Source organism: Protopterus annectens, chromosome 1.part0, assembly GCF_019279795.1.
Source record: "Protopterus annectens isolate FY-2018-M chromosome 1.part0, PAN1.0, whole genome shotgun sequence".
Classification (NCBI taxonomy): Eukaryota; Metazoa; Chordata; order Ceratodontiformes; family Protopteridae; genus Protopterus; species Protopterus annectens.
The window spans coordinates 752,130,008-752,202,096 of record NC_056725.1 but is presented as its reverse complement, the minus strand read 5'-3'; positions in this window follow the sequence as shown (position 1 = coordinate 752,202,096).

Here is a 72,089-nt window from a genome sequence, read left to right as displayed (position 1 = left end):
CACTGTAAGTGTGGTGAGTACAGATGTATCTTGCAATCCATAGTCATATAAACAAGAAAGAGTAAATTAGTCACTGCCAGTAGGTATATACAGTTTTGATTGTAGTACAATGAATGAGGTCACAGACCTGGACTGATATAACTAAGTAATGCTAGCTACAGTTCAATAAAGATGAAAGCATGAAACCTGATAATGTTAAGGAAATAAAGTTTCTACTGCATTAATAAAGTTTCTACTGCACTAGTTGTGGAATTACAGCTGTATTGCAACACCTGCATTATCTTAACTGGTCATCATAAAAGAGTCTAGACCTATAGCACTCACTGCATTAAGTCACCCATAATAAAGCTGTGTTGTGCAATATGTGTGTATTTTGGGTTGTTGGTCATGAAATTGAGCATTACATCTGCTGTGTAGTAAAAGCAGGAATAATGCCACTAAGTGACTGAAGGTTTGCTAAAAAAGAAGTGTTTTGCCAAACTGTAGATGTGGAGCTGTACTACAAGATATAATGCATAATGATATTTGTTCTGCACTAAAATCTGAACCAATAATAGAAATGGCGAAGTTATATTGTGTATCTCAGAATTCTATTGTGTTAACCATTGCATTTCAACTATATGCATTCCTGCTCTTAGGTATGCTGCTGCAGGCAAGTATGAATCTGTAATAGCTGTAGACGGCAAATATACCATCTGCAACTATATATGGGTCAGGTAGACAACCCAGCACTCCGATATGGTCTGTACACATCACACATATTTCCACACACTAGGGGTTAATTGTCTACACCTGCATTCCATGTATTAATACACAGTTCACCTACTATCTTTGTTAAGCGTGAATCTCATGCACTTATATTCAAGTGTCACTGCTGTCTTGTATAACACTCTACCTCTATTATCAGGTCATATTTTGTTACCAGGTGAGCTCTAGGCACATAGTCAAACAATTTTCAGCAGTGACTCAGTAGCTCAGTTTGATAAATGCCAGGTGTGATATACATTTTGTCACACATAGATTGGGGTTCGAATCCAGGGACAACTACTACAAAATATTTATAGAAACAGTTATGTATTGTTCTCCCCACAGGAAGGATGGGGTAAATAAATGGCTGTAGTATCTGTTCAAATGGGTTAATAATTTCTGTGTTCAGATGTACCAGAGTGTTATCAGCATTGCTCAGCAAGGTGATAAGATGTTAGTAAATAAATGTAAGTACAATACTCATAAAAGTGAATGAAATAAATAAAACTATGTAATCTTGGTATGGCTATATACCTGGTGTGTCTGTGAATGTCTGCTGGTAGTCTAAGCCCATGCTTGCCAAGGACAGCATAATAGGTAAACTCTCTGTACTGTGCACGATAGATGTCTCTCGAGTGTTACACTGTCACTGACTGTGATCACTGTTGCCAAATCCCTTGGACACAGATTTATCATCTACTTGATTTATGTCAATAGCACAGTCACACTACATCAGTCCACAGTACACCTTAGTAGTCATATATGTCCCCCTGACATGTAATAGTCCCCTGTAGTTGTGTACCTGTAGGTGTTACTGCTTCGCCCATACTATTTTATTTTATTTTTATTTTTATTTTTATTTTACATTTGTTGACCGGGCTAGTCTAGCTGGATACATGTCCTTTTTCAGTAGAGGCCCGGGGAGATAAGCTCCAAGACATGTTCTAAATACAATAGTACAAGTTCAAACAACACAGAAAAAAATATCAATATACTAATAAAAATAGCAACTTTAAAAAAGAAATAAAACTCATCAACAATGGTATTAAGTAATTAACGGTACAGAGTTTGTAACAGGATATATTATTGAGGAAAAAAAAATCATAAAACAGTGAAATTTCAAGTATGGAGACATATCAGGTTAGGTCATAGTTAAACAAAGGAAGTTAGGTGAGTAGTAATGTAGCAAAGGAGTTACTTAAGAAGAGAAAGTAAAAAGAAGATATAAAAAAAGAAAAGGGGTAGATAGGAAAAGTATGATAAGATGGAAAAATAAATAAATAAATAAATATATATATATGTATATATGTATATATACATATATGTATATATGTATATATGTATATATACATATATATATATATGTATATATACATATATATATATATATATATATGTATATATATATATATATATATACAGATATATACATCTATACATATATACATATATATACATAAATAGATATGTAGATATATACATATATAGATATATATATATATATATACATATATAGATATATACATATATAGATATATATAGAGATATATAGATAGAGTATATAGATGTATATATAGAGTGATATATAAATATATATGTATATAAATATTTATATATATATATATATATATATATATATATATATATATATATATATATATAAATATATATATATATATATATATATATATATATATATATATATATATAGTGAGAGAGGGAGACACAGGGTCAGACGTATTGCAACAGGTGCCTGGTGACCAAGGCATGGACTGAACACCAGTGTTGATACTACAGTGCCATACCCCATTCCAAAACACTTTACCCACTAACTACCAGATAGGTGGTTGACTGACTAACACTGAAGGTGTCAGAAGGAAACATGGGACACAGGTGGACAGTAGCCTCCCCTTTGATATTCACAGTGCCACACCAGTCTTGTAATCTGTCTACGTGGTACGTGTCATCACAAACGATGAGTCATGTACAGAAATATAGGTCAGTGTTCCCCTGTAATCATCACAATGCCCCATGTGGTATGTACGTCACATGACAACTACAGCAAGTGGAAAGGCTACAGACATACCTCACAAAGGGTAATACTGCCCTGAAACACATACCGTATGCAGACTGACTCACATAACCACAGCTACAGTGCGTTGCATACCGGCCACCCAGAGGTTACCTCTGCCAAACATACAGAGGTATGCCACACCCATAGCAGTCAGACAACCACCATGTCAACACCTCACAATCCCACCGGGCTACATGGCCTAGGTCCCTAATCTCCGCAACCTCACTAAATAGCACATGCTGGAGGGATTGGCCCCTATTGGCAAATATGCCATACTCTGGAGTAAACCACCCAGCATGAACAAACAAGGCTCCTCCGTAGCAGTTGCCATACATACCCCTGATGATTGTCTGGGGGATAGGTAACATGCCCTGGGAATCACCTCTGTGTATCCGGTTGACAGGAGGAAGTGAAATCTAATTACATGCCTGTCAAAGGCCAGGGTAGCATATGGCTAGCCTGCTGTAGGCCCCAGGGCCAATAGCGTATTACCTACTTATGACACAATGCACACAGACATGTACACAGTGCAATACCTGCTATGTGAGGTGGAATGAGTGTGACAGTGAATGTGTGCAAGGTCTGTAACGGTGTGATAGCTTAGTGTGAAGTTGTTTCTGTCATGGTCATTTGTGTCCTAGGTGTGAAGCCAGAGTAAGATGTGTCAGTTATTGGGATGCAGACATAGTAGGATGGTATATGTTGTGACATAGTTCCTTGTGTACGATTGTGGTGTCCCATCATAGGCTGAAGCAATACATGTATGCTCAGTAAGTGGTACTGCTGGTGAATCCAGCCGACATTTGAACCGTTGTACAACCTGAAGCTGTAGGCCTAAACAGCACAGTATGGTGTATGTTCACATTCCCTGATAACACTGCCTTGTGTGTTTCCTGTAGTCTGCACAGCTTACATACCTCAGGCATAGGTATCTGTAAGTAGGGGCACACAGTACTGTAAGGTACACAGGAAATGCTCATCTGTGTCAGCATACATTTGTGTGTTATATGAATGTCTGATGTGTGTGTAATGATGCCTGTACCATGTCCGCAATCACATGTGTGATGCAGGGTTTGCGTGTGTACCTAGCAACATGTATACTCTGTTACAGCAGTATGCCAGCTATATTAACAACTGTGCACATATGTTAGGAAGGGGTATGGCATCAACGACTAGGGTGGGTTACTGGTTATACTGTAACTGTACTTCACATTCATTGCAATGGATGACATATTTCTGCATGCATTAGCTTGATATGTACCCCCCTGACAAGGCTGTGCATTGGATCCCAAACAGTGTGCCGAGTACTGGTGTATACTGGTGTGTTATATGGAGTGTGGCTGGCACTGTCAGCCAGTTGTGGGCTGAGCACTGATATGTGGTATTGAATGTGTGTATCCTCTGACAAACGAACAGATGCTATATATATGGCAGTTAACTGATATCTGTACTGCATAATGTTAAGTGTGCCACATGACTTGCTCACACATATCATTTACTTGTCTTCCAGGCTTATGGCTCATCACAGGAATCCCTCATACACAGCCGCAGAGGAACAGGAAATCCACCACAGCCTGGTTCAGCACTATGCCCTGTTGTTTTCCAGGGCCAGCCAGCACCAGCAGGAGTGTACTGCACTGTGGCAATAACTTGTTTGTCGGGTAAATGACATAGGCATGCATAACCAGACATATGAGCAGGTACGCCATCACTGCAGTGATTTAATTAGACATGCCCAGCGGCATGCATCTGATATCCACAGACAACAGCTTGCCACAGATGGTGGGGTGGCCATACATCCCCCCCTCACCAGAGTGGAGGAACCGCTGCTAAGTGTGGTGGCTCCTGGCCTACAGCAGCAACAACATCACACATGTGTCATCAGGGAGGCCGGAGCTACCCAGCATGGTGAAATGGAGCGTGCAGGTAACATGCCCTAGCTGTAGACTACTGTTACCTGTATTGTTATATTATGCATATGTGAGATGTGTACTGTGTCTAGCAGTTGTGCTGCCTATTGTGTGCAATACTGATAATTTGAATAGTATCTGTACACCTATGCCTGTTGTTCTATTGTAGTTTAGCACACTCACAGTAGCAGTAGCAATGCCACAGTTGTGGCCACTGACAAACTGTGTCATATACTTGCAGGTCCCTCTGGTGTGACAGCAGGGCAGATGATACATGCTGGTGAGTGTGTTAACACTTTAAACTTGGTATTGAACTGTGCATGTCATAGGTGAGGTCTAGGCCATGTACACAACACACCTACGCATAATGCATGCTATGCATGTTTGCTGTGAAACGTGAAACATCTCAGTAAAGTCAGTAGCTGCCTCAATCAGATGCAAAGCACAGAGCATCAGACACAAATGTGGCAACACTGTACTGCACATTGGATAGGCATAGTTGACACACATGTACACAACATAACATGGTTGTCTTACGCAGTACACCTCAACATGCAACACATAGTGTAGCCGGACACCCGCTGCCAGGTCACACTTCAGTATCCCACGTCATCCACACACCACACATAATATACCTAAGGGGTAGGGGCCTAGCATGGGGCTGTGCAACACTCCTCAACACATAACACAGTCATGTTAGGCAATGCTCCCTATTGGGCACCTCACACACCCTTGTGCAATGTGGCTGTGTAATTGTGAACTTAGCCACGGCACTGCAGTTCAGGTACAGCATGCTAGGCAGTGGTCTAGCACACTTTAGTGGCCTTGAGTGACCACATGATGCATGATGATGATGGCGAATGGTACTACACCTCATACTGTTACAATGGCCATGTCCAGGATTGGTATCCCATCACGTATACATGCACCACTCATCCCGTGTGTGTACATAGCATGCATGTGCAACACCTGTGTCCACAATTATCTGCTACAGACACAGACACTGCAATCAGACATGGAAATCCATGTGACACGCAGATAACACATGCAGCCATGGTATGTATACCTGTGTGTGATGGTGCACAGGACATTGCAGAGCTTATAATACTTGCGCATAAATGTTGTGTCCTTGTACACATTGTGTTCCAGGGTGTAGGTAATCACTGAACATGTACACACATGCACCACAGCCATGTACACTGTCATTAACTATGGCTGTCTACACTCACACTGCATGGACTTGATTAACGCTTATTCTGCATGCTGACACGTGTGATGTGACTGTTTGCCTTGTGATACTGTCACCCACCTTCAACCAGTATTGAGTATAATTTGTATTTCTGTTGTGTATGTGTATCTCCTGTAGTGAGGAGTGTGCATGTGTTCCTGTGTTCCTGTGTGTACGTGTTCCTGTGTGCATGTGTGCATGTGTGCATGTGCAGACCATAACGTGTGTTTCCTGTCTACCTCTCACATGTTCTGAGGTAGGGGTTGGTGAAAGCAGCAGGCAACCTGAAGCCACTGCCATGGATAGTGGTGATGATGACACATGTATTTTGGCACAGGGAGATTTGACAGGGTCTGTCGTTGGTCCGCCAATCGACAGTACACAGCGTTCAACCCCATCTATGTGCACACTCATACTGCCATTACTTCCCTCACCACTAATGGCCATAGGGGAGGGACAGCATACAGTTGGCATTGACCAGGAGAGTATGGTACCCATGGTACTTGCATCCCCTCACAGCAGCCATAGCCATACACCCGGAATGATACCACATAGGCGGAGGTCCAGGGGTTCTCGGGGGAGCACCACTGGATGTATTGCCCCTGGCAGACATGCCCTCACAGGTCTTACGAAGACCACTATGTTCTGGGCTGTAATGCAGACTCAGGCATGTATGGAACGGTACACCAGGCAGGGACTTAGGGTGCAGAGGGCACATTACACCGCTATCAATGACAGCATCCATGACCTTGCCAGTGCCATTAGGACATACACCAAGGCCATTGATAGACGTTGGGCGGAGACAATAGATGCCCTCCACAACATGTCTTCCTCAGGCCAGGACCGTGCGGGATGGTTGCTATGTCGACGTGGACGCATGCAAGCAACAGCAACAGCTGGCAGTGGTCACGGATGGCCCACAGTTCACAGCCGCTCCTGTAGTGGCAGTACCAGCTCCAGCAATGCTGGGGCTGGCCTGTCCATTGTCTGTCCCAGTAGACCACATGCATGTGGCTCTGGCCAGTCCCAGCAGTCATACCTCTGCCTCTGATGACAGTACCCAGTCAGGGTTGGTACCTGATACTGTCCGTAGCACCCATGCCAGGCACAGGTACTGTGTCCATGGCCGGAGACAGTGATCTGTACAGCCAAGCAGGTACAGTCTGTGGCTGTCCCACAAACCACCATATATGGAAGCCACATGGTGGAGCTGTGTGCATGCAGACACTCACACATTAAGCAAACAACTAGGGCTCACACATACACACACACATTACATCAGCATTGGCACATGCTGTACTGATGTCCCTCACACACACACACACACACACACACACACACACACACACACACACACACACACACACACACACAGACATGTCGATTGGATGGGTCAATGTCAGGCTCTGGCAAACAACAAAATGCCCTGTGCATATGATGATACCTGTGCTGCCTCTTGTCATCTGCATTATTGACGGAGGGACAAGCTAACATGGTGCTGATGCACAGGGTGACACTATAGCAGTGTAGCAATAATAGCAAGTTGTCAACAAGGAAGTGTAACTACATCCTTGTAGATATATCTGAGCAGACATTATGCATCAAAGCTCTGATTGTCAATGTAGCATTGTTTACACCACTGTTAGGTCTGAGTATGTATTATCCACCCATGTGCCACTTGGCTGATGTGTGATGTGTTGCCAGCATGTGTTAGTGAGTGGACAGTACGTGTGTGATGTGTGCAGTACAGATTAGCAAGTGTACATCTGTAAACATGGTGGGTGCGCACTGTCTGGATGTACGTGCATAGTGGACACATGGGACGTGTGGCATACCCTGTCATACACATTGTTAACATCTCATTGCATCTTTCAATGGCCAGTATGCATTCTACTACAGTTATGTACTAACATGGGTAGATGTGTGTGTATGACATGGGTTGACACTATGCTGCGGGTGATACCGTTAATATCAGTCAATGATTTGCGGTCTGGTAGCATACACAACCTCAACAGCATGACTATAAGCAATCACTGGATGATGTCCTGACAAATAACACACAGTAGTAGGGAACCTAGTATCAATTGGATCCTTCCGGTGCTACACTATAACACTAACCAGTGGTGATGACCGCCACCCATTACTGTGACTACACCTGTGTGTCATATAGCCCCCTTAGGTACATGCAGACACACTAGGGATGTGTCCATCCAAATCTGGGAATGCATGGATTGGCCTACAATGCATTCCCTGGATGGGGCGCATATCCTACACAAGGGTATCATACAGACAGATACCTGTTGTGTGATACATGCTGTATAGCAGTAAGCCGACTATGGCATAGTCATCCTCATGTACTAAACATACTATCCCATCAGTACCACGCAGGTGGTAGCCCTCAACATGTATGTCGGGTACCATTGATGTTATGTCATGTGTCCCTTGGTATCCACATATCCATAGGTATTGTGGAATCCCAAGGTGTATCACATAAGACATTAAAGGCCTGAATGCATATCCACAAGGCAGTCGTACACCTATAAAGACTGTCCATTCTTGGCAGACTTTGTTGTGTATGACCATGTCTGACTTATACCCCAGGCATATACCCTCACTCACACTACTCCTAAGTAACTGTCATGGGTGTGTGTGCCACAGATGACCTTGGCCACAGAACATGACAGTGGACGGCCATCTCACATACATACATATGTGACCTACGATCCGAGAAGCAACGGCACAACCTGTCAATGGAAACAAATGTATTCATGTAGTATGCAGGCTTCTCACCTATGTACTGATTGAGGGGACATGTACACATATATATTTGCTATGCAGATACCTGATTTCTGCAGTGCACTTACTGTTGTCATCATACTATGTCATACCATAGTAAAAGCAAAACCCACACCGCATTGACCAACAGTGACACACACACAGTCAGCATTTGCAGGATTCAAACCCCTACCTAACTATGTTATGACACTAGAGAGAGACGCACTAACTTGGCACACTATTTACTTTACTGGCTGGTTTCCCTTCTCCTGCAGTATTTGTAGGATGGGGACATCATCAGACTTTCCAAAGAGGAATGTACCTCCTTTAGTGTGTTTTCACAGTCTCCAAAAAGGGCACTCCTTTCAAAGACAATTGCACACATACACACACACACTCACTGTTTGCAGGATTCAAATCCCTACCTAACTATGTTATGATACTAGAGAGAGATGCACTAACACGGCACGCTATTTGCTTTACTGACTGGTTTCCTTTCTCCTGCAGTATTTGTAGGATGGTGACATCATCAGACTTTCCAAAGAGGAATGTACCTCCTTTAATGAGTTTTCCCAGTCTCCAAAAAGGGAACACCTCTTAAAGGAAACTGCACACATATAACCCCCCCCCCCACACACACACACAGTGTGCAGGATTCAAACCCCTACCTAACTATGTTATGATACTGGAAAGAGACACATTAACACAGCACGCTATTTGCTTTACTGGCTGATTTCCCTTCTCCTGCTGTATTTATAGGATGGTGACATCATCAGACTGGACATGGTGATGTGTGTACACTTTGTTTTATGCCATTCCAGGTATGGTCCATGTGGGTCAGCAGGTATCAACAGCTTGAACATGACCTCAGAATCCTTACCTTGTGTGATCTATCTGTGGACACATTGACATTCCATCATATGTCAGCACATATTTATGCACAGCTTCTTGGTTTTGTGGATACTACATGTGTCTGGGATGTTGATAAAGGGCTATTCAAAGTCTATGTGACACATGTGTAGATGTGTTCATTGATGTATGTCCTGGGTGGCTGCCTTGCAAACAATGTAGCATGTTTGGGAACCATGATCCGCATATGAACATACCACAGTTGGTAGGGTTGTGTGTGTGTCAGCTTCCAATAGCTCTGTTTATGACTGCAACCATGATGGACTCCAAGACCTTGTAGATCAGAACTCCATATGTAGCTGTGACACATTGAATGGTTCCACATCCTGTGTAGGGGGTGCGGCTCAGCTGACTGTTCAGGTGCATGATCTGTTTGTTCTGTAGTTTGTGCATGACACATATTGGGAATCAATGTATTCCACCTGCTGCCATGCTTTTGGCAGTGGGGATAGCTGTTCATCCATTCTACATGTGATATCTCCTGGTATGATGTTGTGGACTGTTGTCAGTGGGGGATGGGTATGTACATATGGGCCTGTCTGTCATGATGTCAGCATTGACACTCAGGTACAGTTGGCCCTGACTCAGGGCATATATGGGTGTACATTGATATTTATGACATAGCTGAAGGAGGTGTCATGATTCAGTCTGGAGTCCTTCTCAGCTCCTCTTTACAAAACACTAATGAACATGAGCACTAATCCCTGCTATACTCTTTTACACACTTAACACCCTACTGATCCTTTGTGATCAGGCTACAGAGTATGCCATGATAATATCCTGGCATGTCCAGGGGTCGGTTTTGTGTGTACTCTTCAGTTCAGCTGGTGGATATTGTGATATTGACACAATGTCACATCTGCCTCATGTACACAGACAACCCTCTCCTCCTCCCGACAAACTCAGATATATGTGTGAGATGCACCTATATAGACATACAGGGAGCTGTACTCTCTTGACCCATGACTGGCACAGTCTATCAGGTGGTGAAGGTATCCACACACACCACATATCAGTCTCACATATCCTCTAGCAACAGCACTCAAACCACATTAACACACATTGACATACTCAGATGCTGTAAATGTACTCTACCTAAGCAGCAGAGACCTCCAAAGCAGGCACGCACACACACACCTGCTAACCCACTACAATACCCACATATCACAAAGTTCACAATGTCAGTGTGCCACACAGTCACTGCCCTTCGGGCTACACAACACACCTAATACACTTGTAATAGCCGACACTTATGTTCAGACACACTGACGTACCACTCACCAGCCCTGACAAGGGAATAGTCACTTTGGGCTGTCTGTTGGGTGCCAGGATCTACCACATAACACAGGCAGTCAGGTCACTCCAAAGCAAGTACAAGACTGGCACCATCATTGTCCATGCTGGTGTGTGTAACCTCAGACGTTACTCCCTGGACCACATGACATGATAGATGGAGGTACACTCTGATCATGTAGCCCAGGCCAGTATGACCCTGACCTTGTCTAGCATCTTACACCCACCAATTATGATGTCACAGTATACGGACACACATATCACATTTAACAGTTGGCTAACAAATTTGTTTCATTCATAGGGGATACAGGTTTGTCAGCATATGGTGACATGCTCAACATGCCACGTAGCTTCACTATGGACAGCTTGCACCTGTCACCCTTGGACTTTGGAATGCTGGCTAAGGCTCTTGCTACCACCATAGTGCCTTTTTTAAGAGGGCTCAAAAGACAAACCCACCTCCATAGACATTACAGGTTAAATGAAACTAAGGGTAATGCTGCTCAACAACAGTTGTGTTAACCTCATATTGTGGCCACTCAGGACTCTCCTCAGTATGGAGGAGAGCAATATCTGTGCACTGACAGATGCCTGGTTCATACCATGCTGTCTGACAACAAGACTTGGAACAGACAACACAATTAGGGGGAGTATCCTTATACATCACAGATACATACACCTCCAGGTTAGTGGCACCACACAAAGCATCACAGACCATACATATACAACTACCATTGTGCACTGGGTGGTGTACTGAACCTCTCTCTATTTATGTAGAGGGATGTTTGCATGGTTTGTTGGCAAACTGCCATACAATATTGAAGGATACAAAGATGTTTTTACAAAGGCTTTATGATAGAATGGAAAATGTTGATGTTAATGAGAATTTTGTCCTTGTTACATTAGACATTGAATCCTTATTCACTAGTATACCTAACACCTGGGGTGTTGACAGCGTTAGGGATTTTCTTTATGTGAATAAGTGTTTCACCAACACTAGGATACAGTTGATTTGTAGTCTCTTAGAGATTATCCTAGAGAACAACATTGTTATGTTCCAGGAGCAATTCTTTTTGCAGAAAGTTGGCGTGGCCATGGGCACTGCATGTGCAAATAGCTACGCCAACTTGGCTTTGGTCAGCTGGGAAGAGCAAAATGTGTTGTCAAACAATAATCCATTCTTTGGACAAATACTTTGGTACGTCCGCTTTGTAGATGACGTGTTTATGCTGTGGAGAGGCTCTGGTATTGATTTGGCACAGTTTGTGGAATATTTACATTCAACTACTAATTTTTTAAGGTTCACTTACCATAGTTCCAACACTGACATCAGTTTCCTTGATGTGCAGATTAGTAAATCTGTTTTAAATAGTCTTTGCAGTAATATTTATTTTAAACCCACTAGAAAAATACTCTTTTGTACAAATCTAGTATGCTCCCTAGACACGTCCTAGAACGTGCTCAAGGGTCAGGTTTTTAGAACACTGCGACTGCATAGCAGAGATGAAGATGCAGTAGTTGCCCTATCTAATTTAAAAACAGAATTTTTACATAGGGGATACTCGCTTGCAGACATTGAACAGACTATCTCTAATGCCTGGAAGCTGAGAAGCACTAGATGTAAACCTTATTTTAATGCTGGTGATGCTGTTGACAATACAAGATATACTAACAGAACTAGTAATGATTTTAGAGTGGTGTTTCAGTTTTCCAGTAACATCAATCAATACTTAGATGTAGTCAAAAAGCATTGGTATTTGCTACAAGAAGTGCCTGGACTGGTAGACAAGGTCGGACATTCACCTATTTTTAGTTTTAGAAATAATAAATCCCTTAAACAACATCTATGTCATGGTGAATTATCTAGAACTATTATTAGATCCAATCGGCATGGTACTTTTCCATGCAGGAATTGCAGTGCTTGTCAATTTATATATAGCAAAAATAAATATGTACATCCTACTAGGAAATTTTCTTTGTACACTAATCAATACACTGATTGCAGATCTATAGATGTGGTCTATTATTGTTTTTGTGTACAATGTCCTGCTTTTTATGTAGGAAAAACAAATAGAATGCTTAAAGATCATATTCTAGACCACCTAAGAGATATTAGTAATAATAAACCATCAAATGCTCTAGCCAATCATGTTATGTCCAATGGCCATTCTCATTCCTTTAAGTTCTTTGTTCTGTAACATATTCATAGAAACCCCAGAGGTGGTGACATTGAGAATATCACAGAGGGACATGAACAGAACTGGATTTTGAAACTTAATGCTGAAAAGTATCCTGGTTTGAATGCTACTACTTCCTTGGTCCCTTTTTTAAAGGCTAGACATCTCAAGCATTAAGATTAGCTAAGTTCTTTCAAAATTAGTCTAATGTATTTAACCATTAGTTTCCAAGTATTCTATTTAACTTTTTCCTGCCTAGTATTTTCCCATGTTTTATAATGATTTTATAAGTTTTTTAAGTACTTTCTCATGTATAGTATTTGATTCCTTCTTGTACAATGTTTTTAAGCAATGCTTTTTTTAGTTTGAGCATGAGGCTTAATTGTTTTTCACTGCTACTTAATCATTATGTGATTTTTATTGATTAATTGGCATTTTAGAATCTATATTTAAACCTGTGCATTTTTTACTGTGGTGTCTGATTAAGCAACTTTGGTTGTGAAAGCGCTTATCACTTTGTACTTTGCTGTGATTAAATGTTTGCTGTGTGTTATCTTGGTGCATTTTTTACTTTTTACTTTTTACCATTGTGCAATACTGCCTTTCAGTTTGTTGCCTGCCACAGACTACACTCCCAAACTCAGGAACCACACTCGGCTTTCGTGGGAACTATGGAGAATATGAAGGTCTCCACAAACACCATTATATTGTGTGACTTCATATACACAAATATTGACTGGGGATACTACTCAAGCCCCGATAACCTCACCCAACAGTCACTACAATTTGTGGACTCATATGCTTTGGCACAACCAGTCAGCACAGCCACAAGGGGAAATACATATTGGACCTGCTCATCATCAACATGGGGACTCTATGTTCCACACCAGCGATATACCCCTCATTGGTAAGGTCAGAACATACATGTATCTCACAGGACATACATATACCCTCCACACACCCATCCTGGGTAATCTTGGTGAACTTCTCATGAGCCAGCATTTCACTTCACCAAAGCAGGGTGGTATCCTTCAGAGATCCTGAGACAGTGGCATATACGGCTCACACTGCTGCATCCTTTACATACACATTCTATGGATACCTAGTGGACTGCATGGATTGTGCTATCCCAAATAACAACAGGACCCACTACTACAATGGCAGGGGACCTGTCTGGTAGACCCCAGCCATTAATAAGCTGTACAATGTCAGCAGGATGCTACTACATGATAGAGCACAATCCCAGACTGGGAAGGCATCTGTGATCTGTACTAGCAGACAGCTACAATCACTCATGGACCTTTCTTAGGGCCGCTTCTACCAGACAATTGCAACTGACACGTAGGACTATCACATGGCCTTCTTCAGTTATGTCAGGAAACTGGGTGGACACTCACTGATATGCTGTGAGTTACTGCATACTGACTAAACCTACCCTGAACCCACTGGCATTGCCTACATCCTGGCAAACAGGTTCAGTGCAGATGTTTCCCACCCATCCCCCCTAAGGAGCAACTATCCATCCCAACAGGGTATAACCTCCCTGACAACACACAGTAACAAGTGAGTGCTGCCCTCCCCACAGCATACATCAAAGTATCAATGTGACCAGATGGTGTCCCAGCCTGCATCATACACGAGCATCATGACAAACGCAACTCTCACATTACATCACTGTTCAATATCGGAGTTACCACAGGATATGTACCCAAGGAATGGCATACTGCGACAGTGGTCCTACTCTACAGAGTTGGTGCCACAATGGACCACAGACAGTATTGCCCTATAAGCCTATGTAGCCTGTTCTGCAAAGCTATTGAGCATATTGTCATAGGACTCCTACACATAGACATCAGGAGCCTACAGACACTGTGTCCTACACATTTCAGCATTGTTGTGGGCAGATCTTGCCTCTTGAACCTGTTTGTATTCTTTAAATGGCTAACAGGTCCATCAACATAGGGACGGTTGTCCACACAGCCTACCTGAACATTGCAAAACCCTTCAACACAATAACCCACTGGCCCATTATGCATAGGCTCACCAGCGTCAATATGGACACGTCTCACACAATGGATTGATACCTAGATCAGGGATAGCACCCACATGGTCAGAATTGCAGGTGCCATGTCTGACTATACACCAGTTACACATGGCATCCCACACGGCTTGGTCCTGGGATCTCTCTTGTTCAGTATATATTTGTCTTATGTACAGGCTACCACAGGAGGAATATTGCTGAACATGTTTGCACTTGACTGCAAACTGGGTGCCATGATCAACTCTCCAGCTGCCACATGCATACTCAGTCAGGGTCTCACAGAGATGGATGACTGGTGCCTGAGCCATGACCTACAGCTAAATGTCATTAGTTGCATAGTCATCCCCTTTGGGAGTAACAACATGCCCACACATTACCGCATAGGTAGTACTCCATTACATATGGTAGTGGTTGTTAGGGGTTTGGGGACTTGACTTGTTTGTACTGTCACCTTTAACATTCACGTTGCCAAAGTGGTTGGACACACCTTCTATGTGGGCCATCTTATCCCATATGGTTTCACATCTTGATCGAGTGAGGTCATTGTGCCCCTATACTCATCACATCCATGCTTGGTTACAATGCCATATTTGGGATGTACCTTACCTGACACCTGCAGCAACTGTACTGACCACGTAAGGTCCTCACCAAGCAGATCTAGGGACTCACACAGATGCCCTACATAGTTCAGATGCAGTAACTCCAGCTCTACTCAGTCACTTACTACCTACTCAGATATGATGTGTGCCTGTTGTTTACAGATATACCCAGACCAGAATCACTGGACATGCTCCACCTCAGGATATCCGACTCCCTTTGAGCTACACACTCCAGGGATGTATACCTCAGCACAGATGTTAATAGGACATTGTGGAGGGACAGATTCTTATCCCAGAGGCTCCACTCAATACAGAATGTAATCCCAGTTTCACATAGGTAGAGCCACCCACTGACCACCTACTGGAGACATCTTGATGACTGTATGGGTGATTGTATATTTACCCCTGGAATATCTTCTGTGTCCCTGATAGACAGAGGCACACTAGCCTAAATGTACATGGGCTATCTTGTGTGACCCTCTGTTCACACACACAGTGTAGTAATCTGACAGGGTTGTGAATGCCAAACGCACTCTGGCTAGGTTTGTACATGCCTAGGGCAGATAGCCTAGTATCGACCTTTGAACCTATGCTAATGTTCATGAGGCACAATGTTTATTGCTGATACAGTTTGCAGGTCTTTATCATCTTTGCTTTACCAGTTTCCATGAACAACTTTGGTATCTGCAGAACATATTTGATTATGACAGAGTTCCACTATATTATAGATGTGTCTGTTGTCATATAACTGTGTGCACAGGGTGGATCGCTGTATAGTGACATGTTCCTGGGTTAACACATGCAACTGCCAGATATGTGTGGCCCACTGCTGTACTCAGACATGGCCTAAGTATGTGAGCATGCCCAGTTCTACCATTCCATGTTTTGTTGCCTGACATTTGTCTCATTTATTCAAGTGTGTGAGCATGCCAAGTGTGACCCTTCAGTATGTTGCTATCTGAGGACCACTACATTTGCTGATGTGTGCGAACATGACCGATATTAACATTTATACTGTGTGTGTTGGAAGTCAGGTTCTGTTCTCACTGCAGGACTCACCTTTGTGTCATAACTCAACAAGGATTATGCTGTGGCTGCAGGGTTTCCATGGAATACTTTGCATAGACTTATCAACATTCCATCATACAGGTGGACCATTGCAATACTGTCATGTTTTAGTGGTTCAGTACTTTGGCTATAGTGCACAGTATCCTGGGTTCGAGGCCCATCACTGCTTTATATTTTCATACTGAGCAGACCAGACTGCTTAAGGGCTTGTTAAGCATATATGAGCATGTTGGCTTTTGTTCAGCTATGCCCTACTTAGACCAGGCTTGTCCGACATTGTTCAATATTCACCAACATTGCTGGATGTTGCCCAATATTACTCAGCATTGACCAAAGTTGTGCTAGTTGGTGTGTGCGATTTTGTTTGCATATACTACATGGTGGTAATTGCTGTTTAGCACTGCTTTATATTGCTTAACACATGTCATTCATGCCTTAGGTGGTGCTGCAGAGCTGCCTATGTTGGATGCACATACTACACTCCCTGCACATGTTTGGAAGCAGGTAGTGTCAACTTAGGCAACCCTTTTACTTTATGTGCAAGTCAGAGAGGGGTATCATTTCCAGAGTTCCCACTGAGCCAATATATGTGCTATGTGTTGCCTCTTTGCCAAGGCCAAAGTATACTTGGCATGCCTCCTTCTGCCTACTGGGGCAGGCTCAGGTTGTTCCTCCTCCGAGTTGCGCTCTGCCTATGATGGCCTTGGCAATGGTGGGGGGCTGTTTGGCCCAGGGTTATGCTGGCCCTGCTGCAGCTGTTTTCACAGGATCATATTATGTAGCATAGCACATACCATGACAATTTGGGTACATGTAGTTGGTGAGTACTGCAAGGCTCCACCAGATGTGTCCAGGCACCGGAACCGTGACTTGAGCAGCCCAAACAAACGCTCTATTACATTATGTGTTTGTGCGTGTGCCTCATTATGGCATTCCTGTTCAGGTGTGTGTACGTTTCTGATGGGTGTCATCAGCCACAGCTCCAGTGCATAGCCAGCATCCCCCACTAGGTGACCATGTGGGTTGTCCCCATTGGCAAATGTCTGATACAGCTGTGTCAGATGCCAGATATGGGAATCATGGTAGCTTCCAGGGCAGCCTGCACACACATGCATTATTATGCCTTGAGCATCACACATGACCTGGCAGTTGAAGGAGGGGAAGCCCTTGCGGTTGAAGTAGACCTTACCCCGCTCGCCAGCTGGTGCTTTGATGTGTATGTGCGTGCAGTCTATTGCACCCACTACCTCAGGGTATTCTTGTATTTGCTGGAAGAGACGCACATTGCTGGCCAATACCTCACGGGAATTGAGGAAATATACATGATCACTGACATGTGCTGACATGGCATCCAGGAACTGGTGTAGTACCCTGGATGCTGATGCCTGTGATATCCCCATCATATCACCAGTTGGTCTCTGGAAGGTACCTGTTGCTAGTATTCTTAGGCCAACACATACCTTGGTTTCCACTGGGATGGGTTCCCCTCTGTTGGTTCTGTGTGTGAGGCATGGCCTGCACAGCTCAACAATTTGCTGCAGGAGGTCTCTGTCCACTCTATAGCGCTCCACTATCTCCAGCTCATGTAGCCCCTGGTAGGTTACCCTGGGCCTGTACACTCTTCTCCATCTCCTCACTGTGGGTTGTCCAGCACCATTTCCATTGTCATTACCCTCAGCATGTTGCATATGTCGCCTTATAACAGCAGTGGCAGCCCCTAACATTTCTTTGTCTCAGTAAAGCTTTTTCAGTTTTCACTTCTATTAGCTTACTGCAGTGTCTGTTGTGAGAAACATAATGGACTGTTGTTGGCAGAGTTTTAAGTGCTAAGCTGGGCTGGGCTAGTGTACTGCCTGTGTAATTGCCTGATTCTGATTGTTTTCACCTGCTAGCTCTGCTAGTCCTCCCTGGTAGCTTCCTACTATTTGTTGTGCTTCCTTTTTCCTTTCTGTTTTCTCAGGGGAGAGCACCGCGCACACAAGTGCAAACACGTGCACAGCTGCTAACACGCGCGCACACACATGCTTACACGGACTAAAACTTGCTTATTCGGGTTTAAAAGCGTGCACACCAGTGCAAACGCGCTTACAACTCTTTAAACAGCCTTATACATGCTTACTCCAGCTTAAACGCATGCACACACACTTACACACGCGCACTCTGTCTTACTCGGGTTTACAGGCACGCACACACGCGCATACCCGCTCAGCAAGAAACTTTGGTGTTATCCACAGCATACACCATCCACTTCTTAGCTTTCCCTAGCCTACCTGTTGACACACCTCTTTCCATGATGTCTAAATGACAGCGGACACATGCCACTCTGCTCCAATGAGCTTCACTTCTTTCATACATACCCCCCTCATGATGTCACCTATCTTCTACTCTGTTACTCCCCATATCCTACTCCTACACTCCACTGACTGTGCTCATTTGCTATGTAAACTAGCAATTCACTATCCTAACACTCATTTACATAGGATTGCCTACTAATGCTTGGTTACATGTCTTAGACTGAGGTTCCCCCTTAGCAATCTCTACTCGGTGGCCATCTTGTCTTTAGCCTGCCATTCCCTTGCATTGTACATTACCACTTTCAATAAAATCCACATTTGTGGGTTTTAATTTGTAGTATTCTGTGTTTTAGAGCGCAGCACGTTTGCGCGGTGCTGCGCTACGCTTAAACATTGGAAATCGGTGAAAAAAAAAATTATTTTTATTTTAATTTTGCATCAGGGAACATTTCCAATGGCCATATATTTGGCCATTGGCATGCTTCCTGCACTGAATGCAACCTTTATTTGGAGCTGTCACGGCTCTGTTTTGCTATTTGCAGAATGGTACTCAGTTGTCAACTGAGTACATTTCTGCAAATAACACTGCTCTTACTCGGACAGGTTCGGGTTTCCTGAATCGCAAATCTACCTCATTTGCATTCCTTTCACCTGCAATTGAGGTGATTTGCATATCCCAGCCCTGTCTGTGTAAGAGCCATTTTAAGAGCTCTCTTACACGCCCCTACAGGCTGTTCCTGGATCGCTCGTCAGACATGTTGGATGCATAGTGTCTTACTCTACTCTTAGACTCCGTGCAAGCCATCATGAATCCGGCCCTCTAACTTTTTACCATTGTGATTTTTACTGCAGAATTTTGACAGTGCAGTCCCTTTAAATTGTCATCAAATGCAATCTGTGCTGCAGTAGTGGGACAACAGCTGAACATCAATGCTCAGTCTGTGCAGGCATGTATGTTTGGCTTGTCATGACTCAAAGAGATGGGTCAGATGCTGCCGTGTTACCTGGGCCTGCACTTGCAGTCACCCTATATTTCCTACGCCTGTGTCTTCTGTTCCCTATGCCCTCCTGCTCCTCATCCAATACCTGTTGGATGTCCTGCTCAAATATCTGGGGTTCTTGGGGTAGTTCACCCATGTCTGTAGCTGGAAAACCTCCATGTGGTTGGGTTAGCATATTGTGCAGCATGGCACACACCGTTATCTGTGCTGCCTTTTCAAGTGTGTACTGCAGTGCACACCCGGATGTGCCTGGACATCTGAACCTAGCTTTCAATGCACCAAACACACACTATTTGGTGTTTCTAATTGTTGTGTGTGCTCTATTGTAAGCTTCCTGTGCATGGTTGGATGGTTCATGGTACAGGTTCATTAGCCGGAGCTCAAGTGGATAACCACAGTCACCTGTTGTATGGAGTAAAAACACTTTTGGTCAGAATGGATATTGTTGTGAGGGGTACCCTTAACGTGCATCCTAGTTGTGTTCCTGTACTTACCCAGCAGCAGTCCCTCAGGTATTTTACTTGCTGGAATGCAGCTGTTGGTCCACTTTCCCTCCATATGGCAGCATCATGGACACTTCCAGGGTGTGTTGCCTTGATGTTTGTTATGCTGCCATCTGCTGCACATACAACCTGGCAGTTGATGGATGGCCATCCTTTTTTGTTTATGTATTGGTCTGCTTTAGGATGTACTGCTGTCTTGATAGGTATGTCTGTGAAATCTATTGCACTGAGTAGATGTATGAAGTTTGTGATGCTATAAAACTGGTGCATTACTATTCTCCCCTCTGTGGGGGTGGATGGAAAGTGTATGTAATCATCCACCTTGCTGCACATTGCTTCCAGGAATTTTCCCAGGATACAACTGGCAGCTATCTGTGATATTCCCACAGCATCCCCAATGTGTCTCTGGAATGTCTAAGATGCAAGTACACCCAGGCAGAGACATACTTAAGTTTCATGGGGGATGAGATGTCCTTGCAGGTTCTGCACAGACATGTATATCACACATGTTACACAGTCTGCACCAGTTGTATGTCTCACCAGTATCTGTTGACTATTTGCTGATCTGACAACTGGTTTAGTTACAGCCTTCCTCTGACATTAGCTGGCTTGTATCATTGCAACTTGTTGCAGTACATTAACAGCAGGTTTCATTTTATGTATTATTTGATATTTTACTACAGATTTCGCCATAATCCATAGTATTCACTTGAATTCCTTGGGGGTCCATAGAGTATACACCAAGGATTTCAGAAATAGAGTCAGTGTGGCAGTTTGTCACATCTAAGTTGTCTTGTGTGCACACAGTGTGCTTTGGAATTAGACCAACGTGCACAGAATACCTACTTATTCTATGCTGAATAATTAAGTACTCATGCTGCCTTCAGCTTGTCTTCTGAAATTGCATCCACAGCAGGTGCACTGAAGCTTTCCTTCAGCGTGCTGCCTTGTCCACAAATAGCTTCCATAAACTTTCTAGAATCAGACTTAGGACTTTAGGAGATGCGTTTGATTCCATCTTTTAAAAAGAGTCTTCTGCAAACCCAGTTGGAGTATTTAAACTAACTTTACAGTACTGAACTTTTGAATGGGCTCAGCTAGAAGCATTTAACATTTTAAATTTTATAATGCATTTTTAAAATAACATGTATTTGTTTTTTAACCATTTAATGTCTTTTGTTTTAAATTTACACATACTTAAGCTTAAGCATTTTATCACAAATAAATAAAAACATAACTATGTAGCTAAAAAAATACTTTTACAGGATCACAGTTACTGAGTGAAAGAAATGATGGTATCATATTTGTTTTTTCCTTTAACACATGGATTTAGTATCGTAAATATTTTTTTTTATCTGGTGCAATCTACAAATTAATGTTTTCTGTGGCAGTGGGGATTTCTGACAGTTTTTAAATTAATTTACTTCCTAAGTCATATTAAAATGATCATGAATCAAACTGATCCAGGCTAATTGCAGCAATTTCAGTTATTGAAGCAGAGTAGGTAAAATTATCTGTTGAAATGCTGCACTAGTTATGAATGATGGCAGACAGACACACTTTTCATGCTAAGCTGCCAGTGCTGCCAAAATATAGTAAATGGTAAGCATATTGTTCCAAGTAACTACATCAAAGAAGGTTCAAACATTTGTTAAATACTACTGTGACTGAAGGGCTGTAATGTTCTTTATCAACCATGGTAAGACTGAAGGCTGAATTCATAAAGGTTATTAGAGAGTGCACACTATGTGTACACTTTGTGTAAATTTCCTGAATTCAAGAACAGACCTACCACAATGCTTGTGCTGTCTATTCACTTAGAAAGGTTATACTAAGTGTACACATTGTGTACACTTTGTGATAATCTTTCTTTGCACAGTTCTTCACAACTTCTTCACTGCATATATGACTTCATGTATTGGTATAGCCTAATCTGCATTTATCTTTTTTTGGCATTTTATACCCATCCCAAGAGTGTTCTGCTAATCTATTAATATAATTTTTATTTACCCATGCTCAGAGTTTTATTAATCATCTAACAAGTAGCAACAAATAATCAGTAAGGGGAAAAAACACAACAGTGTGCTGCTCAGCCCAAGCTACATTGCCCCACAAAAACAAGGGAAAATGTATAGTGTCTAAAATCATGAAAACATGTAGTTGTAAACTGTGCTGGGTATTGCAGTACTGTATTTCTGTCTGTCCTGAATGTAATACAGTTTTGTACTTCATAGATTTGTTTATGAGCTCATCATATCTCCATGGGAGCTGCACTTGTTGAGCAATGTGCTGCAGATCACTCAAGGAGTGTGCATAGGGGAAGCACTGTAAATTCTTAACCCTAGCTAAGTGTCAGTGGTGCAAGAGATAGCACTTTCACATTTGGTGTGGAAGGCCATAAGGCGATGAGTTCTATTCCCACTCCATGTAATTGGATTGCTAATAGTGCAGTATTAAAATGGTGCTGCAAACCTGAGACTGTGTCATCCTTTAGCTGAATCATTTAACTAAGGTCCCTTTTGCTTGAGATCTTGTGGCATCCAGTAAAAAGAGAAGGGGAGGTTCTCCCATGCCTTGACCACATTTCTTCTGGTAGGGTAGAAATACTCCCTTGAGTCTCCCCCCCTGCAAAGAGAGCACTAGCCTAGTGGGAGTAACCTGGTGGTCAACAAATGATAAATAAAAAATAAATCAATAAAGGTACTAACCTGCCACTGATAATAAAACATAGATTTGCTTCTTATGTATTAATTGTACTGACATGCTCTTAATGGTATGTAACAATCCATGCTGACTGACATTGCTTTAGATGGCTTATTTCAAAGCACGTTTTATTCTGTTATTGTAACAATTACAGCAATTGTGTAAATATCTAAACTATTAGCATTGTCATCACTAATCACTAACTTAGTGACTACAATTGAACATACTGAACATCTGAGCCTTGAAATAACCAGCAATTAATGAAGTGTATGGTACCCTGTGTTAGAACCAGTGCTGGAAAATTCCTGAGAGCACCACATTCTGGCAGACCAATGTAGTGCTCCTGTTAATTCCTACAGCAACATGTAAAGTATCAAAGGACAAAAATGATAAGAACTGAAATCTCAAAGTGGTTTTTGATCACTGCATGCAACATTCATTGTAACAGATCCCTTGAAATGAGGTTCAGAGTACAGAACTCAGACTTTTTTTATTGTGTAAACTAATATGAAGCCTGCAAGCATCTAGACTGAAGCTTAGCAAAGTTAATGCTACATCTTTTACTGACAAATTTCGCAGAAGCAAGTTTTAGTAAGACAATCCCCGGGATTCATGAAGCTTGCGCCAGGCGCAGGCGTAGCGTAGGCGGTATAATGCCAAATATGGCTGTTGAGCAATTCAGGTACGATCCAATCCCACGTGCACTACCGGCGTACGCCAGAACTGCTCAGCCCTCAGCTTAGGTATGCTAATCACCCCATGCACAGTGCCGCACCATGCAAATGAAGGTATATAGCGATTCATGAAGTGGTGCAGGCGTAGTGTAAGCCCACGGAAGTGTAAACCAAAAAAACACGGTTTACATTTTCCCAAACAGAACATCGGAGCTATGGAAGCGGCCCAGACCCATGTATTACAAAGTTAACATATGCCAATGGCTAAAAACACAGCCAATGGCATAAGAAAAGATGCACAACACCTAAAAAACATTTAATGTCATGTCCACAGTAACACAAAGTACAACTGCAGGACATGTGTGCGCAAACTGGAACACAAAGAAAGTATATACAAATGTCATAAAATCGCAATGTAATACAAATCAGGATTTCACCATAATACGCAATGGTATGCATGGTACGCCACAACCATGCTGCAAGGGTTGCTAAGGATCTGTGACAGTGTTCAGCATGGTAACTATGAATTAGTAGTCAATGCCATGCAAATGAGGGAGGTAATACTGAATCGCAAACGTCCCGCCGGATTAAGGATGTACAATACGGCACAGCGCTATAACACCGAGGAATGGCTCAGAGGTATACATGACATAAGCAGAGGAGTGTGCTACCGTAGTTGTAAGCACATTGGAGCAATGCAAATCTGGCCTGGCCTTTGCTAAGCAAAGCTGCAGGACAGGGGTGGGGAGGTAGGTATAGAATCGTTTAGCTGAGAGCACATATGGTGCCCGAAAGTGCATGTGTACGGGGATGAAAACGTGCCCAAAACCCGATAAGTGGATGCATGCGCCACGAACAATAGCACAAACAGGAAGGTCAGGGGAAGAAAAGAAAAAAAATGCCGCAGTAGGGTAATTGGAGTATAACTGAGCAATTAACACCTATTAACTCACAACAGGCAATTGACGGCAGCTGACAAGTCTGCTCACAGAAACCTGCAAAACAGGATAGGGGAGGCATTGGATTGCAAAGAAAGGAGGGGAGGCATTGGATTGCAAAGAAAGGAGAACTGTCATAACAGAGCAAAGCAAACCTACAGTAGACCGGCAATAGAACACATTACACAAGATAAGCCAGGTCTAGGAATGTACAAATGAAAGCAGGCTGCTGAATGCATGCCAGAAAAAGGTAGGTGAAACATGAAGAAATGTAAAGGGAAGGGCAAGAGGTAATCCATGGCAGCCAAATATAATTCAACACCAAAGGCACCACAATAGTAGTTCCTGTAGTAAAACACATAAGATACTCTGTAGCTACGATCGTACATACACACCCTATGACATCATCGGTGTTCACAGCACAATAGCATAAACTGTGAAAGCACCCTACACACACCTGTGTATTCCCAAACACTGCACCATAGGTGTAAACACATGGGGAACTTTTAAAATGTACATGTTGGGAGCTGCCATAGCTGTGATTCATCACCATGTGTTAGAGATTGACGGTGTTGTGGAGGATGATGCCGACAACCACCGCAGGCCCCGGAGGAGGAGAAGAGTGTTCAGACCAAGGGTAACCTACCAGGGGCTACATGATATGGAGATAGTAGAGCATTACAGGGTGGACAGGGACTTCTTACAGCAAATAGTTGAGCTGTGCCAGCCACGCCTGAGAACCAGAAACAACAGAGGGGAACCCATCCCAGTGGACATGAAGGTATGTGTATGCTTGCGAATACTAGCCACAGATACCTTTCAAAGACCAGCTGGAGATATAATGGGGATCTCACAGGCATCAGCATCCAGGGTACTACACCAGTTCCTGGATGCCATGTTACCACATGTCAATGAGCATATATACTTCCCCCGAACTCAGGAGGAGTTGGCCAGCAATATGCATCACTTCCACCATGTGGCACACTACCCGGAGGTACTGGGTGTGATAGATTGCACGCACATACATATCAAGTCACCACCCAGTGAGCATGGTAGGCACTACCTATACCACAAGGGATTCCACTCCATCAACTGCCAGGTCGTGTGCAATGCCCAGGGCATTATCATGGATGTGTGTGCTGGCAGCCCTGGAAGCTACCATGACTCCCATATCTGGCATGCCTCACAGCTGTATCAGTTATTTGTCAGGGGGGACATCCCACATGGCCACCTTGTAGGGGATGCTAGCTATACACTGGAGCCGTGGATGATGACTCCAATCAGAAATGCACACACACCCATGCAAGAATTCCATAATGAGGCACACGCACAAACCAGAATAATCATCGAGAGTGTGTTCGGGATGCTGAAATCACAGTTCAGTTGCTTGGACACATCTGGTGGAGCCTTGCAGTACTCTCCAGGCACGTGTGCCCACATCTTCATAGTATGTGCCATGCTACATAATATGATCCTGCGGAAACAGCTGTAGCAGGGACAAAATGGTGAAGGCCCTCATAGCCCACTGCAATTGCCAAGGCCATCACAGGCACAGAGGGATTCAGATCACGAACACCCTGTGCCAGCCCCAGTAGGCAGATGGAGGCATGCCCAATATGCGTATGCCTTGGCAAAGAGGGAATGCATAGCACATACTCTGACAGTGTAGGCCCCTACGGACTGACACACCTCTCCACTTGCACACACAGTAAAATGGATGGCACACACACATGACCACCTGTAAATTGTAATATATAGGTGGCCCACTGTGTGAATCCTACATAGGCAGCCCTCAAACATTGTACACACAACAGCTATTGGAACAAGGAATGTCAACACCTGAACAGTACATGCGCCTATCAGCATATGTTGGTGCTGTTTGTATAGGTTCCTAGGTACATTGATAGGTACACGCCCGATTGTCAGAGGCCATACACCAAATGAGGCAAACAGTGTCTGCTGTCACCACAACATCGAGTAACCAACTGTCGCTCAGTGGAGCAGAGGCAATCGTGGGATCACATGTGTGTAAGCACTGTTCTGCACACACTCTGCATGGATTCCCTGCTGCGTTAATGAGGGGCTCCACATAATGTAATCATGGATGTTGTGTCAAGGCATGGGGTGTACCCATGACAGGTATTCATCACCCCAGCATGCTCCACCTATGGTCGTTTGAAGGTGTAGCATATTATCATGTGTGGCTCACTGTGATATACATACCCAATGCTGGAGCACATCCAGTAAACATCACATGGACATACCATTAATTGGACTCATCCATATGTAAACTAACTGAGTTACCCATGTGAGTGCAGTATGGAGTAACAGCCATAGTATACTCCACATACAAAATGCCATAACACGTGTACAAATCCCAGATGGCCAAGAGGTAAATGCAGTGACCGTCATGCATGTTCCCTTTCCCATATCCTGCAAGGGATGTAACGTAATCCCGAAGGCACGAATAATGCATGTCGGATGCAGGTCATCAGATCATGTTTAGCACACATTAGCGGGAATATGCGTTGCCCAGTGCTGGTAAGCGTCATTTAAATATGACTATACGGATATGCGCGAAACAGGGCTAAGCTTCTCTGAATATCGCGCAGATCACAGTCAATGATGTCCAGAACAGGTGAAACCAGCATTATTCACCCCAGTACTAATAGCGCCTGCTCTGAAGGGTAAAACGACCACTGCCAGGAGTAGAACACACAATCGTGTATACAATCACCTAACACTATGGTAGCCAAGATGTACCTACGGCAGGTGTGTAATGTGACAGGTTCAGACACAAATGTGCGGAGTCCAGGAAACAGTATACACCAACAAGTACACAATGAAAGGTGTAGTTTGCCTGTCACTTTCCCTGTCAGATATATATATATATATATATATATATATATATATATATATATATATATATATATATATATATATATATATATATATATATATATATATATATATATAGATATATGTACATATATACATATATATAATACAGATAGAAAGGGTGATAGAGAGATATATGTTGATATATATGGATTCACCGATATCTGCAAATATATAGATAGGTCAACAACATTCATAAAACCTTGGAGGTACAAATAAATAGGATACCACCAACTATGGAATGTATCACATACCAACACGCATAACCACGAAGCTGAAAGACCAAAAGAACACAGTACCGGAACACTAGAACCGCGAGTAATATTATCACGATATGAAGGGACATTTAGTTACTGCTGCCGGTGTTGCGGTCCACGTAGGTACTGTGTTCAACTGTGTTTGTGATTGCCGTAGTCTGCGTTTGTGTGTGCTGAGGGTGTCGTGTGCGTTTCCGTGTGACTGTAATGTGTGTGTGTGTGTCTGCATCGTGTGTCTGTTAGTGCCAACTCGGAGGTAGATCATTACGATAGGTGTGGGTATAGCTAGCCGTAGGCATACAGTTACCACCTGTCCCACATTAGGAGGGACAGCCCCTCCCTGGGCAGTTGTGTCCTGACATAAAACATTACAAAGGGCAACTGTCCGAGATTGTAGGACATTATTACGTCCCATATATTATGTAATACTTGCATTAAATAGTTATGCCTGTATGTAAGAAACGTAAATGTTACATGCAATATGATAAGTAGCCAAAGTCCCACAACAATAAGTATGTATTGAGGATAAAAGTATGTGCTGTCCTGTGTACTGACCATGGGTATGTGTTGGCCTGTAAACACCAATGTGTGTCCCGCAAGTGTCCCACAATGGCCATTTGAAAAGGTGGCAACCCATACCAAAGAGGTTCAGTTACCAACACAACTGCAATGACTGCAAATATCTGGGACAGAAATACACAGGACAGCTGTCATTTAGAAACATCCCTTTACATATCGCTGTAATTACGGAGGTATGGAAGTATCAACCTCACCTGCATACTATATAGAAACCAATTAACAACGGCCCAATGTATAATCCCGTAACAAAAGTCTAACTGATAGCTCTTTAATTAGGGAAGGAGCCCACACACATATATGGAATATGTAGAAATGCAAGCCCCACAAACCTGTATATTCTACGTACACCCACCTACATCCCCCACACTAGAAACTATAGCAATACAGACTGTAATTACAGCACAAACATCCAGTCAGTCAATTACATCTGCAGAAGCATTAACATACCTTGTGAGAGACATATTTAAAGGCGCCATGTGAAATCGTAGCCGTTGTATAATGGAACAAACGGCGATGTTACAGGTTTTGTTTGCAATAGTCCCTAATCAGACGGTTGGGATGACAGGTACACTCACATGTAGAACCACATACTCTAGCCATCACACACAATCCACGGGGGACATGAATCCAAACTATACGTGTCTCTACACATAGCAGTTGCAATTACACACAACAAAACACAATACAGGCCATCTCCCCGAAGGTAGGGCAAATGGGCAATGCCCAAGTGGAGAATTCAGTTATACCCCACTGTTGCCACGTAATTGGTGAATGGAGTGGCTGCACAGCTGATGTGCAAGTAATAAGTCAATTAGGAACATCAACTGGTGGCAGGAAACCACATGTTACAGGTATCGACGTATATAAGGATGACTTGCCAGACATTCAAACCGTGTGCTCATACCATAGAACTGTTTAAACAGTGTAAGAGAGATAGTTATGAAAGTCTGGAACAATAACAAGGTATGTAGAACACTCGGTATGTAAGTGTATGTATAGCCTGCTTTGTATTAATTATGTTAGTGTATGTATAGCCTGTTTTGTATTCATTAAAAGTGTCCGCAATGCATAAAGTGGGAAAAGGTATTTATGTAGTGATGTCTTGCTGAGCTGAGCATAGTAACGCTTGTAGAAATTGTGTGTCCTGCAGTGGGCCACAAGGTAAACATCACCACAAGGGATGCTACATGAGGGCTTTAAACAGAACAATTCCATACCACCCGCTGTCAGTGGTAGGGTATGTCCAACAAGTACGTGCCATAGCAGGGGATAGTATATGCTGATATACTGTCACAGCAGGCATGTGCATGGGCATATAATGACAATGACATGTCTAAGGTGGTCCCGCTGTGCAAGTATGCTTTGCATTATGGGATACTATGTAAAATATGTGTAATGTACAGTATTGTAGGTAGATATGTCAGATATGCTACACAGCATAACAGGCATATCATGCATACCAAAGGTATCGTATTTTGGCATGTACAATATACAATAACAGGATACATATGGCTTGTAGGCACAGGACATTGTAATAGCATGATATCTAATCTAAATGGAAGGGCTACTCAATTAACCATGCACAAAGGACATGTAATAGCTTCACAGGTTCATAGTGGGGTATTATGCAGTCTGGCAAGTCTAAGTGTAAGCACAACTACAGCGTTCACACCAGTGGCACCTCTCTAGGGTAGTGTCCTGTCTGTGAACAGCAGAGCCATGTGTTCTCTGCACAGTACAGCCACTGCAGTGATCCCTGGCGTATATGTGCCTCCCAACCACCAAGTGAGGTGTCACATGAACAGTGCTACTGAGTGTCCCTGCGTGATGTACATAGGAATCATGTTCCAAAGCATGGTGAGTGTCCGGTTTGGGAATGTAACCCTCAAGCACATCCCACTCATCGTTGCGTGTGTGCACATATCCATGAGCATGTTGCTCACAGTGGCTTTTGTTTATGTCGCTTATGTAGAGTATATCCATTAATATTGTTGTGGACATGGGCCCTGTCTGTTCAGCAGAGGCACCCCTGAGTATGTACTATGCAAATGTGTATAGACGTGGTGTCCATAGTTCTGCCGCATACTTCAACCGTCAGAGCTCAATAAACGTCATGGTGTGTTAATGTTGTGGTATGTAAAGCCGAAGCTGTTGTGTAAGGTACACCCTAAACAGGGTGTTGTACCCTTGAATGTGTGTATACATCTGGAGTTCAGAGGTACAATGTGTGCCTATGTTCCAGCTACAAACCCAGTACAGATAAGTGTGGCCACGTAGAAGTATATCCACGCCACAGTGGCAATATGGTTATCACAGGAGTGGGTGCAATATACGTGAGTACTACGATCACGTACAATGTGACATGTATGTAGGGGACTACCACCTATGTGATAGTCAGTGGGTGAATGGTGTAATGCAAAGGGGATGTTCATGCACCTTGTGTCATGCAGCTTGAGGCCATGATATTGATATCAGGTATCCGTCACAGTGACACCCTTATGGAGGGAGTCAGTATCAGCTGGTGGATCAGTCATGGCACTTTGTATGCAGTTGTCTGTAAAGCTAGGCAGGGAAAGTCCCTCTGTGCTAGCCTGTACCTCAGGGAAGCATATACCGAACATAAGGGGACCTATGACTGAGGACTGTGGTATGCCAACTGTAAATGAAATACAGTAGGTACTATGGTATGCTACCCTCATTGTGTGTGTCCTGTCTGTGAGCCACTTTACATAACATCCTGAGACATAGGGGTCTATGTGCAGGTGGATGTGTATGTTGACAATACCAGAATGGAGAACAGTGCTGAAAGGCAATGAGAGGACAATGTAGGCTGTGTGGACCCACTTACCATCATCAACTACCCTGGTAACTGTATGAAAGGAATCCACCAGGTGTAGGAGACATGCTATGGCCCTAACAACTCCAACCTGGGTGTTAGCAAAGGACTGGAGCCCACCAATGTCTCTGTGAATGACTTCCATGATGATGTGCCCCATAGCCTTGCAGAACAGTCCAGTCAGGTGTGTAGGGCAATAGTCCCCCTCGTGCATTGTGGCACCACCTGTGTGGAGTGTGATAACTGTTGCTGTGTGCCATTCAGGGGCCACAATGTCTGATACAAGGCTATTACTGAATATGGTGGCCAAGTGGGGAGACATGTCATTCAGAGGTTTGTGTAAATCACAGACTGGGATGTTGGACGGTCACATGGGGCCAGTGTTCCAGGCCATATAGAGTGCAGGTTAGTACTGTGTAGGTGTGACTGCAGGGACACCGCAATGTTCCTGCATGGATTGTGGCCCTGTAGGGAGTGAGAGGGTGTAATGTTAGCAGTGAACCCATCCGCCAGCATGTTGCCAACATCACCTGGTTCTGTAATGTTCCTGAGTAACTGTTGTATGTCAGAGCAGATGTGGGTATTGCCATTGACTACTGACATACCTCCATAATGCCTTGTGGTACACCCTGGAATGTGTCGCAGTAATGTTTACGTAGCTAGTGTTGGAGTATGTGATGAGGGATCCTGTAGCCCTACTGAGGCTGACCAGTGAGCTACCCCACCCATGGGATTGTACTCCACTTTGCAACAGCCTCCACCTGTTGTTGTAAATTATGTCCATGGAACTGGACCCCCAGAGTGGCGTCCGTTATCTGATGGGTACCATCATGCCTCTGTGTGGAATAGCATGATCCATGCAGTCGTGTAAGTGCTAATGAAGTGCACTGGGGTATGTTTCAGCATTTGTATGTGCATTGCCCATCTGCACGGGTGTCATGACGTTAACTACTGCTGTCATAAGACGTCTGTAGTAGGCATTGCAGTACTCTTGTACTGTGTATGCCGTGAAGGGTGTGGTGCCGGGATGTGGATAACAAGGGTGATTAGCATATGTTCAGAATCTACCAATGAGGGGATAACCCCAGGTGTGGAACACCAGTCAGATGTTGGTAGTGTCCATGTCAAGGATATTGTTGGTCTTGGAGGTGGTGTGTATGGGTTGATCCGGCCAAGTGGAGGTTATGAATCCCGGACAGCGTTGGCCTAATTTGTCAGTACATGAGTGGCTATCCCAGTTAAGTGTGGGGTAGTGTCAGTCTCACATCAGTAGTACCTGTCTGAGCCCTACTGTCCAGTACACCAAGAAATGAGGTCTGGTAACCATGGGGTATGTTGTTGAATCCGTAGCTTGTTACAATGTGTATAGCAGTTCTGGCCACAGTTAGTTGCATGTGGAGCACCTCTGATGCATTGTGCTAAGTAAATAGCCAGGATGTGTGTACAACATAGTGGAATATGGGAACACCTCAGCCATGGGTGTGCCGGTCCAGGTTACATGACTGAAAGGTATGGTCTGTGTATAACCTGTCATTGCAGGTGTGCTCTGCAGAGCCTAGAGGCAGGTCCCAGTCACTTCAGAGATATTGAAGTGGTCCATTATAAGGAGTGCCTTGCCTGCGTGCGTCAGAGATGAAGATGTCAAGCATTGCGTCACATGACCCCATGTTTGGTTTGCCTTTTCCCGTTCTGGTGGTGAATGTTATTGGAAACTGTGCAAGACAGGCAGTATAGAAGCAGCAAGTCTTACATGTTATCTGTACTCCAAGGGTTGACAGGTGCAGGTCATCTGTGCCAAAGCATCATGTTTTGTTGACCATGTCAGTCAAAGCGGACAGATACCAGATGCCTGTGGAATGACAGCAGAAGCATAGGCAACTGTTGAAGTGACACAGTCAGTCGTTGTACAGTGGTATCAGGTCCGGATGAATGCATAATGCTCCCCAGGGCTTGGCCCATACCTTCAGGGCTACAAGATCGGTGAGCTATTGCATGTCCCTGCACATGTAGTCTGTGAAGTTGCATCACAGGGCAGTCACACTAACAAGGAGAATGACAGTCAAATTGTACCTGGTGAGGTGTGGCATGGGTGCATAGGTTATGTTGCAGAACCAGTTACCTGACAGCAAGATGTAAGCGACTATCGCCTTGTGTAGCCTGCTGAGTGGAACATCAGTGTGACCGCCTACAGAGTCACCTATGACAGGTGTGTTGTGTATGTTATAACACCCTATTGGCTGTATGTGATGGGCACACATGAGTCTGTGGGCTATGAGTTATTGTTGTTGTGTTTGGTGATGGGGGCTGCCTTTGGTGCCTACACAGAGTATGGAGAGGTACTGCACAAGTTGTACCTGTATGTGTGGCCTGTGGTGGTGGAGATCTTGTGAGACTATGTGATGAGTGGGGTGTGTTGCGAATGTTACACATCCCCACATGATTGTCAGGTGCAGTCAGGGTTGGTGACAGCATTACCCCCAGCAGGGCTGCATATGTGCATGTTCCACAGGCTGTAGTGTCATATGTTGGGAGGTGAGCATTGACTGTGTACATGAGACAATTGCTCTATTGCCACATGTACGACATATTCATCATATAGACAGGCAACAGCACTGGTACGTGACAGTTGGACATGCCTGTATATACAACATGCCTGTATATACAACCATGTCTCACAAGATATGTGAGTTATGTGTGTACAACATCTGCTGTACTGTAAGCAATCTGGAAATGTAAGGACAGACAGTGTACTTGTGAAAAATGGTGTGGAATGGGTGCTATATTAATCAGTAGCTCATGAAGTGCTCACAAGTTCTGAACAAGTGCTGAGCATGAACATATAATACAGATAGGGTGTTGGATAATATCAACCCACAAGTGGTGATGGCAGTCATAATTGGTGGCACCGCACTATAACCCTGCTGAGTATGGTATGCAAGTCCATGAACCATTATCAATGTAGATGTTAGCAGTACAGATGTACATGACAGTACGGATGTTTGACTACATATACCTTCGTATGTCACAGGAGTGTTCTACCAGTAGACTGTTGACAGAATCAACACTACAAAAGGTGCCAGAGTGACATGTTCATATCACACTAGTGCCAGCTACAGTAAAACAGGGTTAATGTGTTGCACTCCACCCTCATTGTAGCCCATACCACACAGACAAATGTGAGGCATCTGTGTATGTAAGGATGTGAATGGCCATGACCTATGAGCAATAATTGTCTCAGTGTTGTGAACAACATACAGAATGGGCTTTGTGGGTGAGGTGTGTGTCATATGTGCACATTCTGATGGATGATATCAGCATTGTCACCGCTAGGTGAATATCCCTGTACCCATTAACTACTACCTAGGCTGCGGTCAACATTATGATCACTGTGTAAGGGATGGTGCTGTGCAGTTCACCTCCCTGAGTTGGTGACGTCTCCAGGCCACTTAGGTAGTCATACGAGGTACCCATGTCATGACAGGGTGCCATCCATGAGCATGGAGATCATTGGACAGGCATACGCAGCACTCAGGTGACCAATATTGGATCACATATCACCTTTAAGGGGTATTGGCCATGCATGGATGGGCGATACCAGCCTTCACAATCCTCACCTCCACTATGCAGCATGCTGTCTACCTTGCATAAAGACATGTGCTACACTATGATGTTGGACATGTTACATATCCATATCCTGATCTGAAAGACATACGTCATGGACAGCCACTGTCCTACTACTAGGATCGCCACATGCTGGACAGATCCCTGTGCCATACATGTGACATACTCCCACCATACCATGCAACCCTGTCCATCAAATCTGCATATGTCATCTCTGTCATACATGGTGTGATGGCCGCATGGTAGATGTAGTATCAACTGTCTGGATCAGTAATGTGGCACTGATGCACCTCGCGGTGGCAACATGGCTGTCGGATACAGCTAGGAAACCTTGCCCATACATGCTATAGTTGATAACCATCTCTGCGAATGACGTCCGACTAGCCATTGTCCCATGTCTATCACATGGGCAACACAGGCGATCCATGGCAGGATGCTGAACAGCTGTACAGTGCCGTGTAGATGTATATGGCAAAACACATGCATGTAAAGGTTTCCATGCATATGTGTGCATTGTCACTGCTCAAGTCCATTAAGGCAGTTTATGTGTTGATATGTGACATATACACAGCATCAAGGTCAACAGCATTACTGTGGACACATCCAGGCATGTGCTGATAGGTAAGAACACCAGTGCAGGCAAACAGACATGCCCACATCAAGACAGCATTCACATGGAGTATGAACAATGTAATGAGGTGACACACATATATGGTGATGATATCCAATGCATAACGGGTGTTACATGTGTGTGACACAAACATGTCAGTCATGTCAGTGTCATGATGATTTGCAAAGATAACTGTGCAGATGTACTAGATTTACTAGAAATGTATGTGCAGCAGTATCTCTGTACATCTTTGATACTGTGACCTGTTACCATCATTATGTCTTACAGATAATGCCTCGTACAAGCCTGGCACCATACAGCCGCAAGGAGGATTATGTCCTCATCCTGTACCTTCATGAGAACTATGAGATGTTGTTCAGCCATGTGCCACAGAATGCCCAGCAGCTTAATGACCTGTGGCAGGATCTTCGCAGGAGGGTGAATGATGTGGGTGGCCATAACCGCACCTACCAGCAGGTGCGCAGACACTACATGGACCTGATACGACATGCAAAACAGCGTGCCACTGCAATCGCCAGGGAACAAGGTGGAACAGGTGGTGGGCCACCAACCCAGCCCCCACTCACACACACCAAGGAGCTACTGGCCAGTCTGGGGACACCCTCAGAACAGCATCCACAAACACTAGCTGCCATCGTGGAGGTGGGTGTCTCCCAACCAATGAGCCTGGAGTTGCCTGGTAAGTCAGTACTGCACATATGGCTATTATACCCCATTTAGTTGCATGTATCACTGTACATTATGTAATGTAACATCATATGCAAGGTATGTTGACAAACATGCTGCATACTACAGTTTGCTACCCTGTGTATGCACACATGTGCATACTATATGCTATTGTATAGGCAAATGTGTTAACATGCACAGTGCACCCTGTGGCTGTCATACAGTCATGGATAATGTTCAAACTGCTGTGTCACCCCTATACAGGTACCTCTGGAATGCCGCACAGACATCAGTCCGTTGAGGGTGAGACTGTAATCAGTATCAGGCATGTTAAAGCATAGATCTATTCACCATGTGACCAGTTAACACTTGTACACTTGATGTTCATTCCAGTCACGATATACAGGTCGCATCACCCAGCATTCACACTGGCCACCCATGTGCAATATATACAAACAAAATGATACACCAACATGAAACCACAGTATTTGTCATTGCTACATGTGTGGACAGCTGTGCATACAATGGTGGAGGTGTTGTACAATGTAGGCATATGTACTATACATTGGAACAATACATGTGGTACGCAAACAGTACCACACAGTGAGCTGTGTTATGGGCAGCCCACAGCAGTCACCATTGTGTTATATGCCCCTGCAATGGGTGCACACATTGTGATGTGCCATCTGACATGTCCCAGGCATGTAGTGTTCTGGCTGCAATATTGTCACACTATCCCATAACCCATACCCCACATACCAAACATACAACCCGTTGTCTGCATAGCCCTGTGGATGGTGACATATCTGCATCTACGGGTGTATGTCATATGGGACAACACAGACATGTGAGATAAACGGCCATCACACACATTTGGCCAACACATGTGCACACATGGCCATGGGGGATGGCCAGAGACATGTAGCCACACAGTAGATGTGATGTGTATACACCCTGTTGCACATTGTCCACACATGGTCCAATTATAGCCTTAGTTGACTGATTATACAGTTGATGTGGTACACTGGACATCCTAAACGCATCTGCACAGCTAGTGGAGGTGTCACTGAAGTCTACCATATAAGATGTGTTGAACATCACAACTGTCATAGCATGCCAGTAGTCACCTGTACAGCTTCCACAGACATTGACACCACATCAGGCCACATATACTGTACATTTCCCTTGCTGCTGTAGGACATCACCGTTAGCTGTGCACCTCGTGTGTGTGGTACATCAATGTCATGTGGGACATGGTGAATTGACAAGTCTGCTATGTGTGGACATGGTTGCCAGGCAGCTAAGACTCTGTAGTAGTTGTGCAGGGGTGTCATCTGTAGGTCCTCCAGTGACCTGTCACATGACACAGCATGGTTTGGTGTGTATACACCTCAGCATCATGGGTCACAATCCAGTTATGTCATGGGTATGCATGCAGTTATGGCTATACAATGTGCACACATTATGCACTGTATAGCAATATAGATGCCTCATGATGCCATGCAATGGCACAGTGTCTGTACTTCACACTGTATAGCAATGTAGACGGCACTACCCTTCCATTGTCATGCACATTTGCTAAACATACATTCTATCTGTAGGGCATACAGACAACACCGCAATGTGATGCCCATTACGACGCTGTACATGTGTCAGGACACCATTGTGTCAGACATATATGCATGTTAATGCACACGTCAGCAGATTACATGTCAAGGTCATGTCGGCCATGTGTACTGTTATCCTGTTCTGGTCCACATGGTGTATCACGGGGATGCATGCATACTACCATGATTGTGTGAACTGCATGGCTACTGATATGACACCTACTTGCTGTACTGTGCACCCCAGGGAGGTATGCTAACTAACACTATTAATGTCTGAGCTGCATGCCATCTGCTGTATCACAGGCATGCTGCATGTCGTCTGTCAAATCACATGCCTGGTGTGTCTGTGTGTGTCTGTGTGTGTGTCTGTGTGTCTATTGTAATTTAGAGTCTTTCTTTGCATTCACAGGTGATGTAGGTGCGTTACCTTCCTGCGGTCCATCTGATGTTAGTGTCCCCACAGATACTAGCAGTGATGAACATATGCATGAGGTACAGGCAGGGTTGTCAGGGGCTGAATCTGTGCTAATGGTTGCCATCCCAGCTATGTCCCCCTCTTCCCCGCACACAGTTCTGCTGCCAACACATACCGCATCACCAGTGGCCATAAAGGAAGGACAGTCAGTGTCTGTTAGCGTGGAACAGGAACATGTGGTGGCTACAGAAGGTGTGTCTCCACACCATGGTGTCAGTGTAATGACTGCAGATGTGCCACACAGGCATGTGGCCAGTGCTGCTCGTAGGAGGACCTCTGGCAGACATGCACCTGCAGGACAGAGCGCAGCAGCTGGTATCACCAGACGCATGTTCCAGACTGTAATGGCGGCACAGGCATGTGCTGAATGGCAGAACAGAGATGGGCAGAGGGCTGCTATCCATACCCTAAATGACAACATCCAGGCATTGGCAAATGCTCAACAGCAGATTGCTGATGTTCTGGACAGGCGATTGGGTGACATGGTCGGAATCTTTGACCGTGGCATGGCAATCCGCAAGCGTGAGCTGTCTGTGCTGGATTATCTGGTAGGAGTGAGGCATAGGCCACATGGATGTAGGCCAGCTACACCACCTAGTGCAGGTCAACGTGAGCATGCCACCTCACATGCCCGCTCCCATAGTGCCAGTAGTAGTAGCAGTGCAACTGGTGCTGCGCTGTCCACAGCAGGGCAAGTGGACGTGGCCCTGGACGTTCCCAGCAGGGACACTGTTCCATTGGACATGTGTCATCGGACAGTAGCCAATCTGTACCTCCGCCTGGTAGTGCCCGTGCAACCCCTGTCATGCACAGGTCATGTGGCCGTGGCTGGACACAGTGAGCTGTACAACCTGGAGCTGTCAATAATACCCCTGTGTAGGCCTCACAAAAGGCAGAACTGTGTGCACACATACACGCACACAGCAAACACATCTGTAGGGCACCACAACACCCACATGCATACTGAACAGACATGTCCAATCATATCACCGGCCCTTACCCACACACATGATGTCATCCATTGGTGCAGCCTATGCCCCTTGCAAACATTATCACCCCGTGCATATGATGAGGCCTGTGCCCCATCCCTGGCATCCACACCATTGGTGCAGGGACATGCACAAATGGTCTGATGCACAGGGTGAACAGAATAGTGAGAGAAGTGTATATTACATTAGTTGTGTAAGAATAGTGAGAAGTGTATATTACATTAGTTGTGTACTGTTAACATGCACCAGAGATACCATGTAGTACAGGTTTAGCATGCATTGTTATATGTTCACAGTATGTGTCTTGGTAACAACAGTAACAACATGTTGGTAATGATGCCCTGGTTCCCTCGTTATGGTCTACTTGCATGTGCCTACAGGTAGCAGTGTTTGCAGTCTCCCATGCGTAACTGTGGAGTACTCACAGGCACATATGGCAATATCAGCATGCTATACGTAGCCTCAACCTGACTGTTGGAAAGGCTAACATACCACAGATGTCCACACATGTACTGATCCAGAAGCATGTGTGCAGTTTAATAGGCTACAGTGGCTAGAGACGTGACATCCATACCAGGTCACATCACAGACATGTTGACATGGTGCAGGGGTTGTACACAGCAGTCCGGCCGATGATAACGTTAGAGGCCACCTGATAGCATGAGGCCTCACTGTGTAGCAGTAATACCCTGTCACATTACAGGAACATGCCCACACTCACAGGGTCAACAACACTATAACACACACCCCATAGTGTTGAGATGAGGACCCCTGCCTATGTGGTCATCACCCTCACAGTACTGTGCACCCACACGACATAACACAGAGAAAGAACATGTACAGGTAGCCAGTATGGCTGAGACCGATGGCATCAACAGGGTAATAGACTGCATCACCATGAGGGGTTAGGGATCTTGTGTGTTCTGTATGGTAGCATACACCTTCACTCCATGCACCAGACAGACATACATACATACACACACACACTGTGGAGACCACAAATGTCATACACATACGGATAGCTGATGTGTGTGATACACACACCACCCCTGCCTACGTCATGCTTTCCACACTGCAGTATGTACAGATCTCTACAACAATGTACAGGGGTGTGTAACAATTGGGATGTAATCCCCACCATATGTGGCATATATGGTCACACAGGCAAACACACATGGCAGTACTGTGAATGATACACCTGCTATATGATGATACATCTGACAGACATGCAGCAGTATTGGCCGCATTATGTGTACCAACGCTATGTCTGGCAATTGTGGTGCTATATGCACACGGGAGGATGTAAGTGTTACAGGTGTCAGGTGACATACAGTCAGTAACACCTGACCGCTGTGTAGGTTTTATGTCTTCACTGTCAAGTAACAGTAACATAGCGTACTGTTTGCACATGTAATGGTATGATGGCGTGTGACATACCTGTGAGCCGTCCCTGGCAAACATCCATCTGCACAGGTGGATCACCACTTTATGTACACACATCCATCCATACCTGATGTACATCTTACCGTACTGTCAGTATGTCACCATATACAAGTGTCAATGATGGGGCTGCATTGCAACTGCATGTTGTAGTTAGGCACAGATGAGTTACATACATCAGCTACTGCACATGCATGGTAGCTGCATGCACACTACAACTTGTACATGTGTGTTGGTCCTACATGCCTGTCATGTAGCCATGTTTGTATGCATTGCAATTGGTGGATATGTGTGATGACATACATAACACATGGACTGTTGTATGATATGATGGATGTCATGGGTAACTAGTACAAAGGGAATGTGTCCTCGGTCAACATTGCTACCTCATGTACTGTTAGCAATCAACAGCCATGGACCCACCCTCCATTTGCGTGCGTGTGATTGCTGTAGCCACTTGTCTGCATGGAGGACAGCAAAAGCTATGCTATGTACATATGTGTTATGTGTGTGGTCCATGCACATATCCACTGCGATTACATGTATGTCATATCCAAACATGTGTGTTCTTTGGTGTACAGCGACAGTCATCTGTCACAGCTGTGTAAGACTCAGGGCCCCTGGTATGTGTAGAGCCTACCTGGTTATTACAGTGGTATCATTGCAATGCATAACACATGATGGAACCCTGTCGGTACATGTGTAGTCTGCACAGTTGCTGTAGACCTATGTACAGTCCACTGGTCATGAGTCATACGGTGTTGTGGTAATGTATGGCTGTGTATTGCTAGTCCAATGACATGGTGATGTCTGAGGGCTACATTGTAGACTGCGGTGTGTACCTCTGTGATCTGCACCTGAGACATCTGTGATGGCTCCTGAGTGTATACTGGTCAGTACATGTGAGTGGCTTTTATGTACGTGGGGACAGTAATACCATACTGTGCCCTTCCGTGTTTAGAATCCGGGTGCATGCAAGATGGCCCTTTGCAACTGCTAAGTGTGTGAGCATACCCAGTATGCCGTTGTGTAGATGGACACACAGTACATTCCAAACTGCGCCCTTCTGTGTTTAGAATCAGTGTGTATGCAAGACGGCCCTTTGCAACTGCTAAGTGTGTGAGCATGCCTAGTACGCCATTGTGTAGATGGACACACAGTACATTCCGAACGGACGTGTGATGCTAAGCGTGTGGGCATGCCCAGTGACACCTTGTGTTGGTGATGTGCCTCTGTGTATGGGCATGGCCATTGACATCCTGTATAGCGATGGTGACCATCCAGGCAACAGATGTCCATTTTCAACGTCATGATGGATGCCTACATTGAACACACTGGTTGACTGTCTTGAAGGGTGTACTGTCTGTGGTGCGTCCCGTATCTATGTAGTGTTGTTGTAGTGCTCTGTAGATATTTAGTTGCCCCGATTACACCACTGTCATGTGCTTGTCTACATCTACCTTGGGGCAGTAATATGCTTTCAGACTGCTCACTCTCTATACATTCCCTATCAGTGTCCTTGCCTTTGCGGATGATGTCATCCACCTAGAAGTATGCCTCTGGGAGTGCTGTGTTCAGTAATCTCGGTAGCGCGTTCTGTAACTGCGTAATGCTGTAGTGTGATAAGGTAGTTAGGTGTATGTTCGACTCCCAGCCCTGCCAAGTGTGTGTGTGTGTCTGTGTGTGTGTGTGTGTTTCCAGCTGCCTGGGGACAGAGTAATGCTTTTAGACGGCTCACACCACATACATTCCCTATCGGCGTCTTTGCCTTTGCGGATGATGTCACCCACCTAGAAGTATGCCTCTGGGAGTGCTGTGTTCAGTAATCTCGATAGCGTGTTCAGTAACTGTGTAATGCTGTAATGTGATAAGGTAGTTAGATGTATGCTCGACTCCCAGGCCTGCCAGGTTTGTGTGTGTGTGTGTGTGTGTGTGTTTCTAGCTGCCTGGGGACACAGTAATGCTTTTAGATGGCTCACACCACATACATTCCCTATCGGCGTCTTTGCCTTTGCGGATTATGTCATCCACCTAGAAGTATGCCTGTGGGAGTACAGTGATGCCAGAACTTGGTAGCGCGTTCTGTTACTGCATAATGCTGTAGTGTGGTAGACTAGACAGGTAGATGCTCAATTCCAGGGCATGGCAGGTGTGTGTTTGGCAGTTATACAGTATGTGTTGGTATCTGTGGGTGGCTAGCTGCAGGATGTGTCCAGTTTGTTTTGTTGCTGACCTATTTAATGTCCACAGCCCGTATATTCTGCCAAGACACTGTGTTGTCAACACATAAAGTCGCCAATAGGTCTGGTGATTAACTGTCAGCAGCCCTACTCTTATTCCTGCTACGGTCTGACCCATGTGACACAACATAACACACGTGCCTTGATATTAACTACACTACATGATGCAGGTGGCACATGTAGTTTCCTTTCCATTCCTGTCTAATGCATTGCTGTCATGTGGTTCGCTGTTGTGATATCAATGCCATATCTACATATGTGTGTACATGTATATGTGTGTATGTATATATACATATATATATATGTCCATGTATATATGTCTACAAATAATATATGTGATATATGTAGATGTAGAGGTGGACATAGATGTGAATATATGTCTGGGGACATCAGCACTATTGACTATTTGTGCCGGATGATCTGTACGTGATAACCTGGGATCTGTGTATATCTGCCATGGCGTGGTGTTAATGCACATCGTCTGTGGTGTGCAGGGCCACGGGTTGTAGTCGTGTAGACACTGGTTATTTTGTTGCTGGGCAGACCATGGGACATTGAATATGGTGATGGTAAGGCACCTGTTGCCAGTTGTGTGAGGATCTGAGCGACACTGAGCGGTTAATATGTTGGAGGTTTGGTATGGGTCATATAACTATTCATTAGAAGACTATACTATGCAGATGAGGTTGACTATGGTGTATCACATTTATTACCAGGGTGTGCTGCTGGTCCCTGGAGTGTATGTGTGTAGTCAGCCAGGTGCAGGTCTTGCATATAGTTGACAGCATGGGAGGGAGGTCAGGCATACTGTACGTACATTGCAGAACTGTGCCTCGGAACTGCTCCTGCCTTAGCAAACCTCAGCTAGGGTTGTGTCTATTCCTGCCTGGTGATGTTGGGAGGGATGACAGCAGTGGTGGGGTAGTCAGGGTGTCCAGGCTGCACAAACAGGTGTTGATCAGCACAATCAACTGATGACATGGCCAGCCCGCACATAAACAGTACATTAATGCGAGCAAGCAGCATACACACATGTTTCATCCACACTACACCACCGGTGTATACCTGCAGGGACATTTCACGACATAGTCCAACCAATGACATGGGTTGCAGCAGGCAACATATGCCAACATGTGCAGGAGGCTGGGGCAGTGCAGATGTGTATGTTGCCGAACAACCCTTACTGGGGTGACATAAGACTTTATAGACCGAGGGTGACTTACCAGGGTCTACATGGGCTGGGGATGTTAGAGCACTATGGGGTGGACAGAGACCTCCTACAGCAGCTTGTTGACCTGTGCCTAACACAGCAGACAGGCCGAGGGGAACGCATCACAGTGGATACCATGGGATGTGTTGTCCTAGGTGTACTAGCCACAGGTACCTCACACAGCACAACTGGGGATATCACGGGTATCTAACAGGCATCTGCATCCAGAGTATTGCACCAGTTCACAGATGCCATGTCTACACATGCTAGTGAGCACGTACAGGTCCTCCACACATGTGATTAGTGGACCAGCAATATGAATCTGTTTGACCACATGGATGAGTACCCTGGGGTACTGGGTGCTATAGCCTGCACATGTAGCACCACCCGGGGAACAGGGTATGGCCTACAGTCAGTGAAGGGGCATACCCTCCAACAGCTAGGCCCTATGCGATGGCCAGGGCATGAGACTGAATGTGTGTGCTGTCTGCCCTGGAAGCTGTGATGTGTCTGATATATGGCATCTGACATAGCTGTAGCACACCAATGCCTATGTGGGCATCCCCTACAGTCTCCTAGTGGGGGATGCTAGGTAAACACTGGTGCAGTGGCTTATAACACCCATCAGCGATGCACACACACCTGAACACTCACACCATACTGAGGTGGATGCACAGGCAAGATATATACATGTGCATGTGTTTGGGATGCTCGGTTCACAGTTCTGGTATCCGGACACATCTGTTGGGGCTCTGCAGTAGTCACAAGCTACATGCATACATGTTGTTATGTTATTTGCTATGCTACACAATGTTATCCTGCAGTAACAGTTGCAGCAGGAACAGCATGGGGCAGGGCCACACTGCCCAACACCACTGCCAAGGCCTGTACAGGCACAGTGTGACTTGGTGAAGGAACTACCTGAGTAGGGCACAGTCGGCGACAGCCCGTGCACAGTATGACCAACCCTTGGCAAAGAGGCAACACAAGGCATATGCACTGATACAGTAGGTACCCATGCATTTCCCCTCTCTGACCCGCACACAGTGCAATGGATGCCAAACATGACAGTACCTGTGCTCGGCCATGTATGGGAGGTGCACTGTGTGCATTCGACATAGGCAGCACTCCAGCACCATCCTCAAGTCCATAACACAACCAGGGCATGTCTATTGACCTAACAAGTGGCAGTTGTATTAGATTGTGTACTTACCCATTGCTCTGGTATGTATGTGAGCATACAAGTGACTGTGGTGGCCAAATGTTAGGGCAGCAGACAGTACACATCCATAGTGGCACCATGACCTCTGTAGCACATACGGGGGTCACAATGGTAGCCTGTAGTACACAGGATGTCCTACCCACTGCAGATTATGGGCTGACCATCATGTGTGTCCGTACAGCCCACACACGTTCCATGCAGCTGGACAGATGTGGACCAATACAGAAAAATGATATACGATAGTCTGTGGATATGCCCAATGACTGACCCCAACCCCCTATGACACACACAGATGACAGCATGCCAGGCTGTTTGATGTAGGATGTGTAATAGGATATCCAACACCACTGTGCTGTTAATTAATGATGGGAACTGATGTACCCTGGTATCCCTCCAACCAGCAATTTAGGTAGGTCCACAGACTGACATGGAGTACCCAGCAGACCAGTACAGTAGCGGCAGATGTGTACAACTGTTGGCTGTGCCCCCCGTCACACCTACACATGTGAGAATCATGTGTACCACCCACGGTGCTGTGTAGGACTGTGGTTGCATGTCCCCCCAAGCTATACAGACATGTTGCAACTGTCAATGCCACATGACCATTAGCTACCCTGCAGACACAGCATATCACCTGTCTGTGTAGAACGGAGGGGTCAGCAACACGGTACTAACTATCTGGACATGTGACACATGCAATACAGTTGACCATACTTTGCATGCTCACACACATGATGGTATTGTCAGTCTACAACATGTGTAACAGTCATACTGGGCATGCTCACACACATTGAAACACAGGACGGCCAGGCATGCACACACCAGTGGTCCGGACATATCTGCCAGTACATTGCTATACTGTTGGATGTCTGCGTTGTATGGTGTTTGCGGTCTATTGTCTGTACATATGCCATGGTCTATTGTTAATTCACATGAGCTATGTGCGCAGAGTACTTCTACCATCACGTGTATAGGGCGGTTCTTTGTTTGCGGACAGGCCGATGCCTTTGGATACAAACCGGGTAAGGCACATTCCAGCAGGTGGGAGCTGTTGTGCATGGGTTTGCACAGTGTTAAGCACTGCTGACCTCTGGTCACAGCACCTTATACACGTTTACACTCCACATTTCTTTGACAGGGCACTACTGGCATACTGGTAGACAAACACGCTTACAGCCGCTCGCTCTCCGACATTTCCGCTTACATTTGTCACTCACGCTGGGTATGTACGATTCCTTGTGATGTGTATTACATTGGACTACATGACTACAGTATCGGGTATGTGTAACCATTTTGTGACGGCAGCCGTTTGACTGTACGGACTCGGCGGCCGGTCCAGTGACTTAATCATATATGCGTGTTCCTCATACGATCTGCTCCCATCTGCCTGATAATGGGAACTGATACTCTGCAATGCTGACATGTGACTTGAGTTTGTTAACGCAGCTGTCTGCCGAGTCATGCTACCGCATACCAACTGCACATTGACCACCTTTCGTATTGTACTACGGGAGACTATAGAAGTGACACCTTTCCCACTTTGCATGGGACAGTCCCTCATCACACATCACATGTGACAATACCAGAACTCTCCACCAATCGGGGACACATTTCTACAGACTCAGGGACAGGTCATGAAAAACAGGGACACTTTTACAAAAGTAGTGCTTTTAACTTGACACATTGACAGAATCAGAGCATATGACATAATACACATATTCTGAAGAAACAGTTGTTTATAACTCTTACTTATTGTCATTAGTCAGTAAGTGTAATTCACCACCTTTCCTTCAACAGCCACTACATTTAGGAGGGATTAAGAAGGACACAGTTAGACTTTCAGTCAAACTCAGGGACGTACCTGACATTCAGGGACAGTTGATTGGTATGGACAATACTCTAGCCATTGCAACTGTCCTGATTAGGGGACCTTCTCATGTTGTAGGTGTCTGTACTTGTTGCTTGTTACAGGTCTTGTATACCTGACACGTCGATATGTCATATGTAGTAGCATAAGCAACTATACTGCTGCTAGACTACGCTTTGATTTGCTCCAATATGTATATTTCAGTACTATGCATGGCTGTAAGTATGTTCTGCCCTGGTACATCTGACAATTCTACAGAGCAGGTTCCACTTTGGCTGTTCAGACTGGTGGCGGACCTATAGGACCTATATGTAGACCTATCACATGTGTCGAGGCAACACATACCCACAGCATACCTCTCAACTGTCCCTGATCTTCAGGGCTGTCCCTGATTTTGAATCAAATTTTAACTCTGTCCCTCTTAATCCCTCCTAAAACTAGTGACATTTGGTGGAAAGGTGGTGAATTACACTTAATGAATACTGACAATAATTAAGGGTTACAAACTTCTTTTACTTCAGAAAATGTGTATTAATTCATATGCTCTGATTCTGTCAATGTTTCCAGTTAATAGCTCAAATATTTTAAATGTGTCCATGATTGTCCTTGTGTTTTCTTGACTTGTCCGTGATTCTGTTGAAATTTGTCCCCAATTGGTTGAGAGATCTGACCCACAGCCAGTAGTACACAGACGACCTCCACGGTTTGCATACGTTAAGGTTATTCATGTAGCATTATCATTGATAATACTGTTTCCTATTACATGTAGCTGTTACTGATACAACAAATTGATGTCTGACACCACTACACACACTATATAGCCTCCATTCCCAAACTCTCAGGCCCAGACCTCTCAACCAATTGGGGACAAATCTCAACAGAATCAGGGACAAGTCAGGAAAAAATAAGGGACAATCAGGGACACTTGTAAAATATTAGTGCTATTAACTTGAAACATTGACAGAATCAGAGCATATGAATTAATACACATTTTCTGACCTAAATGATGTTTATAACTCTTAATTATTGTCATTATTCATTAAGTGTAATTCACCACCTTTCCTCCAAAAGTCACTAGTTTTAAGAGGGATTAAGAGGGACAGGGTTAAGATCTGAGTCAAAATCAGGGACGTCCATGAAAATCAGGGACAGTTGAGAGGTATGCACAGGCCATGTGCCATAACTGTCATTCTGCAAGACACAACTGCCCAGATGGGTGTGTCCCCCGCAGACGTATGGGTGTTTAACCTCTTCTATTATGCTATCATCTACCTGAGGTGGTCAGCAACTTATGCACTTTCTGTCAGTAGCAGAACTCACATACCAATGGGTGTGACTAAACACCGTATCAGGAACAATGCATAACACCCTGCAGGACACATTTAGATGATTGATTCTATTAACCAGACACATTCACAGTCACAGAACATATGTATTCATTCACGTTTGTCGAGGTACATGCTGCTTATGACTCATACATGTTGTCATCTGTCATTACCTGTATTCCGCCACCTGTTCACCTAATATCAGTAGTTCTGGCAGTGTTTATTTGGACTTTGTTACATTCAGATACATAACTATGGACGTCCATGCTAATCGGGTACACTGCACTGTGTAGGTCTCTATGTATTCCCCGATGGTTTACAAACTATCCGGTAGATGTGCTCTTCAGGTTTGGGAGGTGTAGGCATATGCTATGCTCACATGGGAATATTAATGACTTCCACTGGGCGGGCCTACTACATCTCTGCCAACCAGCACCTGCACACTTAAGCCCATTAATGCATACCCATGGTCCACCTACCTGGCACCCCTCTACAGCAGTCGTGACAAATACTTACTGCGAGCGCAGCTGGGGTATGAGCACACCCCTACACATTGCCCACTATCCCCATCTCAGGACACATGTCGTACGTTTTGTCAACCCATGTATTATCACACTTGCACAACCTACTGTTCCCTGTACACCTACATCTTGCTCGTATTAGTGTCGGTAGATTCTTTCATACCTGAAGTTTTGTGGTCCCGCAAGGGACACCGTTATCCATGTTTAAAGTGTAGACCTTGCAGAACTCTCCCACTGGTCCTTTCCTACCGATGTTTTGGACGGCAGCAGTGTATTGATCTGTATTGCCTGTCTGTATGTCTGTCCGGCCTAGCTGGGTGATGTGGGGGGTAGAACGTTTCTTTATTGGACCTCCCAGTCACAAATGCCCGGGTTGTAAATATGTTACCCCTAATTGCTGTGAAGTAACCTATTTATGTGAATGCGTATATCTACACTGACATATAGTTTGTTTTGTGTGTATGTGTATATATCACTAGCTGTTGTTTGTGTATATATATCTATCTATATATATCCGTAGTATATCCTTGTGTGTGTGTGATATATATATATATATATATATATATATATATATATATATATATATATATCCGTATTGTGTATGTAAATTATTATAGCTATGTGTATATATACGTTTTTATCTATATATACATCTGTGTGTCCGTTAACCTATACATTTCCCAGACATGGACACTTACACATGCATATTGGTTTTATCCCTGCTTCACCAGCATACTATTGCCTTAGTCATTCTGACACCGACACTTCACTCTGGTGAACTTTTGCTCAGTATATTGCACGTTATGCAGCGGACAGATGTCGCAAGTTTTTCATGTCTGGGGTGCCACTGCTAACTGGGTTGTGATAGTGTCATTCCACCTATTCCTCATATGTGCAGCCTATTATTCCCACTACTGTGTTTGTTTCTGTACACATTCATATTATTACTGTTCATAGGATGTGTGTTTGTGTTACTGTGACTGTACGTCGAGAAATTGTGGTCTTCATGTAGTTGTGTCTTTCTGCTTTTCCCGGTTTGGGGTTGTCACAGCAGAACTCCGTTCTGCTCATGGGTGGAGTATAGGTTTTACGTGCCGGGCTGCCAGACGTGACGCACAACGTCCGACAATGACACGCCCATTCACACATGACTCCACGCAAATGATGCTCTATATGGGAATCTGTTGGTGAAGCTGTTTCGTGTTTTATTTAATAAACCGAGTGACTTTCAACTGGTCGGAGTGTTCCCTTTTGCCTTCTGCGCTCTTTTGACGTTTTTTGGTGTTTTATTGAGTGCAGTTTTCACTGTTTTCTGAGTCGTTGCATTTGTGTGGATCTGGCTATGGAGGGAGCTTCTCCGGTGGGTCTCAAAGGACAGGAAGAGGTTGGCCAATCACGCAAATTGATTGGTCAACTCACTGAGCTAATTGACCTTCTTACTCCGCTCTGTCACTCTATGGTTGCGAGTAATGGGAATGTGTGCCATGAAAAACGAAGTGGAACCGAAGGGTTTGGTGCACACAAAAGAAAAAGAGGCATGCTTCATGAACTTCATGATATGGGGGATGTAAACGAACCGAATGGTGGTACATTCAATCCGGCTGCCACACCAAGAATTTTTGGTGAGGAACATGTACAGAATGAGGTTGAAGTGACTGGTGTTACTGACAAAGGTAACAAAGCTAAAGTGCTCACCTGCGCTTCAGCACTTTCAGGTACTGATCCATTTACTTCACATAATCAAGACACTAGTGAATGGTTGAAAACTACTTTTTGCTTTCATTTTGACAAGGGTTATCATCCTGATATACCCAATGGTGATTCTTATGCTGTAAAGCTGGACAAAATTCACAAACTGATGTTGAAGTACAGAACATTAAGTATTGAAAATGCATATTTGTCAGAATGCATCAATAAGAATATTGTCCCGAAAGGGTTAAGGGTTTGGAAATACCCTAATAATGTTCAGGCTGGCTCAGAATTCCATTTGGAATTGTTGGAAGTATTCAATAAAGCAGGCATAGATATATTAAAGCTCATTATTAAGGAGAATGATAGAAAACAGGATATATTAAAAGGGGAAATTGATAAACTGGATATACATATTAAGGAGGATTTAATACATGGAATAAGGGAAGAAAAGGATAAGTATTTTAAAGTTAGGGATGATATTGATATAAAGTGTAATGATTTAATTAATAGGAAGATGAATAAATTGAAGAGGGATTTAGTTGAATACCAGAACAAAACTAGTTACCCTAAACCTCCCTACATGAAATGGGATTTTTTTGGTAACAAAAATACAAAACAAGATTCTGGTAACAATAAGGATGAAAATGCAAGTAGATGGAATTTTTATGACTATGATTATGAATTTCCACCACTTAATAGGGATATTAATTATGAAAATAATCCACCACATTTTAGAAATGGAAATTTTCAGAAGGGGGGGAATGGGGAGAGGAAGGTTTTAGATTGTTACCACCTAACCCCAAGTGTATTGAATGATGAAATTTTAGTTATTGGTGTTAAGAACAGTTATGAAGACTTCTCTATATACAATTTTAGTGATACTATCTTGACAAAGGAACATTTTAGATTATTAAGTAAAGGTTTAAAGTATATACCTTATGTTAAAGGGGATTTAACAAAAACTTTATTAGATATAAAATTAATTTTAAGAAAAATAAATTTGGAAATTTTGTTTGCTAAAAATAGGACCCCCAACCCTACTTATGACAATAAAGCTCTGCTACAGAGATCCATTTACAACCCACCCCTGCATCCCCAGATTAGGAATTTGGAAATTATTCTTGAGAATGAAATTAGAAAAGTACAAAAGAAGAAAACATCTTAGTCAAACTGAAAATGAGATTTTAAACTCATTAAAAAAGAATGCAGAAGTTAGAATTATGAAACCCGACAAAGGCGGGGGTGTTGTCTTTATGGAGAACATTATTTATGAGGGTAAAATGAATGAAATTCTTAGGGACGAAGCGAAATACGCATGTGTGTCTAAGAATTAAGTTAATTTAACATACCATAAGATAGATATGTTGTTAAAGGATATGCTATATGAAAAATTAATAGATAGTAAAACCTATGATTATTTACATGTATCTAAACCTCGAATACCAATTATTTTTGGTATTCCAAAAATACATAAAAATGTTGAAGACCCACCCCTTAGACCTATTGTGTCGGCAGATGGATCAAAGACACTACCTTTGGCTAAATATATTGATGTAAAAACTAAACATATTTGTATGCAAAATAAGGTGATACTAAAGGATTCATGGGACTTGTTAAGGATTATTACCCCAGATTTGTTTTCTGAAGATCTCATTTTTGTCACTATTGACATTGTTGATTTATTCTCATGTATACCCTATGAGATGGGTTTACTCATGTTTGAAGATATGATCTTTCGCGACAATAAGTTACCTCAATATGAGAAAGTTGCTATTATGGGTCTTATGGACATTGTCCTCAAACATAATTTTTTGATTTTTAATGGGGAATATTTCCAACAGATACAAGGTGTTTCTATGGGTGTGGCTTGTAGCCCTACTTTTGCGAATCTAGTATTGGCACATTGGGAGGAAAATTTTATTTTAAATTCCAAATTCAACACCTGCTGGACTTTATATCGTCGCTTTTTGGATGATATTGTAATTTTTTAGAAGGCAGGTTATGATAAATGCAATGAATTTATTGAGTATATTAGTAATTCTACTAATTTTCTTAAATTTACATACAAGACTTCAAATGATATGTTACAATATTTGGATATAGAAATTTATAAAATGAATAATAATTTTGAAACCAGAATTTATAGAAAATCTACCTTCTGTAATTCCTTTCTTCACTTCAATAGTGCACACCCCTCACATTGTAAAAAGAATATAGTAAAAGGACAATTTGTGAGGGGTTGTCGTATGACTAGTTTGGAGTCAGATTTTGATAATGAATGTGCCATCTTGGAAACTATGTTTAAGGAAAGAGGTTACCCTAGCAACTTTGTTGAAAATATTAGGAAGGAAGTGATGGAAGGTAGAAGTTCAAAATTTAGACCCATCAAGGGTGTTACATTGGAACCATTACCTGATATACGGGATGCAAATAACAAAGATTCCTTTAACGAATACCAACAGGCCCTGGCATTGGAATATAATACTTCAAATTCCAAGGTAAGGGAGATTTTTCAGAGGGAATGGGATAGATTTGTGTCATTTTCAGACATAGATGAGATATCAAAATTAAAACCAAAGGTAGTATACAAAAACTCATTTAATATGAAAAAAATCTTTGAAACTAATAGTAATGTAGGTAATACTAATTATTGTGAAAATATGTATTCTATTGGTGGAAGAAAGAAAATGGGTACTTTTAAATGCAGAAGTTGCCATCAATGTGAATATATTATGAATAAAGGGGAAATCTATTTAGAATGCAGAAATAGATGGATCAAAAGTAAGGGAAATTTTGGTTGTGATACAAAGGGATTAATCAACCTTGCAGTATGTCAAAAATGTAAATCATTTTATGTTGGCAAAACAGAGAGTGTTTTGAGGAGGCGTATTTATGAACATCTTTACGAAATTTCCAAAGGTAAAGAAACAAATGCCCTTTACAAGCATTCTAGAGACTGTGTAGGGTATAAATTTCTTTTTTTGTATTAGAACAGGTAAAGAGAGATATAAGAGGTGGCCCTTGGGAAGAATGGTTGGAATATAAGGAACTGTGGTGGCAGATAACTCTGGAAGCAGCAAAAACACCTGGTTTAAATGAATATATTTCACTTTTACCCATGTTAAAACTAAGGGCTGCCAAAATATAAAATTGTATTTAAGATAAATTATGCCACTAGATGGCGTTATTGTACTTGTATTCATTGATTCTTACATGGTAAGCCTGCATTGTTATATACTTACATTAGATTTTTATATTTTAAATATTTTAAACACAGTGGTGAATCTAATAAATCTATTTTATTACTTGTATATTATAATATTTTAATTATGGTGCAATAATGGATTTTCCTGCTTTTTCATTTAGTATGTACATAGGGTTGTGACAGTGTATTTTACGTATTATTTAATATTAATGAGCCTTTTGTTGAGCCTGATTTGTGTGTTTAAATGCCTTTTAATGAAGTTTATTGGTTAATATATTTTTTATTACCTATTTAAGATGTAATTAACATGATTAAGTGTTTATCTGATGAAGTCCAAGCTGTTTGTGGACGAAAACGCGTATTGTATTCTAACTGCGTTTTGCTGACTGTTGGTGAAGCTGTTTCGTGTTTTATTTAATAAACCGAGTGACTTTCAACTGGTCGGAGTGTTCCCTTTTGCCTTCTGCGCTCTTTTGACGTTTTTTGGTGCTTTATTGAGTGCAGTTTTCACTGTTTTCTGAGTCGTGACAAATACCTACTGCGAGCGCAGCTGGGGTATGAGCACACCCCTACACATTGCCCACTCTCCCCATCTCGGGACACATGTCGTACGTTTTGTCAACCCATGTATTATCACACTTGCACAACCTACTGTTCCCTGTACACCTACATCTTGCTCGTATTAGTGTCGGTAGATTCTTTCATACCTGAAGTTTTGTGGTCCCGCAAGGGACACCGTTATCCATGTTTAAAGTGTAGACCTTGCAGAACTCTCCCACTGGTCCTTTCCTACCGATGTTTTGGACAGCAGCAGTGTATTGATCTGTATTGCCTGTCTGTATGTCTGTCTGGCCTAGCTGGGTGATGTGGGGGGTAGAACGTTTCTTTATTGGACCTCCCAGTCACAAATGCCCGGGTTGTAAATATGTTACCCCTAATTGCTGTGAAGTAACCTATTTATGTGAATGCGTATATCTACACTGACATATAGTTTGTTTTGTGTGTATGTGTATATATCATTAGCTGTTGTTTGTGTATATATATCTATCTATATATATCCGTAGTATATCCTTGTGTGTGTGTGTGTGTGTGTGTGTGTGTGTGTATATATATCTATATATATATATATATATATATATATATATATATATATAAAAATATATACATATATATATATATATTTATATCTATATATCTATATATATATATATATATATATATATATATATATATATATATATATATATATATCCGTATTGTGTATGTAAATTATTATAGCTATGTGTATATATACGTTTTTATCTATATATACATCTGTGTGTCCGTTAACCTATACATTTCCCAGACATGGACACTTACACATGCGTATTGGTTTTATCCCTGCTTCACCAGCATACTATTGCCTTAGTCATTCTGACACCGACACTTCACTCTGGTGAACTTGTGCTCAGTATATTGCACGTTATGCAAAGGACAGATGTCGCAAGTTTTTCATGTCTGGGGTGCCACTGCTAACTGGGTTGTAATAGTGTCATTCCACCTATTCCTCATATGTGCAGCCTATTATTCCCACTACTGTGTTTGTTTCTGTACACATTCATATTATTACTGTTCATAGGATGTGTGTTTGTGTTACTGTGACTGTACTTCGACAAATTGTGGTCTTCATGTAGTTGTGTCTTTCTGCTTTTCCCGGTTTGGGGTTGTCACAGCAGAACTCCATTCTGCTCATGGGTGGAGTATAGGTTTTACGTGCCGGGCTGCCAGACGTGACGCACAACGTCCGACAATGACACGCCCATTCACGCATGACTCCACGCAAATGACGCTCTATCTGGGAATCGCAACTACGTACTAGCCGACCTCCACGGGCCGCTCCATTGCATCCTGCGCAACATACCCTATCACTCCTGTGTCCATACTCGCATATCCATGGTTTCTCCTGCACACCCATGTTGAGTTTCCCCGCATAACAGACATTATACACCTGATATCTCAGCCATGACACACCTTTACACATTTCCCTCTCATGAGCGTTGGGGCCCTACACACATTTTGTACTGCCTCGTGTATTCACAGGCTCACCATCCATTCATATTTGCACATACGTGCCTTTCCTGGTGTTATGGATTATGAATGATTTGCGGCTTACAAGTGTAGGTGGTCGCAACATGTCCTACATTCCGTCTGTTTACAATGTTGACGTAACATTTCAATGATGTTATGGCCACTGGTATAGCCCTGCCTCTGGTGTGGAGAGTGGTGCTCTACCCAAACTTGTGCAGCTTTATGTGACATATGCTGCAAGTACTTCATAATTCCTAACTTGCTCTGGATTCCCTTCACAACCCTTAGGTTTGCTTTCATCTTTCAGCGTTCCTAATATATATATATATATATATATATATATATATATATATATATATATATATATATATATATATATATATATAGATATGTAGCTATATTATTGCATATTTATGTTATGTCTGTGGATATTTCTCTATACACACATCTATCTAACTATATATATATATGAAAGTTACAGCTGTAGAAGACAACATACATTTGCTATGCTAATAGCTGCGTACACCCGCGCAGGCCCACTTGCATCTACTTATTCTGAGTTACATATGTTTACAGGCATGTCTTTAGAATTACATGTGCCTTATTCCTTATGATAGTACCACTTTGATGGAATCCGGTTAACAGACCCATGCGAACGCGGTCACCTTTACATGTATAAATGTTGGCTTTACAGCACAGAGACATTCATTACACAATTAATATGTGCTATAGTCGTATTTGCACCGGGAATGCCTTTACGTTGGGTGGATGCTGTAACCACTGCATTATTGGTGTTCTGGCTCATTTATATGTATACCCATGGTTCATAGCTACTCTGACATATGCCTCACCACTTCCCTTACACAGCAGACATCCATTCTCCTGCTGGGAAAACTGCAGTACTACAATTAGGACATTCCCTGTTTCCTACTGCTCTGGACCCGTGCTACGAGTCTACTCACTCCAAGGATATTCATAACTCCTACGCTTATAGTCCTCGCACATACGCATGTTTGATTGTCAGGGTTTTCATGTGCTGGTCCAGGTTTAGGCTCGGCCGACTGGTGACTAGTACTGCCCTGGTGCTGGTCAAAGATCAAACATAGCACATGGACAGAGTCCAGAGTTTCACATTCTACCTGCGTTTACAGACGCAGGTGTTTGGGCACCTCTGACCACATTATTGGGTTGGTGCTACATAATTTAGGACGGGGAGTGGTTCTACTACATAATGCAGGTTGGGGGGTGGTTTCCCTTCCCATTTGACTATTTCATTCATTTATACATACAATGAATATTATTCTGGATATCTGTTATGAAATCACTACAGGTATGCAATAGTCTAGTCAACAGCTGGGACAGTTGGTTGTGTACTTCTGTGTACGGACCTCTCTGATACTCAGGGACTCGTATCTACAGTGACAGGGACAAGGCTATGACAACTCAGGGACAATCACGGACACTTCTACCATATTAGTACTATTAACTTGGAACATGTTGACACGTAATACTACTAATTTTCTGCAGTTAAATGCGTCTATTACTCTTCATTGTTGTAAGTAGTCATTCTCATTCAACACCTTTTCCCCAAAGGGCACTGGCTTTGTGAGTTTTTAAGGGTCTGGCCAGTTATTGTGCGACTGCTCTGACCATTGGTATTGTTGACATTGTCATATGTATGGGTTGTGCTGTATTCCGGTGACTAGGGTTGGCACCTTTTCACATGGCCAAGATGGGACATTTTCAGAACACACCAGGTTTTACAAGCTGACACATACCCATGGTCAGTACAACGGATAGGACTTTACTTATTTGCCTACATAAAAGCCTATTGTTGTAGCAGTTTATTTGCTTATTCTGTTTGTTGTAACATTTAGGTATTGTAGATACTGCGATAATTATTTTCTGTTACTATTACATAACGTATGGGACATAATTATGTCCTACAATCCCAGGACATTTGCCATTTGAAATGTCTTTTGTCAGGACACAACTGTCCAATGATGGACTATCCCTTGCAAAGCAGGACAGATGACAACCCTACTGCGGACACCAGATTGTTTGGGCCAACACATAGCCACGGTTACTGCAGGTTTAGAACAGTCATTTATTTCCTAGCTGTAAGCCTTATACCTTTGGCACTTTTGTTGTTTGCCTGTTTCTTGTACAAATTACGTTTATTCTATCCTGACGTAACTGCTTTAGGCAACTGTTACATGCAGTATGGTGCATGGTTATTCCCTACGGTCACAAGACATTTGGCATTGTACCATTGTTGGTCAGGTCACACCTACACACACATTAATTGTCCCTCACACAGTGGATCAGGGGTATCCTGTTTACGTCAGTGCCTTCATTACCCTTATACCATGTGCCACTATGTGAATGTGTGCAATATATTCTCCCGCTTATTCGTGTCAGGACACGTGCGTCACGGGCAGGTGTTTGATCCTGGGTAGTAGGTTATGCATGACCATTTATGGCTGGCCAGTGTCGTGCACCTCTAATGCACATTCCAACTTGTGTCCAGATATCTACAGGACTGGACTTCATGTCTTCCATTCTAATGTTTGCACAGGTTATGTATCCCATGAGGGATATTGTTAGAAAAATATGTATTTAAATATATGTGAAATGCTAGTTTAAAAGCAAGGTAGTTTATAATGCATTTTATTCTATTAATCATATAACAGAAGGGATAAAATTCATGTGTAAATGCAAGTAGCTTCTGAAACTGCAGTGTGCTTTGACCCCTGACCCTGGCAGCTGCCAGCTCAGCAAGCTTAATGTTATGCTTTTCATAAGTGATTATCTGCTGGGTCAGGAAATTAAAATTTGTAAATCTTCCGCTCCTTCCTGATAAGATAACGTGTCCTTGTAAATAATTAAATCTTCCTTTCCTGATGTAGTAACTTGTCCCTGCAAGATAAAAACACAGCTGGTGGGAAAGTGAAACAGTGAACAAAGAGGTGAATTTAAAGTCTGAATCTGCTATTGTATTCGAACTGATATGAGACCTTTAAGAAGTAACTTTACAGAAAGACATTATGACTGGCCACCTGGATAGCAAGGCCGTATTGTATCTAAAGGAAAAGTTTTTTTTAAATGTACTGCATCAGCATTATTAGATGAATAGAATACTGTTAGTAAAAGTGATGTAGATGCCTTGTGACTAACCACGTCAGTAAGGTGGGCATAATTTGAATGTAAACACTATAAAATATTCTGTACTTCCTGCATCATGTCAGACAAAATTCTGTACTTGTATGGTTTTTTGCCTCCTGGTGTACACTAGTAAACTTTTGAATCTGAACCTCCTGTGTATTGAATTTTGATTTTTTATTTAACAGTTTGGTCCTTTCGAGACGGAATTCCCTTGGTAAGCTGCAGATCAGAGTGTATCGGTGGTCGAATACTGCGCAGGAGAAGTTACCAAAATGGTTCTTTTTGAGTGAAAAGACCTCCGACTGAATTGTCGTGTGTAAAGAGGCTGGCCACTTTCTGATCTGTGGCCTAAGAGCGGAATTTGACCATTTTCAAGACCAGGAGGCTCAGGTAGGAAGAATTTGCCTTTTTTCTGTTTTAGATCAGGGACTAGGTTACAGTATATTGTTGTCAAGATTTGTTTTGCAGATCAGGGACAAAAGGAAGTACTGTATATTTTGTCATAGATCAGGGTAACAGAATAAGGTAGACAGTTATTCTAGATAAACTGTAAACAGGAACTAAGAATTTGACATCACGTGATAAAAAAAAAGGGTTACGTAACATTTTCTTTGACATGGGTAATCAGTGCACTAAAACCTCGCGAGATCCGCCCCTAAACGAAGACGCAAAATACATGCAATTACAGCGTGTTGATAATGTTAGGTATTATACGAAATGGGTTAACAAATATGAATTTGATGGTAAACTAGATAAACTTACACTACTTAAACTCCTTAAACAGCTTAAATCTGATGCAGGAGGTCAGGCAAAAAAGCAACACCAACTAGGCATACCGCAAGCACACAGGTGGATTGAGGAAGCAAATCGTAGGGAACAGAAGCTTAAAAATTCAAAAACATTATTTTTAGACAAAGAGGATAATAACTTGGTAATAGCTACAGCTCCTCCTCCTCCTCCCTTACCCCCTCCCTTACCCTTTTCAGGATATGAAGCGAGTGGACAGGCTGGTCCGCCTCAGCGTTATCCTGAAGTTTCACTAAGACCACAACCATTTGTTAGAGATCCTATTGAGACTAGGTCTCAAACACGTAAAACACATAGGGACACAGAATCATACCAGATAGAGAGGAATCTACAGGATGAGAGTGAGGAAGAAATGTGCCCACTTATAGAAGTTCCAAATCCTCAGGCAGGACAGGAAGGGCAGGATCCAACACTCTTAGTATATAGACCATGGACACCGGAAGATATCTGGAAGGCTACTGAGGGAATCCCCCATCCGAAAGTTAATTTTACGAAATTTTTAGAAGATTTACAAGGCATGAAGTTAAGTTACCACTTGAATGGGGAAGAAGTAGAAAAAGTAGTAAGACAAATTATAGGTCCAGATTGGCACATGATTTGTGGCACCTGGAATCCTCGTAATGCAGAACTTAGGCCACTCCCACATAGTGACGCAGAGTTAGAAAACAGAGTGAAAGGTCTGACAGACAGAATCTCTGAGAAATGGAAACCTAGAGCAGACTGGACTTGCATTAATCAATGCATACAACAGGAAAATGAGACAATAGATGGATACTATGCTAGATTATTAGAATGTTTTAATAATCATAGCGGTATGTCAATTCCTGAGAACCAAACGAATGATTCCCCATATGAACAACAATTAAAAAATGCATTTTTGAAAGGTTGCATTGCACCTATTAGTAGCTTCATTACGAAGTATATGATAGATCATCGAACAGGGAGGCTACAAGCCTTACTCGAATACGCTAGACATGCTGAGAGACATTTTAATAGTAAAAAGAAAAAGAAGGTGCAAGTCTTCACTGCTGAAGACGGAGCTGAAGTATTTGTATTACAGTCAGGTAAAAAGGGCAAGAAGAATGCCCAGGGAAACAAGCAGTCTGACAAATGATCAGAAGATTTTGAAGAGAGGAAAAAGAGAGGTGAATGCTTCAAATGCAGGAAAAAAGGGCATCTAGCAAGGGATTGTAGGCAAAACAAGAAGGTAATTACAGAAGATAAAGGGGATGAGGACTGACTATATGATAGTGAGGATACATCATATGAAAGTCAGGAATCACCAGTAACAGCTAGAATAGAAAAGACAAATGCCAATGTAGTAGAAGGAGTAGAGGAAGTACAAACTGACTTAGACGAAAATGGAAATTAAATTTTAGATTTAGCATTGTTGAGCCTGGAGCTCTACCTAGCAGATACAAAACCAGAAGTGACACTTCTGGTGGAGGGAAGGGAAGTCAAATTCCTGTGTGACTCAGGAGCGTCACGGACTTTCATATACCTCCAAGTTACCAGAACATTTCGAATCACCTGATTATATATTAGTAAAAGCAGCAAACGGACAGCTATACAGGGAGCCACTCTCCCATGATATAGCAATAACTGACACTGTTTCAGGTAGGACCCAGAGAAGTAAAATAGTTGTTTCTGCAAAGTGTCCAGTAAACCTGTTGGGCAGGGACCTTATGCAGATATTTGGCATAGCAGTAGTTCCAACTGTACAAGGTATGGAGGCACAGAGACAAATGGATACCTTTGTAGTGCGATCGGAGGGTGAAACCTTTTATTGGTACAGCCAGGACCTAGTCACGACTGGTCCAGGGGCAGTGACCGAGGAGCTGATGAACGTAGCCATCAGTAAAGCCCCCTCCCTTGGCACTGATCAACAGCATTTGTTACACTGTACTCTATATTACTGTACCACACCAGGACCTGATAGAGAGTATGAGCAAGAACTGTTTAGAAATCGTATGACTAGATTGGTTTTATGACTTTGTACTGGGATACTGAGGGGAACAGTGTAGTTAGCTGTTCATTACCTCAAGAATTCCTTGCATTGTATAGATCAAATCGGTTGCCACATGTCAGCCTGACAAAGAACAAAAGTGTTAAATGGGCAGACTTAGGAGAAAAGGTAACAAGATGGGAGAAACAGACTGATTTAGAACTGTCAGAACAAGGGATACAAAAACAAAAACTGAATTGGTTGACACAGACACATCCAGCTGTACACTTGCAATCTAGCGAGGACAGCTGATTAGCATTTTTTTCATAGATTAGTACTAGGCTAACTGCTGCCCTAGCCATTTTTACCTAGACAGACAATTATCCCTGAGACCCCTCAAACTGCACCTTGTGTTTGTGAAGCAAACACCTCAACCATTATTAGGCCACCCAGATAGATATGCACGCTCTCCTGCGCTTTTATTAGAAGAAGAAGAAAAGGCCTTGTGTGAAATTCCAACAACTCTGTGGTCAACAGGCAAGTCAGATTTAGGACTTATTCGAACAGCAGGACCAGTTACAATTACCCCAAAGTCAGCTTTTAGACCACAGAAAAGACAATACCCTTTGAGAAAGGATGCAGAAATAGGAATTAAGCCTATAATAGCAGCATTACTCAAAGAAGGAGTACTGGTAGAATCTCCTGATTCACCATGTAATACACCCCTATTTCCTGTTAAAAAAGCAAACGGGGAATGACGGATGGTACAAGATTTACAAGCTGTAAATAATGCAGTAATACTTAGAGCACCTACGGTGCCAGACCCACATACCTTGTTAAATGATTTAGAACCGCAACAGAAGTATTTCTCTGTGGTAGATATTAGCAATGCTTTCTTTTCAATACCTATACATCCTGATAGTCAATATTGGTTTGCATTTACATTTCAGGGTAAAAGGTATACATATACTCGACTACCACAGGGATATTGTGAGAGCCCAACAATTTTTGCACAAGAAATGGCTAGCAACCTGGCAGGATTTACCCCACCGGGAGGTAGTCAAATTCTACTTTATGTAGATGACATCTTGCTAGCAGCCCCCACCCAGCAGGAGTGCAGGGAGGATACTGTAGCATTATTGAAACTTTTAGCAATACAAGGACACAAAGTAAACAAAAGTAAGTTACAACTTTGGAGAAAACAAGTTAGATACTTGGGATATGCAATATCCAATGAAGGTAGAATACTAGATGAGGAAAGAAAAACAGCAATTTTGCAAGCACACAGACCAACAACCAGGAAAGAAATGATGTCTTTCTTAGGTACAACTAATTTTTGTCAGAGCTGGATACCAAATTATGCTTTGGAATCTGCTCCACTGACTGATTTGATATATAAGACACCAATGGCAGCACAAGATATTTTACAATGGACAACAGAAGCAGAAATGGCTTTCTGCAGGTTGAAGCAGTTGATAGCTTCTTCATTAGTTTTAGGACTTCCAAATTATCACAAACATTTTTTTCAGACCGTAGATTGTAAGCAAGGGTACATGACGTCAGTATTGACGCAACAACATGGGGACAAGCAACGCCCCATAGCTTACTATTCATCACAGTTAGACCCAGTGGCGCGATCTTTGCCTCAATGTGTACAAGCAGTAGTTGCAGCCGCAATGGCAGTACAGGCTTTGGCCTCAGTGTTATTTCACCCTCTCACATTGAGAGTGCCTCATGCAGTTGCAATAATTTTACTGCAAGAGGAAATGGCATACCTTTCTCCTGCTAGACATCTTGAATGTATGACTACACTGCTGAGCCAACCTCATATGACAATTGAACGATGAACGACATTGAATCCATCAACATTACTTCCAACTCCTGCGGAGGGCACACCACACAGCTGCCTGCAGGAAATTGAACAGTTAGCTTTACCTAGACAAGATCTTACAGATATGCCCTTGGATAATGCTGAGGTGACATATTACATGGACGGCTCATGCAGAAGGGGTCCTACAGGGAAGAATCTGGTGGGATATGCAGTAGTTACAGACACTGAAATTTTAGAAGCTCAATCCTTACCACACAACTTATCTGCACAAGCAGCAGAGTTGATAGCTTTGACGAGAGCATGTACTTTAGCAAAAAACAAGTGTGTAAACATATATACTGACAGTCAGTATGCTTTTTCTACAGCACATGTATTTGCACAACAATGGAAAAATAGAGGAATGATTACATCCAGTGGAAAACCTATTAATCATGCGCAATTTATTTTGGAGCTATTAGAATCTATTCAGTTACCTACCAAAGTAGCTATTTGTAAATGTGTAGCTCATACAAAACAACAGGATAAGATTTCAAAAGGTAATGCATGAGCTCATGCAGCTGCAAAGCAAACAGCCTCAGACTCAGAAACTTTACTTTTAAATGAGGAATTACAACCCTCTGAGATTTTAGATTTAGACATGTTAAAAACAATGCAGATGCTTACTACAAAAGCAGAAAAACAAAAATGGGTAAAACGAGGTGCAATTCTTGAGAATGGACTGTACATTTCCAAAGAAAGAAAACCGATATTGCCGTCTAATTTATTTAGATATGCAGCTTTGTTGAGCCATGGGCAGTGCCATGTCTCAACAGGGGGGATGGTACAGTTAGTAAATCGAATATTCCAAACATATGGATACACAAACTACACAAAAAAATTTTGTGCAGCTTGTCATACTTGTAACAAGCACTATGCACAAGAAGCATTTAAAACCAAGCAAGGAAGTTTTCCTATACCACCATACCCGTTCCATACTATTTGTATGGATTTCATAGAATTGAATAAATGTGAAGGGAAGAAGTTTTGTTTAGTTATTGTAGACATGTTTTCTAAATGGGTAGAAGCTTTTCCAACCAAAAACCCGGATGCAGCAACAGTGACAAAAGCCCTGATAAAAGAAGTAATCCCTAGATTTGGCATTCCGAAGAGGATTTATAGTGACAATGGCACACATTTTGTGAATCAGACGATTCACCAGCTTGGGAGATTTTTTGGTATCTCCTTAAAGAACCATTGTGCCTACCACCCACAGTCAGCAGGACTGGTGGAAAGGTACAATGGTACCCTAAAAAGTAAACTTAGGAAGCTAGTAGAGGAGACCCAAAAGAATTGGATATACTGTCTGCCTTTAGCACTGCTGAGTATGAGAACGGTTCCAAATGTAAAGGGTTTGACTCCCTTTGAAATGTTTTTTGGGAAAGCATATTATGTGCCTCAGTGGAAAGCTCTCATGCCTGCAGAGCAAGAGGCTGACAGTTCGTTAGCAGAATATATGAAGAAATTGTTAAGGAATAAATCTGTTTTGCAGTTTAACTCTTTTTCAGATAAGGAACAGACCAGGCCGGTGGAAGCAGTCTTGGCCCCAGGGTCGTGGGTCTGGCTGAAAGTGATGAAAAGGAAAAACTGGGCGAGCCCAAAGTGGGAAGGTCCATACCAGGTTTTGTTGGCAACGCCTACTGCAGTTAGAGTGGCCGAGAGGACGTCCTGGGTTCATTTGACGCATTGTAAACCGGTAAAGAACTTTCAACTTGATAAAAACTTTGAGACTGATACACAACCAGACCGAGATGGCCAAAAGCAAAGCGAATAGAAGTTTAGATCAACCCCAGAGATGTTGCATAATCATTTTGTTGTGTGTACATTTATTAACTGTAATTGTGACAATTTTTCTCTTGCTGTGGTTCATCCTACACACAACCACACAAGTGAAAGTGGGAAGGCGTGATGAAACGTCTATAGACTGGCATCCAAATTTTAACACATACCTGGCCATGAAACGTGTGTATGCAGAGACTATGAACATTTCAAATTGCTGGGTTTGTACAGCTATACCAACAGCATATGGAGGACTGATAATGTCCACTGTCCCTTTGGGGATAAATGAGACTTGGGAGAATTTACTTTTCGACACAGGAACTGTGAGATCACAGGACAAAATAGCTTTATTTTTACCTGTCACACAAAAAGGAGTTGTATGTTTCTACAAAAATGACACCCTCCAGGTGGGCTGGAGCAATTGCAATATAACCATATCTTACTGATGTTATATTAAGAATAGTAATGGCAATACTTTTTGCAATACTAATTATGACTCGTATTTAAACTCATTGAAAACAACTATGAGTGACATTCAAAAAAACCCTGTTTTGTTTAGACAATTGTCAGTTATAGATCAGAAAATGTTTCATGCAGGGCTGATGCATATTAGTACTAAAGTAGAAAACTGTTATTTTATTTGTGGGAAAAAGGCATATAAATGGTTACCTGAGAATTGGTCCGCAGTTGTTTTTGGGTTATCTGGTTCCAGCAATAAGACATACTGCAGAATTACCTTTGGGTAAGATACTAAACGTAAGGAAATAGCTCGAAAATCTGAAGGTCCAGTTAAGAAACCTGTGAATCCAGTTGGGAAGATCGAAGCTGGTTGGAAAGACCATAATTCAGTAAAAGACAAAAGTGAATTGACTCATATGGACTTGGGTGACAGTGTTATATCCTGGGCAGGAATACTACCAGCCTATGGAGCAGTCAAATCGATCTGGGAGCTGAGGAAGTTGTCAAAACTTCTCGAAGTAATGAGTAATGCAACTTTTTCCACCCTAGAATTGGTGACTGATGAACTAAATGCAATGAGAACTGTTGTGCTACAAAATCGGATGGCTCTTGACTTCACCCTAGCGGCGAGAGGTGGTACGTGCTCGCTTATCAAAGAAGAATGCTGTGCTTTCATCCCTGACAATCGCCACGAAATAAATAATCACCTAGAGGTAATTCAGCAAGTATCAGCCATGACTGAACCAGGCCCAAACCCACTGATGGAGTTCTTCCAGAATCTGTTTAGGGGGTGGGGTTCCATCCTAATGAACATTCTAATTGCTATTTGTGTGGGTATACTCCTAATAGGAACATGTGTTTGCTGTGGAATTCCCTGCATGAAATGATTAATCAAAGATTTTGTTGATGTATCTGTTACTGAAACTTTCTACCAAGATATTGAAATTGAAAGATTGATTTCAGATGACGCTTTTTCTGAAGTATAGATTAAATGACTCACCTAGCTGGAAATCCTGAGTGGAAAAGGCTAGGAGATGAAATTACACTATGCATACTTCAAAATAGAATAAAAAGTATTAATAGGGGGAAAATGTTAGAAAAATATGTATTTAAATATATGTGAAATGCTAGTTTAAAAGCAAGGTAGTTTATAATGCATTTTATTCTATTAATCATATAACAGAAGTGATAAAATTCATGTGTAAATGCAAGTAGCTTCTGAAACTGCACTGTGCTTTGACCCCTGACCCTGGCAGCTGCCAGCTCAGCAAGCTTAATGTTATGCTTTTCATAAGTGATTATCTGCTGGGTCAGGAAATTAAAATGTGTAAATCTTCCGCTCCTTCCTGATAAGATAACGTGTCCTTGTAAATAATTAAATCTTCCTTTCCTGATATAGTAACTTGTCCCTGCAAGATAAAAACACAGCTGGTGGGAAAGTGAAACAGTGAACAAAGAGGTTAATTTTTAAGTCTGAATCTGCTATTGTATTCAAACTGATATGAGACCTTTAAGAAGTAACTTTACAGAAAGACATTATGACTGGCCAGCTGGATAGCAAGGCCGTATTGTATCTAAAGGAAAAGTTTTTTTTAAATGTACTGCATCAGCATTATTAGATGAATAGAATACTGTTAGTAAAAGTGATGTAGATGCCTTGTGACTAACCACGTCAGTAAGGTGGGCATAACTTGAATGTAAACACTATAAAATATTCTGTACTTCCTGCATCATGTCAGACAAAATTCTGTACTTGTATGGTTTTTTGCCTCCTGGTGTACACTAGTAAACTTTTGAATCTGAACCTCCTGTGTATTGAATTTTGATTTTTTATTTAACAGATATCCAAAAATTGGACCGATCCACAACAAGAGAAATAACAAACATTTTTCTGGCGTTACGAAAATGTACTGGGGATTTTACATGCAAGGAATACATAGTGTGCAATCCTGCAACTGCCTAGGGTGACACTACCTACTACATATGCGTAGTGGTCACTATGTGTAGCTGTGGCTGCACCAAACCAGTAGGCCAAGTATGGCTGGATTTGGTGGGTGTTCAGGTACGGGAGTGGGTTGTGTAATGTGGAGGGGATGCTGGGTAGTCCATTATGCATCCAGGTGTGTTGCATTTGTTATGGCCAGTTCCATCAGGACCAATCTGTGGCTATGTGCCGGTGACATGTCTATACATTTGTATCACACATTTCCATATTCATATGTTTGTGGGATTGTGTTCTACAGTATGGCCTGTCTGGTTGTATTTCCGCTGTTTATACATGTGTTTGTGTTTCTTTCAGCTTCACCTGCTGCTCCCTCATACACCTCTGGTTCACCTATTCTGCATACAACACAGTATCGCTTTGGAGGAGTGTACCATTAACCATCCTCCCACACACACAGATTCCTCACACCCCATACATCACTGCTTTGGTTGTTGGCCCATGACACGGCCAGAGTAACACATTGAATACCCTACATGTGTCAGGTACCTGTATGGTTGTGTGGACTACCCTGCCATGTTTGCTTTCCACATGCTATACCTCATGCACATAGGTACACGCCCATACTTAACTTTCATTACGTGGTTGGTATACCCGGGTACTACCCGTTCAACTGTGACACATCCTGACAAGTTCGGCTTGTACCGCTGATTTCCGGATTTTGGCAGCCTGTTCTACTCATTGGTAGGATGCCAACTTTTCCTATGTCCAGGATGGGATATATTCCGTACACATATCCGACTGTACTGCACAACATGTCCCCACAGTTGAAGGTACGGATAATACTGTTCCTTTTGGCCTACATGTTTCCTTATTGTTGTAGCTGTTTATATGCTCCTTCTGTTTCGTTTACATGCTTATTCTATTTACTATCACATTTGGTATGTGAAATACGGACATACCTTTTGTATGTGGCTATTACATGCCTTGTGGGATATGATTCGGACATACGTTCGCTAGACATCTACATTTATCATGTATTTTGTTATGGACACATCTGCCCAGCTGTGTACCCTCCCTCACATTATGGGTCAGCTGGTGACCCTCACCATTGGGCTGGACATACCTACTGGTGGCTCACTAACATTTGATGCGTTTCACTTCCACTTGGTATAACTATCTACACTGCATCGGACTATGGCCACACGGTCTTCCATGTCATTTGTTCGCTGGATAGGGACCCGTTATTCCCTGCCATGCATTTGTGTTCGCTTCTTCACTTTGTGTTCACAGGAACTTTCTTGCATGCTTTGCATACATTTCAGTATTCACGGACACTGACAGATGTGATTACTATCTTGCAACTTTTTATATGCAAGCATTTTAGGTTGCACATCGACAGCTGCCATTTCCACACCTCCGTCCGGCACTTCGACACGCCCTATGCACTCGCATTTCTTTCCTGTGCACGTGGCTGTGGTGGCAGCGTGCTTTCATTAATATGCATTTGGCGCTACTGCACCATCTTCACGCCACACTGTCAGTGCAAGCCTACCGCCGTCCTTGCGCCAAGCTTCATGAATCCCGGGGAATGATATGGTTCAGTCAAATGTAAAAAATAAGAAACAATTTTCATCAATAACAAACCCACCTCATGTTAAATTGTATGACATTCTTGAGCTCCTGTATGTCCAAATTACCACTGGCAAAGTCTCAAACCATATTCATTCAAATTGTATGTCCCCCTCTATGACCCAGGAAACTCATAGCTCTTATTTAAATTGTAATGGAAACACTCACCATTCAACCCAACACTATATTCATGGGTGACTTTAACTACCCTAATATTAACTGGAAATCATACACAACCACAAACACGCAGGCCCAGATATTCTTGGATTTTGTTAACGCAAACACCTTCTACAGGCACAAACATCCTTGACCTTGTCCTCACAAACATGCCAGAATACTGGGGGAAGGCAAAACAGTGCATACTGTCAGTCCTGACCTGGCCAAAGCTTTTGACATAACACCCCACTTAGGCATTGTTGACAAACTTTCAAAATTACGTATAAACCCCTATGTCACCTTCTGGATAGTTAGCTGGCTCACAAACAGGACACAAAAATTAGAAAAGAAGAGTCTACCTCCACAAAGAGGCCAGTCACTAGTGGAGTACCTCAGGGCTCAGTACTGGGACCACTCCTTTTTGGCATTTAGTTTCTGAAGTCAAGGCCAATGTCAAGGGTCTCTGGCTCACCAAGTTGCAGATGACTGCAAATTAGGTGCAGTCTCAGAATCCCCCAGTTATCCAAATATCCTCCAAGAAGGCCTGATACAAAAATAACTGATGCCAGAGCCACAGTCTAAAACTTAATGTCAAGAAATGCAGAATAGTATCCTTTGGGAAAATGGCTACTTATGGAAACTGCCACATAGATAATATATCCCTAAGAGTGCATGAAGTAGTCAGTGATTTGGGAACACATGTAGACAGTAATCTGGCCTTTGACCATCATGTGTCCATGGCGGAAAGGAAATCATTTTATGTTGGGCAACTTTTAAACAAGTGTTTGGCATTCAGGTTCAGGGATGTCAGTGTCCCACTGTACTCAGCCCTCATCAGATCAGTCATTGAGTACAACACCCCTCTTTGGTATATACCTGACAGGATATGCAACCACTGGATCATCCATGGAGTTCTTTGCAAAAAGGGTTTAAACAATATGTCTTGCACAGACCTCATCAAAGCCATGTCCCTGTACTCAGTATCCTACAGACTGCTGAGAGGTGATTTATGCCTGACCAACAAATCATCCTGTGATCCCACTCTGAAGGATGTGTTACACATCCGAAAACAAATACCATCAGAATTTCATAAATCTAGACATCTAAATCTCACCTGCAACATAAATAGGACATGCTGAAAGGACAGGTATGTGTTTCAGAGACTACGCCTTTCTCTGGAACAGGCTTCCTATCGATGCTAAAAGAGGTGCATTTCTGAATCACTCGACCATTCTTGATGGAAAGATTTGAATATTTGCTGTCCTTCATTTGCACTAAGAACCTCATTTCACATCAATATGTGGTTATCTGCATACACTGCATATGAATGACACTATTTGTACCATAACGTGGTCACACTACTTGTGTCTCTGAATCACTTTGTGTGGGTCACCATTTTTTTCCCATTGTTTTGCACAGCAAAATATGCTGTTTGCAAATGCTGGCTTGTATGTTTGTGAAGTACAGATTCCAAGATCCATACCTCTCAACTGTACAGATTTTCACAGAATGTCCAGATGTTTGATATTTTTGGTCTGTTTTACATAAAATTAGGGCTTTCTGGCAAATTAGTAGCAAATCATTAAAGGTTGAAGTTAGAAAATAATTACAGACATTTGAGTTTTAGACTTCATACCCTTCAAAAAATTCATCCTAATGCAAAACCTGTTATTCTATCAACTTTCTAAGTTTGTAAGAGCAATATTTAAAAACTGTCCCTGTTTGTACAACTGTTTTTATGGCTTTGTCCATATTTCTTACTCTAAGAGGTTGAGAGGTATGGTTAAGTCATTTGTGAAGCTTTAAGAGAAAAATTAATTCAAGGTTTGTGTGGATTATAATACATTACAGTATTGAAATGCATGCTATGAATGCACTATTATCACTGTAGAAAAGACATCTTATAGTTAATACTGCCACTTGTGCATTAAAAAAAACATTCACTATTCACAAAATATATACACTGCATTAACACTATGATATTGATGCACTGCAGTAGGGCAGTGTCATTATACGTTTTTATGGTTATGCATTATAGTTCATTTGTTAGCTTAT